This window comes from Gymnodraco acuticeps, unplaced genomic scaffold (assembly GCF_902827175.1).
Source record: "Gymnodraco acuticeps unplaced genomic scaffold, fGymAcu1.1, whole genome shotgun sequence".
Taxonomy (NCBI): Eukaryota; Metazoa; Chordata; class Actinopteri; order Perciformes; family Bathydraconidae; genus Gymnodraco; species Gymnodraco acuticeps.
The window spans coordinates 265,563-331,586 of NW_022992287.1; the positions used below are offsets into that span (position 1 = coordinate 265,563).

At 42.2% G+C, this 66,024-nt stretch overlaps 1 protein-coding gene across 2 annotated transcripts; it reads left to right on the forward strand.

The window, feature by feature from the left end:
• Positions 1 to 25,819: 25,819 nt before the first annotated feature.
• LOC117540788 (cholecystokinin-like) lies at positions 25,820 to 53,129 on the forward strand. 2 transcript variants are annotated; one of them, XM_034207635.1, is made up of 5 exons: positions 25,820 to 25,976; positions 49,289 to 49,421; positions 51,351 to 51,433; positions 51,945 to 52,134; positions 52,592 to 53,129. In XM_034207635.1, the coding sequence occupies exons 2-5, from the start codon at positions 49,322 to 49,324 to the stop codon at positions 52,729 to 52,731; spliced, it is 513 nt and encodes a 170-aa protein (XP_034063526.1). In that variant the 5' UTR covers positions 25,820 to 25,976; positions 49,289 to 49,321; the 3' UTR covers positions 52,732 to 53,129. The 2 variants fall into 2 exon arrangements, with proteins under 2 accessions (XP_034063526.1, XP_034063524.1); XM_034207633.1 differs by lacking the exon at positions 25,820 to 25,976 and having other exon boundaries at positions 49,126 to 49,421.
• Positions 53,130 to 66,024: the final 12,895 nt, after the last annotated feature.

Sequence of the window (66,024 nt, forward strand, 5' to 3'; positions counted from 1 at the left end):
CTTCCTGTCGGGGAGACGCCATGGTGGGCTGCAGCAGAGACTGCGCAGCAGTGGGAACCAGACTCTCCCTTGCCAGCGGGGGGCGACCAGAAGGAGCCTGTGCCCCTGAGTAAGGACCCTCTGAAGCGTCTGCAGTATCAGAGGCAGCGGCGGGAAGGCATACAGGAGAGCGTCCGGCCAGTCGTGCGGCAGGGGGTACACCTCGGCCCTGCCAAAAAGGCTCCAAATTGTCTCCACCACCTCTGGGTGAAGCCTCCACTCCCCCGGTGGAGGCTTGCGCCGTGAGAGGAAATCTGCGACCTGATTCAGGTCTCCTGGCAGAAAGACTGCCCGCAGACTGGCGAGGCGGGGGAGCGCCCAAGGCAAGAGGCTCTGTGAAACGCGCAGCAGCTGTGCGGACCTGGTGCCCCCCTGGTGGTTGATTTGGGCAACGGCGGACATGTTGTCCGAACGAACGAGCACATGCCTGCCCGCCAGTTGGGGTAAAAAGTGCATGAGTGCGAGCAACACCGCCCGAAGCTCCAGCACATTGATATGGCGTGCACCTTCCTGGGCAGACCACTGACCCTGAACAGTCCTGCCCTGCCACACCACACCCCACCCCACCCCGAAAGACACGCATCCACAGTGACAGTTTCCCGGCGGGATGGGATGGCGCCCATGGGCACACCCATCAGAAGATAGGCCCTGTCCCTCCAGCTGAGACACCCTGACTCTCTTGTGCCTGTGCCGCTTGGCGTCCAAGTGAAAGTTGTTCAGCCACATCTGCATGGGGCGCAGTGACAGCAGGCCCAAGGGCACAACGGCTGAGGCAGCTGTCAGTCTGCCTAAGAGCCGGAGGAACTAGATGTAAGGCACCCTCTTGCCCAGTCTGAAGATGCGAAGATGGTGGGAAATGTCGTCCACACGACGAGGTGTCAGGTAGGCCCTCATGGCGACCGAATCTAGGACCATCCCCAGGTAAGTGACCTGTTGGGAAGGGTCCAGGCAACTCTTCCCGATGTTCACTGTTAGGCCCAACCGGGCTACGGGGGTTGAGAGGCACGCCGTATCCTGGGCCACTTGGGCCCGAGACGGCGTGCAAACCAGCCAGTCTTCCAGATACGGCAGGACCTTCACGCCCTGTGCCTGCAGGGGAGCGAGCGCTGCCGCAACGACCCTGGTGAACACCCTTGGAGAGAGGGAGAGACCAAAGGGAAGCACTCGGAACTGATAATGTCGGCCCTGAAAGGCGAACCTCAAGAACTTCCGGTGATGGGATGCAATTGGCACGTGGAAGTAGGCGTCCCTGAAGTCCACGGTTGTGAACCACTCCCCCTGTGCAACAACACAAAGGGTGTCTGCTGTGGTTAGCATATGGAAGGGCAGTACCTTCAGGAATCTGTTGATTCCTCTGAGGTCCAGAACTGGACGGAATCCGCCAACTTTCTTGCTCACAAGAAAGAACGCTGAGTAGAACCCCCCGCCCTCAAGCAGAGGGTCCACTGGCTCGATTGCGCCCTTGGCCAAGGGGACGGACAACTCTTGGGCCAGAGCTTCGCCGGGTCGTTGACAACTGTCATTCTGACCCGGCCGAAGGCTAGGGGCCGGCGTCGGAACTGCAATTCGTAGCCCTGGATTAGGGTGGAATCTACCCAAGGGTCGGAAGTACAGGCAGCCCAGTAGCTGAGCTGCTGCTGGGAAAAACAGCCAACGACCGGCCCCGGGACTTCAGGGCCTAGCCCCCCGGTCCCTGGAGCCCCCTGGGGGGCGCCGGTAAGGCTCTGAAGCACCGGCCAATGAGTATTGGCACTTTCGTGACCCAGGTCGCCTGGAAGCCAGGCGACCTGGGGCACGAAAGTCATTGAGTTGAGTGGGCCGCTGGGAGCTCTGCAGACCACCCCTGTAAGCCGGTGGCTGAATGCGGCTGCTAGAGCGGCCCCTGGGCCTGCTGGGAGTGGGCACGGGTCTGCTGCCTGGTCATTATAGTTATAAAAAAATAAGAGAATAAAGTAAACAGGTATAAAATACTATATGAGAGTAAAAAACAGTTGTTATTAATAAAGAAGAATATAGTTTGAAAGGGGGTGATTTGTCAAATATTCATAAAGAAAAATAAATCTGCTTCCAGTTCTGTTTCATATGGGTGTTGAGAGATGTATCCATAGATCTCCTCATGTTGCTCTCAAAGTGCACCAGATTGATGCTTTTAACTTCAACATTTTAAAAAAAAAAGAGCTGCTGCCTGGTCTGCCTAGCTTGGGCAGCACGCTCCAGGGCCTTCAGGGCAGCTGACCCAAACAGCTCCCCTGGCTCGACTGGCACGCTACGGAGGACTCTCCTACATGTATCCGTTAGTGGTGACTGGGCCAGCCAAACCTGGCAACGAGTCTGTACCAGAAAGGACATAAGTCGTCGCAATTCCCTAGTCATTAGGGCAAAGGCCTGCAGTGATGCATCACTGAGGCCCAGCAAAGAAGGCTCGGCCGGAGCCTGCTGCAGCGAGGTGGAGACGGCCAGCATTAGATGGGAGAGGGAGTTCCCGATACGACCCATGCGTGCCGCTGCATCGTAGGCTCTACAGAGCAGCCCATCTGTGACCCTGCACTGAGGCCGAGGGCACCTGACCTCAGGCCTTAGAGCCTCGTCAGGAGCCAGAATCAGGGAGGCGATGGCAGGCTCAATGGGTGGCATGCCACCCAGCCCCACCCTCACCGGGTCCTGCATGGCAGCCAAGGTCCGGGCATCAGAGCCAGCGTGGCAGAGGGCCTTGGTGTCCCTCCAGCATGCCTGGAGCTCCCTCAGGTACTCCTCTGAAGGAGGAACGGTGAGGGGGACAGGGGCTGGGCTACGCCTGAAGAAGGCACTAGCCTGAACCAAGTTGGCCTGCGGAACCGGAATCTGCAAGTGCGCCAGGGCCGTACAAATAATGGCCGCCATGGAGTTGTCCTCCACGCCCTGCAGAGACCCCAGAGCAGAGGAGAGGGAAGCCTCCTCGAGCGGGACCTCGTCCTCCGTCTCTTCATTGAAGAGGTTAGCCGAAGCCGCTAGCGACAAGGCATCCTCATACAGAGGTGCGGCAACCGAAGGAGGGGCAGGCGGCACACTAGCAGCCCCTATACCGGGCCCTGGCTGAAGGGCCAAGAGGAGCGTCTTCATAGTGTCCATGTCGGTAGATAGCTGATCCACTTTAGAGGACAGCCTGTTTCTAGTCCTCCTATTGGGTGGTGCACCCATGGCCATCGCTCCCTCAAGTCGCCGGGGACGGCCGAACTGATCTGGAGGAGGATGTGACAAAGAGAGGTGTCCGTTGGCTTCCGCCAGACGTTCCACCTCAGTGATTCTAGCCACTCTGAGTGCCCGGGGCATGCAGCTACAGTTCATGCAGGCATCTACCGTGAGAGCCTCCCTACCAGGAGCGGGGGCGAGAACACTGCCTTCACTGGTTAAATTAAAGACGAATGCCAGATGCAGCGTAACCGGGAGCGGGTGCGGGAACACAGCCTTCACCAGCTACCTGCTGAACGGGAAGAGTAGAGCGGTGCTGCTACTCGCCGAACAGAAAAAGGGATGTAGCTACACCCACGTTACCGGCAGAGGGAGCGATAGCACTGCCTTCACCTAGCTGGGTAAAATCAAGAAGCTTTAACACAAAGCTTTGACCAGAAACTGGCTTCTAAAGAAAAAACAGCACGGGAAACTCTGGTGCTTATCCCGGCGTCAGCCGAGTGGCTGCAGCCGCTACTGCTTACTAGCCAAACAAGAAACACAGCTCAATGCTAATGAAGTTTGGCACAACGCCGCGGTCAGAACAAGTACAAAAGCACAGCAAGGGCAACTCCTGGGAGAGGGAGCGGAAACACCTCCGTCACCAAAAAAGTTCAAGCCCAAAAAGCAAACAGACAACTAGGCTGGGAGAGGGAGCGGAAACACTGCCATCACCAACCAAGCCGACACCAACCTGTCCGAACGAAGTCTCTGCGCAGCCAGCCACAGCTCCTGGAGGACTATGGAATTAGTTTTGTATCATAAAGATAAAGCAACACTTTCTCAGAATAAAGCAAAACTATGAGTTTAAAAGAAGAAAAAAACTAAGTCAAGCAAAATTAAATACATTTCAAAAATAAAACTATATGTTGCAAACAAATCATTTGTGTAATCATGTAAACTATAAGTATTTTTTCTTTGTTTTAACATAGGTTTTTGTTTGCAGTTCTTGTTTCTTCTTTCTCAATGATCAGACTTTGCTCTCGCTGCAGCTCTCTCGTTTGCGCTCCCTCATTTTTTGTTTGAGATTTTGACACAAACATCCCAGGTGGGCGGGACTTTCAGGGGTGTGTCCCCATTGGCTACTCAGCTTTTGAGTGACAGCCCACTACACCACAGATCATACAGTGCAACTCATGCAGCAAACTCCGGAGTCCACTCGGCCACGTTAGTGTTGGTGTCTCCTGGGGAGTTTTCATGAACATATCGGACTTATCTTATGGATTGCAGTGCATTATACTTGTGTTGTGTAGTTCATACTTTATTCCAACTTTAAATATTTTAATACCTGAACACACTGCTGCTGTTAAATAATTTCCCAATTTGGGATTGATAAAGTGTTTGTCTATTTATTTTATAGATTAAAAAAACACATCTATGTATTTTTAAGCTAAAGGTGATACACAATACAAACTGTATATACTATTATTTTTCAAAGACATGTTACATTTCAAAAGCATATATTGCTATGTTTAGGACAAGCAATTAAAGACTGCTTTAATTGAACAAATTCTGCAATATAAAAGTGGCAGATTTGCTTTATTAAACAGACCAGACCTAGGCTGCATGTCAACACAATTAGGAACATGCTCACATCTTACTATGTTGGTCTGAAGAGCTGAAGCATTCATACACAATGGATAAAACCGGTGTTGTTTCATTCTATATCCTGTGAGAAAAGTATATACATTTAGCATTAACAACTCTACATACTATTCCTAGCCTGAGGAAGATATGAATAATCAACATATTTGAATGGAATCTCTAACATTTGCATGTAGAATAAAGACAAAAGTGTGATTATACAAATTACATTTATTGAAATTTGAACCAGAAGATGAAGTCTCAAAGAATGTTTTAAATAAAAGGACATAAAACAAAAAGGTGGATAATAATAAAATCTATTAAATGTATATGTAAAGACATTTGGTCAAATGAAATGACACTGAGCCAGTGATAACAGTAACGCCAGCGTGGATGAAGCTGGTGCAGTTCTTTCTTCATGCTTCCTCCGTGCTGTCCCTCAGAGGAAGTGGGAAAACGGGATAAGACTCTGGACGCCACGCTGTCTCAATGATCCACACTGTTTATGAGAGGAAAATAAATGTTTTAGGAAATGAAAAATATGAAGTTAACAAATAAAACACAGCTCATGGACGGTAGGTTTTTCTACAAAGTTAACTCAGCCTCCATTGATTTTCATATCAAATTAGCGTGTTAATAAAATAAGCTATCATGGCTTATACTTGCATATCTAAACAGAATCATGAAAGCCTGTTGGTAGAGTCAGGCACACTAGTCCGTTTGAGTGTGTGCGCCGGTGTCTGAACGCTCACTCACTGCTAGCTATGTAGCTAACTGTTAGGCTACTTATCTTGCATTGTTATGGATCTAAAGGTAGCACAAGCTAACTTTCATAGCACAGCTTTACTTCTCACTTAACACAATAAAGAAACAGACCGTATAGCACAAACAACACAAATGATCAATACTTACATATATTTTCACTTGTAGTATTATAATAATTGAAATGCTGGTTCTTCTGGGGGTCTTCTGTCCACGCTCAGCTAGCTACCGCACCGCAGCTGCATGCACTGTACAATCGCTGGAGGACTGGGCTGTCACTCAAAAACTGAGTAGCCAATGGGGACGCACCCCTGAAAGTCCCGCCCACCTGGGAGGTTGTGTCAGAATCTCAAACAAAAGAGAGCGCAAAAGAGAGAGCTGCAGCTAGAGCAAAAGTCTGATCATTGAGAAAGAAGAAACAATAACTGCAACCAAAAACCTATGTTAAAACAAAGAAAAAAGACTTATAGTTTAAATAATTACACAAATGATTTGTTTGCAACTTATAGTTTTATTTTTTAAATGTATTTAATTTTGCTTGACTCAGTTTTTTTCTTTCTTTTAAACTCATAGTTTTGCTTTATTCTGAAAAAGTGTTGCTTTATCTTTATGATACAAAACTAATCCCAAAGAGGACGGGTAAACCCGCGGCCCCGACTGGATGAGTCGCGAAGCTGCACGCAGCCAGCTGGTTGCAGAGAATCCTTGACAAATGTTCCAACCGAACGAACGCTGTAGCCACGGTACTCTCGCACAGCGAGAAGATGAAAGGAACAGATCCTCTGACGACACCGGCTGATATAGCCGGTGTCACGTGGGTCACAGGTGACTTTGTTGTTATTGGTACTCGAGCTGCGCATGCGCGCGATGGACATATCCAGTGCTAAAGCACCGCCTCTGGCGGTCAGTAGGGACGAAATAGAACTTGAAGTTATAGAGGCTGAAATAATAAAACAGAGGAAGAGAGGGGACTGAGTTCAGACAAGGTTATTGAAAGAAATAATACAATAACACTGTCTACATTTGTAAAAATAAGATACAGTCATAAAGTTTCTTAGGCATAGTGTACGTGTTGTGCAGCAAATCAATAAGGCCATGCTAGAAACACAATTCTTTACAGAAAACACACGGACAAAAAGATACAATATTGCTCAATTTAAAGTGACACAATCTATGTACAGTACAGAAAATCAAATAACACACAAACTCTACGAGCATCAAATGGGTTTTTTATGCCAAGGAATGACATACATTATTTTAAGCAGGTAATTTGAGTATTCTGTTTACAGGAAACAAGATACAATTAATCATACTTAAACCAGAAGTAGCAGATAAAAAATAAGGTTGATCTTTTGATGTTATTTAATAAGTGGTGGATTGTGGTGGCTTTAGAAAAAAAACACAAGTATTATGTCTGGAAAAAATACAGCAATTTATTCAAAGGACATAATGAAAATATTGTCGTTTAAATCCTATATTATACAACTCCATGGTTAAAGAAAGTGCAATAACAAATTATTATTCACAGATGTGCCGGCACTCAAATGTACGTAAGTGTTCTCTTGACTTTGCAAAGATTGTGTACTTATAAAAGTGAAAGCATAGGTTGGCATGATGGTATTTGTAATGCTCTACCACAGTGCTTCTCAAACTTCTTTCAGAAACATTTTCTCAGCCAAGTACCCCCTGACCGACCCGAACATTTTTGATAGTAAAAGCCTATATAAATAATTACAATATAGTGTTGTTCCATCAGTGTGTGATTTATTAACTCCTTCATGCATGAATTACAACAAACTAAGGATATTTTCATCTTTATGCATGAGACATTTTTTTAAACAGATTGTTAAGTAATATACAGTTGCAAGAAAAATGTGAACCCTTTGGATTCTCCACACATAGCGTTGTGTGTTCCTTCCAAACAACTCAACTTTGGTTTCATCTGTCCACAGAATATTTTGCCAGTAGTGCTGTGGAACATCCAGGTGCTCTTTTGCAAACTTCAAACGTGCAGCAATGTTTTTTCTGGACAGCAGTGGCTTCCTCCGTGGTGTCCTCCCATGAACTCCATTCTTGTTCAGTGTTTTACGTATCGTAGATTCGTCAACAGAGATGTTGGCATGTGCCAGAGATTTCTTTAAGTCTCTAGCTGACACTCTAGGATTCTTCTTCACCTCATTGAGCATTCTGCGCTGTGCTCTTGCAGTCATCTTTACAGGACAGCCACTCCTAGGGAGAGTAGCAACAGTGCTGAACTTTCTCCATTTATAGACAATTTGTCTTACCGTGGACTGATGAACATCAAGGCTTTTAGAGATACTTTTGTAACCCTTTCCAGCTTTATGCAAGTCAACAATTCTTAATCGTAGGTCTTCTGAGAGCTCTTTTGTGCGAGGCATGGTTCACATCTGGCAATGCTTCTTAAGAATAGCAAATTCAAAACTGGTGTGTATTTTTTATAGGGCAGGGCAGCTTTAACCAACACCTCCAATCTCGTCTCATTGATTGGACTCCAGGTTGGCTGACTCCTGACTCCAATTAGCTCTTGAAGAAGTCTTTAGCCTTCACATACTTTTTCCACCCTGCACTGTGAATGTTTACATGGTGTGTTCAATAAAAACATGAAAACATATAATTGTTTGTGTGGTATTAGTTTAAGCAGACTGTGTTTGTCTATTGTTGTGACTTAGATGACGATCAGAACACATTTTATGACCAACTTATGCAGAAATCCAGGTAATTCCAAAGGGCTCACATACTTTTTCTTGCAACTGCATGTTGAACAAACCAATTAACAAAATTATATATTATGCAAAAACTTTAAAATACAAATACAAATACACAAATATTATAATAAAATCCACTGTGGTGCGCCTGATGTGCAACTATACCATCCGAAACCCCATGCATATCAAGAAAAACGCATTTAATTAGCAGTCTCTAATGTAGTGACCACAATGAAAGAAAGTTTTTTTTTTTTTTAACGTGGTAACTGAAAATAAATGTGCAATTATAAACAAACTATGTAATAACACTGCACTGACACTATTTAGGAGTTTTAGGTCCTCAGATACCGTGTACGGCTTTTTGGCTTTAGCGATGAGCAGTGACACCGCATACGATGCCTCCAGTGCTTTGGCTGATGTTGTGGAGGCTTTTTGCATCATCTCTTGCGAGGATCTGTACTCAGCAAGTTTTCTCTTGAAAAACTCCGGTGGCTGACCAACATGACACAGGTGTTTGGTGCTGAGATGTACCAGAGATGCGCTGGTTTCATCAAGCTGTTGGCTGGTTTCTCCCCACCAAAAAAAACCACAATGCCTGGCCCGGGGCGGATTGCCGTTTGTTGACGTGAATCCCATCAAAGCATACGCCTCCTGATATTGACGGCATTTTGTTGGCTCAATTTTGGCTTTCTTTTTTTCCCGTTGTCCACGTTCCCTGCTGTAGTGCTGCTACGTTTTAACCACGATTCAATTTCAATGTCTATTTCTTATAATCTAATATTGCAACATGGCTTCCCGATCAGCGTGGTTCCGGGCTAGAGCCTGATTTAGCTCTGGTTCTTCCTGTTTCTACCGCAGCGGAGCCGGCTCTCAGTACCGAAAACCGGTTCTTAGCTGGCCCCTCTCAGCTGCCCGGCAAGAACCAATACTTCACGCTTACGTCGGAGGGGGGCGAGATTAACCTGAGCAATAACAGTTAATGGTGAGTATGGCATTACAAGTTGTAACAAGCAGTAGCGCTGAGCAAAGTGACTAGGACGTGACCACACACTTGTAAAAACAGAGAAGAACCAGTTAAGCACCAGAAAAGCACAAGAACGGATCTTGAACCCTTTTTGTAGGAATATTTTATATAAAATTGTGTTTTCTTATTGTACTATGATTATTTTTGTAATCATGGATGGTATTTTTTTAATTAACCTTTTTTTTTTATCTCACGTACCCCCTGCAGTACCCCAATTTACCCCCAGGGGTCTGCGTACCCCCATCTGAGATGTAAGATGGATCCACTGTAATTGAACTTTGATGGTGTCAATAAGTAAGATAACTACAACTTTAACATTAATTTACAATCACACTACATGAACCAAATCCTTTTTTATTTCTATATAAGCATATTTTGTGTCGATGAGCATCCTGTCGCCCTACTCAGATTGGTGTGTTCCACACCGTCGTGTCTTTTCGACTGATTCAACATGTTGAATCGGGAGGCTGTCGGCAAAATAAATCACCCTGATTGGCTGTTCGAATCAGTGCATGAGAAGCGAAACGGAAGTGAAGAAGGCACACACAGACGGCTATTATTTTTCATTTTCCAGTACCGCACTAAACATGTTTTCGATTATAAGTCGTTATGTGAAACAGTCTGTGATGGACGAGAGTGAAAATGGAACGCACGCTATTTGTTGTTTGTATATATCACGCTGTCTGTCTTCCGGTTGCCTCTTTTGAATTAAGAATACATACTACCGCCGCCTGCTGGTAAGGAGAGTTATAGCCACTCACGCATGTGAGTACGTGCTACTTGGCCGTCGGCTGAAGTCTTTGCGGTGTGTTCCAGTGCGACTTTTTGGACGTGAGGCGACACAACAATCGGGTCCGTCGGGACATGTTCTTTGGTGTCAGTTTGGTGTTTCAGGGCCTTAAGGTAGCCGTTGTTTGTCTCAACACAACGTAATGATGCCATTTCTGTTTGTTTATTTTCTTAAGGACTCCCACTAAATGCAAGTAATTGTCCATCCATTCAGCTCTTACCACCTGCCATCTTCCATGACATATTATGATTCCCTATTAGCAGCTAACAGGCTCTGTTGTTTTATTTCCCACAGAAACCATTAGGCAGTGGTTAGTCTCAGTACTGTTGGTCCCTGACAAGGGAAAACACTTTCATTTCAAGTTTGTACATTTTTACATGAAGCAGCTAATGTTAAATATTTAAACAGTGCTTAAAATCAGGACAGTAATCTTAATCTCTGTAATGGGAGTGGCTCAAACTGATTTTGATGTCTTAATGTTGCAAATCGTCCATAATATAAGATAGTGTCGATGTAAATGTTTTGCCTGTTCTGAATTATAATGTTTTCAATTTATTACTTCCTTCCACTGAGCTGTTGAAAAGTTTAAACAGAAAATCCATTACCCTTGAGTAAAGATTTCAGCCAGTGTATTTCCAATTAAGATGTAGATTTACTCTTTACTCTCTTTAATCTTTAGTCCGCATCATCCGTCCTCCCATTTGTGCATGTTTCTATCGCTTCCCCAATCATCATCCATCGGCCAGCTCAGCGGAGATATGCATCCAGATCAGAGCGGCTAGTCTGGCACGTTGAAGTGCTTAATGTCACATTTGTTTGACTCTCTTTGTGAAAGCCAATGAATGCTGTTAGCTTCCCTTAGAAAACATGCCCAAATAACTGATCATACTTATTTAAACCAAGAGAAAATGTTTTTGTTTTACATTACATTTAGCAACCCTGATCCTTTTAGCATGGAAATCCTTGTTGGAAAAAATTACCGGAGGACCAAGCCAAGTTTTAAACTACAGTGAAGGAAATAAGTATTTAATCCCCTGCAGATGTTGTTAGTTTACCCATTTACAAAGAAATTAACAGTCTGTAATTGTAATGGTAGGTTTATAAACGTAGAGCAAGAATATCAAAAGGAAAATCCAGAAATTGACATTATATAAAAGAAAACAAATTATTTGCATTTAACTGTGAAATACATGTGATCCCCTTGCAAAACATGTCTTGGTACTTGGTGGAGAAACCCTTGTTGGACAGACAGAGGTCAGACGTTTTCTTGTAGTTGGTAATTTACTCTTTACTCTTTAATCTTTAGTTCGCATCATCTGTCCTCCCATTTGTGCATGTTTCTATCGCTTCCCCAATCATCATCCATCGGCCAGCTCAGCGGAGATGTGCATCCAGATGCTAAGCCCGACGTTAGAGTTAAGCCCTACTTTTTTACGCCCAGCTGGTGCACTCCACTCCAGGTCTGTGCACATCTCAGGAAGGATTGTGGTCCACTCTTCTCTGAAGATCCTCTCCAAATCCGTCAGGTTTTCAGGCTGATGCTTGGCATCTAAGCTTCAGCTCCCTCCATAGATTTTCTATGGGATTAATGTCCGGAGACTGGCTAGGCCCATCCATCACCTTAATGTGCTTCTTCTTTAGCCACTCCTGTGTTGCCTTGGCCAGGGAAGTGGTCCTGTCCCCTTAGCAGGGTGGGTGCTTGACGGTGGGGATGGTGTTCTTTGGGTAATAGCAGTGGTTCTCAAACTTTTTCTGTCATTCCCCACTTTGAACAGGTGGGCCTTTTCAAGCCCCACCTGTTCCTCATCGCTCCAATAAAATGGTAGGCCAAGCTTAACATTGTCAAATGTATCGTTCTATATCAGGGGTCTCCAACTTTTTTAGGATGAGAGCTACTTTCAAAAAATAAAACAAGTCGTGAGCTACTTTTACTCCTCTTTTTTTTGTTTTTTGCAGTGTATATATTTGGCACATTTTAGAGGACCCAGGTTCGATTCCGGCCTGAGGTCCAAAAAATGTATTTTTAAAAAAAGAAGAAATCTCCTGTTCATCGCGTCCATTCGCGACCCACCTATCACATCTCTGCGCCCCACCAGTGGGGCGCGCCCCACACTTCACGCTGGGTTATAGTCAGCATCTCTCTTCCTCCAAACACGGCGTATCAAGTTAATGCCAAAGATCAAGATTTTTGTCTCATCTGACCACATCACCTTCTCCCAAGTCTTCTATGAATCATTCAGATGTTCATTGTCAAACTTCAGACGGTTCGTACATGAACCTTCTTGAGCAGGGGGCCTTCAGGCGCTGCAGGATTTGATCCATTATAGTGTGTTACCAATAGTTTTATTGGGTCTGTGGTCCCAGCTGCCTTGAGATCATTAACAAGTTCCTCCTGTGTAGTTCTTGGATGATCCCTCACTTTTCTCATGATCATCAATACCCCACGGGGAGAGATCTTGTGTGGAGCCCCAGACCGAGGGCGACTGATGCTCATTTTGTGTTACTTCCATTTAGAAACAAACACATTATTCTTCTGAATAATGGCACCAACAGTTGTCTCCTTCTCACCAAGCTGCTTTCTGGTGGTCTTGTAGCCAATCCCAGCCATGTGCAGGTCTACAATCTTCTCCCTGAGGTCCTTGCGCATGGTGGAGAGGTTGGAATCTGATTGATTGATTCTGTGGACAGGTGTCTTTTATACAGGTAACAAAGTTGATATTAGGAGTACTTTTTTTAAAAGAAGAGGATTTATGTAACCGGTGTGTGGGAGCCAGAATCCTTGTTTGTTGCAAGGGGATCAAATACTTATTTCCCACAGTTAAATGAAAATCTATTTTTCTTTTATATAATGTACATTTCTGGATTTTCTTTTTGATATTCTTACTCTGTTAAAATAAACCTACCATTACAATAATAGACTGTTATTTATTTGTAAGTGGGTAAACTTACAAAATATGCAGGGGATCAAATACTTATTTCCTTGTTTAATACAGTGGTAAGTAATGAATTAAATTAAGTTTTACCAATTCAGATTTGAATCCAGTTTATTTCACTTATAGCACAAGCCCTTCGACCTGAGAGCAAAGAAATCATGAGAATCCTCTCAGTCCATTCATCACCAGGAAACCTCACACAATAGATTGGATCATTCCTGGTCTCTGCAGGCTGATTAGCCGTATAGTTTTCCCTCTGTTAAACTCTCTGTGGGGATTAACAATTGAAGTTTATTAACTCAGGGGGCACCATAATGTCACTGAAAATAGCCTTAATGCTAGATCAATTATTTTAAATCTATAAAATAAGATAAAGGATAACATAAAGGCTTCCATAATGAAGCAATTTTGGAAAAGCATAGCAGCTAATGTGATAAAAATGAATACTTTTATAATAAATTTAAATCTAATATTCTTACCAATATATTTACCATTTTGTTTAACAGTTATATTTGAAATGAAGGAGCACACAGTGTGGCAATGGACAGGCTGTCACATTTATTTTAAGTGCTAACCCAGCAATCATAGTTGGTTGCTCATGTTGCCGGTTATATTGCTCCAGGATCAGAGCCACTTTAACTGGAATAAAGACAACTTGCAATAACATCATGACAATGTATGAATATATAGAGAAACTAGATACTTCAATATATTTTGGGACGCAAGAGCATTTTGAGTTCATGTCATTTCCTAACTTCAAGTATCACAGAAGAAATCTCAGTGACCTAGACACAAGGTCTCAGGGTATTCATATAGGAATACAATTCAAACCACAATTTAACAAATGATCAAACCAGCCAGTTTAGTTAGAAAATAATACAATTCACATCTGCTGTTCACTTCAATTCTAAATGCTGGGGTGATTTTTCAAAGAACCACTAAAGCCCAAGTAAGTAATAATCAAATTATAATATCTCATCTGTTAGTCAGTAGGCCAGGAACCTCTTATCAGCAGATACACAGACACAAATACATACACGGGTCTTATTGATTGTAACTAATTAATCACAAAACAGGAAGGTGATTGTTGTCCTTTTATATGTAATCATAAATCATTAGGTCCATCTATCACTCAACGTACTGCCCTGCTGACAAAATCAGAGCTGCATATCAATGGGAACCCCCCCCACACACACACACACACACACACACACACACACACACACACACACACACACACACACACACACACACACACACACACACACACACACCACACACACACAACACACACACACACACACACACACACACACACACACACACACACACACACACACACACACACACACACACACACACACACACACACACACACACACACACACACACACACACACACACACACACACACACACACACACACACCACACACACACACCACACACACACACACACACACACACACACACACACTACTGTTTCCTATGGTTATTACCATAATGGTTTCCTGCAATAATGCTGTGCAGCATGGTGGGTACTGGTCATTAGTTGCACAGGTGGGATCATAAATCACGCTTAACACTTTTCATTAATGATAACAGCATGCAGAAAATCAATAGCAGACTGCATGTGTCCACTTATGCAACATGCCTGGAATCTTACATAAAAAACCGCTGCAATTTTAAATAAACAGCAAGAGACAGGATTTCTTTCTGACCTTTTATTGGCACTAATGTATAGAGGGACTTTCACTGAACCTGCCCATCTATGATACTTATATCCCCTTTTAGAGGAACAGTGCACACTATATTCCTGCACCCAAAAAGTCAGCTCATGCTTTGTTTTACCTGCCTCAAATGTAAAAGATGTGTTAATGATTCCAACACGATGCCAGCTAAATGATTAATCGCACAGACTGTTCAGTAAATCAACAGTATGGGGGCTATACACATGTATGTTCTCTGACAGCATGAGAACAAGCACAGATTCATTCAACAACTGTTTTCATGTTTTATAATTGCTATGTTCATTAGCAACTACTTTAGCTTTGTACACTTTGGAAAATGTATTGCCACCTTTTTTGATAATTGATTTAAAGGCAAACATATAATTGATTTGCTGTTTCTAGCCGCTGAAAGGTTATTGTTTGCAGTTTTTCCAGACATTATCTCTGTAAAAAAAAAACAGAAATGTGTGGGGTTTTGAATGCCTGAACAATGCAAACATGCATGTACTGACATATACTGCAGGTGTCCCTTGAAAAAGAGATCAATGACCTCAATGGGATTTCACCTGGATAAATAAAGGTTTTGAATTGAATACATTTTTTTTTTTAAATATAGATAAGTTGATAATGACGATGAGTTAGTTCTAGTGAACTCAATAGCTCAACTGCACTCACTAGTATTCTGTTGGCATTTGCAAAAGGGTAAATATATACATATAAGTCAAAGTCAACTTTAATGTCAATCTTTCAGTTTGTGTGCACAGACAGAGAGATCGAAATAACGTTTCCAACAATCCCAAATACAAAAATACAATAATAAAAATATACACATATATATATACAAATATGTATAAAATATGTATATCCTATATATACACAATCAACAGACACATTTACACATATGCACACATTAAGATAAAAACACAACAACAATCAATGTATACAAAATAACAGTCACTTCAATATCTTCTGGGAATGTACATTAGTGCAAGATTGTCCATAGCAGCGTAAAAAAAAGTGGCTGGAATTGAGTGTCTGAGTGTGTGGGGAGTTATAGTCCAGTGGGGGCAGGGGGGAGAGAGGGGAAGGAGGGGAGTGGGAGGAGAGAGGGTAGGGAGGGGAGAGGGGAGAGGGGAGAGGGGAGAGGGGAGAGGGGAGAGGGGAGAGGGGAGAGGGGAGAGGGGAGAGGGAGAGGGGAGAGGGGAGAGGGGAGAGGGGAGAGGGGAGAGGGGAGAGGGGAGAGAGTTCAGCCTCCTGAAAGCCTGTAAGATAAGATGTATAATATATGCACATAACAAAGTAGCAGTGGCGAACCGTGTCTATCACAACTGGACCTTCTGTAGAATATATGGACACAAGATGTGTGCAAATGTATTTAGTTTCCTATCCATGTGAACATGATTTAAGTGTAGGGGGGGGACCTAACCTTCTCTAAGGGGGTCCGGGGCATGCTCCCCCAGGAAGATTTTTTTTAAATGTTGAAGTTAAAAGCATCAATCTGATGCACTTTGAGAGCAACATTAGGAGATCTATGGATACATCTCTCAACACCCATATGAAACAGAACTGTAAACAGATTTCTTATTCTTTCTGGATATTTTACAAATCACTCTCCTTTCAAACTGTATTCTTGTTTATTAATATCAATTTTGTTTTACAGTCATATAGTATTTTATACCTGTTTACTTTATTCTCTTATTTTTTTATAACTATAATGATCATATAAAGATGTGCCTTTATCTCACTGGTTGGAGAAAAAGCTTTTTATATTCGTTAGCATAGCTAGCTAACCAGATGCTAATAACAACAAAGTTATTGACTGTATGATCAGTATGACAGATGAACAGATCGCCACTGGGCTTTCAACTAAAGACACAGCCACGCAAAAACTGCATCATGTGTACGGCTCCTTATCGGTACTGCAATTTGTGAAGTCCCGGCCCGGAGCGGCGTTCTGGTGCTCTCCGGCAGAACTGCACCCCTGTCAGACGAGACATATACCACGTGATGACACGTTAGGCTCTTGGAAAAACAGGCACTCAGCTTGTTTAATTATTTTGCGGTCTAGATTTCTTAATGTTTTTCTTTTTTGCGTGTGTTACCTCGAGGGCCGTATCAAATTGTCTCGCGGGCCGTATTCGGGCCCGGGGGCCGGAGTTTCCCCACCCCTGATCTAGATCCTCTGTCTCGAGCCAGTTAACTAGCGGGCCTTCTAGAGTACCCTGGAACCGAGGGAAACTCTGAAAGAATACGCCCATTGGCTACAAATCAATATCTGATTGGTTGATCAAACTGTCAGTCCAAACGTATGCTTTCATTCAGTGCAACGGCCAGGGCATTCGATCAAGGATGTAGAATACCTTGGTTGAAGGACAAGATCTGATTGGTTGCTTTCTTTTCTAACACAAAACCACTGAAATGCGTAGTGCATGGTCCGAGAAGGACAAACAAATCAACGTAACACTGTAATATTACAGATCGACAACACAGATACGATTCACATTTATTCATTTTATATACATTTTATTTACATAATTAAATCGATTTTTTTTGTTTGTTTTATCTGAGTGTTCCAGGGTATTCTCTGAATACCTTGAAGGCCCTGACGGTTCGCCACTGCAAAGTAGTAGTAGCCTATTGGTAGAAAAAAAGATATGCATGCTGGGTAAGAACCATCTCCCTTTCATAGAAACACAATTCAGATTTGAGTTCCCGTCCCCCCTCTTGACTCCTATTTGATGCAGAGTGTTTGTGAATGCTTTCCTTTCCTCACCTTTAATCCATTCTTATAGTCACATGAGCAACATTCATATTAACACAGGATAGCTTGTGCCACAGTAGTCAACTTAAGGTCAATTTAAATGTGTGTATAATGTAAACAGAACCTGCAGGTATAAGTTATTATGAGGTTTTGCCCAAATCTGTATCTGAACTAGTGGAGTTTTTGTTTTCACTCTATCCCTGATGTATCCTGATCGAATGGGATTCTGCTGCGGTATCTTTTTAAAGATTACAATGTTGAATTATCATAATGATTTAGCCAACCTCTCAAAACTGAAATACTCTTTATTCATAGGATGTATTAGGACAGTGAAAGTGGTAGCCACTTCCTATTTAATAGCAGCAGCAGAGAAAGAGCAAACCCCCTGAGCATCACACTGAGGAGGGCCCTGTTTGATTAATCCTCTCCACTGAACAATCAAGAAACTTTATCCCATCTACTGCTGGACCGCAGATAGAAGATCATGAACATTTGAGCCTGTCAGTACACAGTATGACTAACAATCTTATATTATAACGTCTGTGTTCCTACTGTTTCAGTTAAAACTTCCCAGGCAAAGGAGATAATAAGTGGCCTGATGCAACGTGTGGTTGTGACTGACCCTGTTCTTACAATGACAGATGGAGACAAAGAGAGTCCACTCATGATGTGAGCCGTCCATATTAGCAAAGCAGCGTGCCGGTGCATAATAACAACCGCTGTGAGCCAAAAGTCAAGTTGCCACACCAAACAGCAAAACTAGCAGCAGTATGTTGGTGTGAGTCACATTCATAGAAATGCGTAAAAGAAACAATCTATAATTAAATGAGTTTGAGTGTGTGGGGTTTATCTATTTGTGTGTGTGTTTGAGTTGTGTATGTGAGGCCGGGGGGTGAGTGTGTTGGCGTCAGCACCACAGTGTTTATATGAACTTGCGTAGCTGATGATGTCACGCTGTTTGGTACTAGGGCTCCACTGCGGGTAGGACACAAACTCACACAGACGTTCAAATTAGTGCATCCTATTCTTTTAGTTTGGTGGCATTATAGCTCTGTGAGACACTATGGTACAAAGGAAAGAAACTGCTACGAGTCAACTGTCATTTCCAACAAAAGCCTATTTCACAATCTTTATCAGAGAATGTGGTATTTCTGTCAATGGGAAGCGTTACATTGAAATAGGGCTTGATGTTGCTCAATAGTTACACAGGGGACATTTTTTATTGGAATGCCACTTCAGGTTAGAGTCGAGCATCCTGAACATGGTAATCATGGTGGCAAAACTCATCATGGAAATAGTCCAATAACGGCTCCAGCTCTCAACAATTAGAATCACTGTATAAGGCCTTGGAGCTGTTGTCTGACAACACACACACACACACACACACACACACACACACACACACACACACACACACACACACAACACACACACACACACACACACACACACACACACACACACACACACACACACACACACACACACACACACACACACACACACACACACACACACACACACACACACACACACACACACACACACACACACACACACACACACACACACACACACACACACACACACACACACACACACACACACACACACACACACACAAAAACACGCACAACCGTGTATTATAAAATAGATGATAATAGATCAACGTCTGTGTGTATGACTGTTTGAATAAAGGAGACAGTATTTTCTTATTAAAAACGTTCAGCAGACCCTGCATCAGTATCACTGTGATGGCTCTCTGTCTACAATTCAAGCCCACACATCTGCCATAGCTATCTTAAGACAAATAAATGCGTATTGCCAGAAATGTTATCACGACACAATATTATATCAATTCTTTGAACCCCAATACAATATTCACTTATGCTGTACATCAAAATCTACCAGTTTTGATTTGATCCAGGGGCCTGCCATCAATAAGAACATATAATTTGCCAGTCAGTTACATTTATATGGGATTTTCAAAATTAAGAATATCTATTTTAAAGAGGATTTTTTTTCTTTGTGTCAATTATATTACATTGAATGGATCTATCAATCCAGATCGATTAATATAAGCAGTCTTGTTCCTCAACAAAAAATAGATAATTTCTGACTTGTTTTTTCTTCATATTGTTATTTCTGTCAGGCTTTCCTATGTTATATCTCCTGCTCAAAATGCATTATGTATTTGTCAGCAGTTGCCCTTCAGAGCGGACCTCTGATTGGTTACTGTACTGTATGTATAGTAACTTTGCCTCACTTAGTGGGAATGTAGTTTTAAATTGTTATGTTGATTCATTCCCGTTTCTCATGTGTGCTTATTCCTCTGTCTGTGTGAGGAGGCAAATCCGACTCTGATTGAGCTGGTGTCTTATTTATCTTTTCTTTAGTTTTCTAGCCCCTCATGCTATAATCATGTGTATTTTCTCCATTCCTGTTCATGTGTCTTCTCGCAATTATCACTGGCCCTGTGTATCTCCTAATCGATATAACCGGCCTGCTCTCGTCTATCCCACGTGCTCCACTGAGATCCAACATCTAGTTTCTGGTGGCCTGTGGAATTGCCAGTCAGCTGTTCCTAAGGCTGACTTCATCTCTGGCTACGCCTCCCTGCAGTCTCTGGATTTCCTTGCTCTCACTGAGACCTGGATTACTCCATCTAACACATCCACCCCAGCAGCTCTCTCCACTGCATATTCCTTCTCCCATACACCCAGACCCACTGGCAGAGGAGGTGGCACTGGTCTCCTGCTCTCTCCCAAATGGAGCTTTTCCCTCTTCAAGCTACCTAACTTCACTCCTTCCACCTTTGAATTCCATGCCGTCACAGTAACCCATCCTATACAGTTAACCATTGTTGTTCTCTACCGTCCACCAGGCGCCTTGGGGGACTTCTTGGAGGAATTAGATAATCTCCTCTCACTCATCCCTGAAACTGGCCCTCCCGCTGTACTTCTCGGAGACTTCAACCTCCAGACGGGGAAGATAGACGAACTAACATCTCTGTTAACCGCCTTTGCTTTCTCACTGTCTCCGTCCCCACCGACTCATAAAGCTGGCAATGTCCTTGATCTCATATTCTCAAGGAACTGCGCTACTTCTAACCTCTCTGTAAACCCGCTCCACACATCCGATCACTTCTTCATTTCATTCTCTCTATCCCTTTCCAAACATAACAAACTAATCTCTTCTCATCCTGCACTTGTCCGCCGTAACCTTCGTTCCCTCTCCCCCTCTACCTTTGCCTCGTCGGTGCTCTCAGCCCTCCCTTCCTCTGATTCGTTCCAATTCCTGCCTCCAAACTCTGCTGCAGAAACTCTCCTCTCTACTCTCTCATCCACTCTGGACTCGCTCTGTCCTCTCACATCTCGGCAGGCTCGTCAGTCCCCTCCTGCTCCCTGGCTAAATGATGCACTGCGTGCTAATAGAACCGTCCTTAGGGCAGCAGAGCGGAAATGGTGGAAATCCAAACACCGTGACGACCTCCTAACCTATCAAGCTCTCCTCTCCTCTTTCTCTGCTTCGATCTCTCAGGCAAAAAGCACTTTCTTTCAAGATAAGATCCAATCTTCCTATTCCAATCCTAAAAAACTATTTTCCATCTTCTCCACCCTCTTGGACCCTCCAAAAGCTCCTCCCCCCTCCTCACTTCTGTCAAGCGACTTTGTTACCCACTTTGAAAAAAAGGTTGATGATATTCGCTCTTCTTTTTCTGACTCACCTTTACTCACCGCTGGGTCACCAGACCCTCCTTCCACCAACACACTTACCTCCTTTTCCCCTCTCTCTCCAAGTGAGGTTCTTACCCTCATTACCTCTGCCCGCCCTACCACCTGTCCTCTGGACCCTATCCCTTCAAACCTCCTTCAGACTATCGCTCCTGATATTCTACCGTTTCTCACCCATTTCATCAACACTTCTCTAACTTCTGGTCACTTTCCAAACAGTCTCAAGGAGGCAAGAGTAAACCCTCTCCTAAAGAAACCCACTCTCAACCCGTCTGATGTTATAAACTACAGGCCTGTCTCTCTCCTCCCGTTCCTGTCTAAATCACGCGCTGTCTTTAAACAACTCTCCTGTTATCTCAATCAGAACAACCTTCTGGATCCGCACCAGTCTGGTTTCAAGGCAGGTCACTCCACAGAAACTGCTCTCATTGCTGTCACGGAGGAACTGCACACTGCCAAAACTGCATCCCTCTCCTCTGTCATCATCCTGTTGGACCTGTCTGCTGCATTCGACACGGTGAATCATCAGATCCTCCTTCGCACTCTCCAAAAACTTGGAGTTTCAGGCTCTGCACTTTCCCTCCTCACCTCATACCTGAAAGACCGTACCTACAGGGTGACTTGGAGAGGGTCTGAGTCCGACCCTTGTCAATTAACTACGGGGGTCCCTCAGGGCTCTGTTCTTGGTCCCCTCCTCTTCTCCCTGTACACAAACTCGCTCGGATCAGTCATTAGCCCGCATGGTTTTTCTTACCACTGCTACGCTGACGACACCCAATTAATTCTGTCCTTTCCCCGCTCAGAGACCCAGGTCGTTGCACGCATCTCTGCTTGTCTAGCTGACATCTCTCAGTGGATGTCTGCTCACCACCTCAAGCTCAACCTTGACAAGACTGAGCTGCTCTTCCTCCCGGGAAAAGATTGTCCCACTCTTGACCTAACAATCAACATCGGCACCTCAGTTGTTTCCCCGACTCAGACTGCAAGGAATCTGGGTGTGATCCTAGATAACAACCTGTCCTTCACTGCAAACATCGCTGCTACAACCCGTTGCTGTAGATACACGCTTTACAACATCAGGAAGATACGTCCCCAGCTGACTCAGAAAGCGACTCAGGTTCTGGTCCAGGCTCTCGTCATCTCACGCCTAGACTACTGCAACTCCCTCCTGGCTGGTCTACCTGCATGTGCCATCCGACCTCTGCAGCTCATCCAGAATGCAGCGGCTCGTCTGGTCTTCAACCTTCCTAAATTCTCCCACACCACTCCGCTCCTCCGCTCCCTTCACTGGCTTCCGGTAACTGCTAGAATCCACTTCAAGACACTGGTACTTGCTTACCATGCTGCGAATGGATCTGGCCCTTCCTACATCCAGGACATGGTTAAACCATACACCCCAGCGCGTGCACTACGCTCTGCATCAGCCAAACGACTCGTTGCGCCCTCGCTGCGAGGGGGACCCAAGTTCCCATCGGCGAAAACACGTGGGTTTGCTGTCCTGGCTCCAAGATGGTGGAATGAGCTCCCCATTGACATCAGGACGGCAGATAGCTTGCACATCTTCCGGCGCAAACTGAAAACTCATCTCTTTCGACTCCACTTCGAGCGTTAGAACTATTAACAAAGCACTTTTATACTAATAAAGGACTGGCTTACCTAAAGCCAGTTGAGTAGCACTTGAAATGTTTGGCTCTATGAAACCTGATGTACTTATATGATTCTGTTTTCTTCAAGGTTGTGTCTTCCTGGTCGAATGTACTTATTGTAAGTCGCTTTGGATAAAAGCGTCAGCTAAATGCAATGTAATGTAATGTAATGTGTGCAAGCAAGAGTGTGCACCCTCTCATCATACTGTTACCCACACATTTATTTCATTCAACCAGCAAAACCCCTATATTTCCTACCGGTGATAGACTGCCTCAGGCTGGCAATATAACCGTCCAAACTAACTGTCAACACAAAGGAGGAGAGAGTGTAGTCTGCTCTCTCTATCTTTTGGGGATACAGAAATGTGAAAATGTACAGTATAGAGAATCCGGATCTGCACTGTAAATAGCATGAGATCTTTATCACAGGTAAAGAAGTCCAACAATAGTGATTCATCTGCACATCTGCAGTAGCTCAGTCTGTAGGGACTTGGCTTCATAACTGAAGAGTTGCCAGTTCAACTCCCAATTAGACCAGATAGTGTGGACTGGTAGCTGAAAAGGTGCTGGTTCACCTCATGGGCACTGCCTAGATGTCCTTGAGCAAGGAATCAAACCCCAAACTGCTCCCTGATGCTGGACAACCTGGCAGCCTCTTGACTCTGGCACCTCTTTCTCCCATGTGTTGTTGCATACCTGGACACCAATGCATATGGTACTGTACTGTTTACCAATGTACAGTATGTATGTCATTGTACTGTGTGTGTCCATTCAAACAGTTAACCTCTCCCTAGGGGAATTCATAAAGTGGGATTAATAAAGGTTCATCTGATCTTACATTGATGGCCATTGAACTCCCAACTCCTAAATACAACAGGTTGGATAGTCATTCTGCTACTGGAAAAGGGTTGTTGATACCAACCATTAGGATAATTTGGAGCAAGTTGCACGTCTTCTCCAGAAAAAACACTTTTTCAAGAATGTATTGTATTAAGACGATATTTCAGAAAACTCCCCTACCAGAGAGACAACTTTGACATACAGAAAGCAAATGTGAAACAAGGCTTCACACATAGATACATCCAGGACACTAAAGAAATAATGTCATGATGCACATTTATTGACGAATACAAGATTACTATTACATTACTATAGTTTTTTCAGTTGAAGTTATTGGTTTTTCAGTGTGTTTCAGTAGTTCTTAGGAGATTTAAATGGTGCTTTTGATTACTTGTTAGGCTGTTTTTTTTGGTTTGTGATATGTTACGCAAGACAGAATTAGTCCACCCCAGGACAGCATTTTGCAGTTCCTGTTTGCTAATTATTCAGAACAGTTAAGGATATTTCCGCAGACTTCCAGGAGCATTTAATAACATTTCCGAGTGAATATTTTTACCTAATAACAGAGCTCAATTGCAACACAATTGTAATCATCTCTGATGTCTCAGACACACAAACACACGGGAACAAAGGAAAACACACTGATAATGATACACACAGAAAACCACACAGTTGTTATGGCCCAGAGAGAGGCATTAGTGTTGATGAAAGGATCTGTTAGAAAAAATCTTGTCTAGTGTTATTTCCCCTGAGAAACTCATTCTTGAGTTGCATAAATAACAATAACCTCTGAAAACCAGGCCTGAACTCACAGATTGTTTATTTTAAATATTTGCAAACTAGAGTCAGAAAGAGCAGCAAAGTTCAGTAAGAATATTTCCTCTGAGACAGGCAATGCCACAAGTAATATCATACAGCAATACATGTGGACAATGACTTAAGAGTGTTTGTTGTAAGCATGAAAAAAGACACCGGACACTAAACTGAACAATGTCATGTGCGTCTTTCGAGATTCAGCCATTTAACAACGTGATTGAGCAGATATTACTTTCACAGCTTCCTACTGAACCTGTTCCCTTCAGGCTACAAAGCTGTGTCACAGGAAGAGAGAGAAGCAGGGGGAAAATGTCCCTTTCGGAAAAAGAAAAATCACTTGGTTTAATTTAAAACGCACCCACCCAATATTTCTTATATCAAACTAATTCATAATCAGCTACATAATAATGTTAACATTGGTGGAAATCCTAGAGCATTGATTTGATCCAAACGAGAAACTAATTCCTTCATTCACTCATTGGTCGTCCTTTATTTTTCAGGAGGCATTACTTTGCAGAGCAATTTAGGCAGAGAAATAATTAAGACCTAATTACAGCAATACATACATTCTAAGCTGTAATATTAGCTTAATAATTGTTCTTGGATCATAACATCTGTAATAGAGACCCAAGCGTGATGGTGTAAGCTTAGCTTCCATTGTTCCTAAATGCTAACTGTAGGCCTATGGCTCTATGGATGGCAACATTGCTTAGTCTCCACATTGTTCCAGACTGAAATATCTATGGACTGAAACTTTGATTAATTTCCATTATCAATTCATTTATTTTCTAAAAAATGTGAAGAAATAGCCAAGAACTACCCACCACAACCTGCCAGTCAAAGGTGACATTTATGTCTTGCTTCTTTAATCACAAATCCAGAGACTTCAGTTGACAATTATATGAAACACAAAAAAGGTGTGTGTGTGTGTGTGCGTGCGTGCTAGGGCTGTACCCGAATATTCGAATATTCGTTCGTTGGCCAACTATTCGCGTTTCAATTTCATTATTCGGATATTCGTTTTTTTATTTTTGTTCAAAAAAACATTTTTTTCCCCTAAATATATGCATATATATATAGATATATCAATAAATGCGAATTGCCATATTCTCATACTATATTTATACTTTTGAATTGCACTGTTAAAATGCGGAAATATATACAATCTCAGCCTGTGCTCCTAACATCGCGTTCACTCACAGTCACGAACGCAAACGGCACGCTTCACCTCGCTTCACACAACTGAACACAAAATGCCGAAGACTTCAACTGTGTGGGACCATTTTAAATTGGACGACGGTAAGAAAAAGGCAGTGTGCCAAATATGCGACAAGAAACTGGCCTACCACGGTGGCACAACAACTCTGAAAAGTCACCTGGATGCTGTAAGTACTAGCCTAGCCTAGCTTAGCTGTTGTCAAGTTGCCGTGATGAAGCTGCTTTATCCGCCGTTTAAACAGTAACGTTACACATGATAAAAACGTGCACTTACTTTGCTTGGAAAATAGTTGCAAGCAAGCAACCGAATTGTTTTTTTATATTAGTTTTTCAATTTTATCCGAATAGTGAAAATAATAATAACTCGTTTCCATGGGGTGCGTGGCTTTCGACTGAAATACACATTTCGATCGCTTTCTTCTGTCGTTTACATACATCTTTTGGTATATTTGGCTTCTTAGGAACACGTTGATGCACATCCAGTACCAGTGTGTGAGGTTGTGATTACGATGGCGATATCCGGACGCGAACAGCGAGGACTACAACAAGACAAACGAGTTGCTCGAATCAATCATTTAAACCAGCTATTGTTTCCAGACTTATTACGGAATATCGTTGTTAATGTCCAAGACCATCTGTGTATACCTTCAGACAGCCTCCAAGTGAAGCACACGATGTTTACTCACAGTTTGAAAGCAGCGTGGAGAAGGCTTCATCTGTTTAAACTGTGATCCTCCCACGGAACTGGGACCCGCCCACGTTAAAATGTGACCCGCCCAGATTAAATTGTGTTACGATTTCTGTGGCTATCTACCAGCGATCATGTTTAATATGAAAGACTACCCACACATGTATCCCTTATAAAAACGGTATTGTGCAGCACTCATCCAGATAAGATGTGACTGTTACCTCGTTTTGCAAAGATAGCAGCATAAATGTCATTGGGGATATTTAGACTTTAAAATGCTGCTTGGTCGTGAATGTTGGTGTCGGCAAACAATATTACGAATCCTCTATTCAAACAACATATTCAATGTGCATCGACATGAAAATAACAAAAAACTTCATGCTGGACTCAAACCCGAGTCCCAACAGTAAAAAGCAATCATGCCCTGCGCGTTATGAGTGCGCCACAAATCTTCACGTCCTAACAGATCACCACAGCTCATTTTGTTCGATTAATATTGTCAACAAGTTCTAGAAAAATGCAACCCGACATCATATTGATAATAATATATGATACAAATGTAAGACTGACAACAATAATAGTTTGTAAAGGATTTATTGACGTGAATGTTTTGAACAGTGAACACAGAAATCGTCACATTTTAACCTGGGCGGGTCCCAGTTCCCTGGGAGGATCGGTTTAACACAGATGAAGACTTCTCCATTCAACACGTCCTAACAGATCACCAGAGAACAATAAATCAAGTCGCTGTGTTGATGCCTGTTACATCACATTACATGACATTTAGCTGATGCTTTTATCCAAAGCGATTTACAATAAGTATTCACTGTTCAAAACATTCACATCAATAAATCCTTTACGAACTATTATTGTTGTCAATATGATGTCGGATTGCATTTTTCTAGGACTTGTTGACAATATTAATGAAACAAAATGAGCTGTGGTGATCTGTTAGGACGTGAAGATTTGTGGCGCACTCATAACGCGCAGGGCATGGTTGATTTTTACTGTTGGGACTCGGGTTTGAGTCCAGCATGAAGTTTTTTGTTATTTTCATGTCGATGCACATTGAATATTATGTTTGAATAGAGGATTCGTAATATTGTTTGCCGACACCAACATTCACGACCAAGCAGCATTTTAAAGTCTAAATATCCCCAATGACATTTATGCTGCTATCTTTGCAAAACGAGGTAACAGTCACATCTTATCTGGATGAGTGCTGCACAATACCGTTTTTACAAGGGATACATGTGTGGGTAGTCTTTCATATTAAACATGATCGCTGGTAGATAGCCACAGAAATCGTAACACAATTTAATCTGGGCGGGTCACATTTTAACGTGGGCGGGTCCCAGTTCCGTGGGAGGATCACAGTTTAACAGATGAAGACTTCTCCACGCTGCTTTCAAACTGTGAGTAAACATCGTGTGCTTCACTTGGAGGCTGTCTGAAGGTATACACAGATGGTCTTGGACATTAACAACGATATTCCGTAATAAGTCTGGAAACAATAGCTGGTTTAAATGATTGATTCGAGCAACTCGTTTGTCTTGTTGTAGTCCTCGCTGTTCGCGTCCGGATATCGCCATCGTAATCACAACCTCACACACTGGTACTGGATGTGCATCAACGTGTTCCTAAGAAGCCAAATATACCAAAAGATGTATGTAAACGACAGAAGAAAGCGATCGAAATGTGTATTTCAGTCGAAAGCCACGCACCCCGCGGAAACGAGTTGATTGGGAAACAAGTTGATCGGGAAACAAGTTAATCCGGAACACCGGTACTGAAGTGGGCCGGTCGGACGATGTGGGCCGGCCGGTAACCGGCAGGGCTCGACATTAAATGGCCCGCTGGCCCGGAAGCACTATTTAGACACCCCGGGCCAGCATAACGTACTTTCCACTTGCCCGCTCGGGCCACTAAAAATATTGCTTTAAAAAAATTGTCCTGTGGTATTGGTATTTTGACTAGCAATTTAGTTAAATTGTTTCGTTTATCAACGCTACAACATAGCGTTCCGTGAGTCGGTTGTTGTTGTTGTTGGGTGAAAAGCAAACAGCTGTTTGCTGCTGAGCGCAGCGCGAGCAGGCTCCCGTGAGCGGGAGCGCGCTCCTTCACTACAGACTATCGCGCCACCTAACCATTCGCCAAATGTTTTTAATACCAGCGGTAACCGGCCAAGCGCCGGGCAAAAAACAATCTTCAAATAAAAGAAAGTCACCGGAGGAGTTAAAGGACAGTGACAGGGAGCATGAGAAGAAGAGGGCGATAAAGTTTCAGCCAGCTTGATCAATGGAGTTGGCTGCAGTGACGCATCCTAAAACCCTTTTATCTTGTATCTATCGATTAGATTTAGGATTCGAAAATTATAAAAGTAGGGTAGACATGTGGAGATTATCCGGCTGAACAAAACGTGCATTTATCAAACAGGTTTGTTTTCCACAGACCTTATTTCCAGCTATTTTCCAAAACCCTTGTCGAGGGAACCAGCAGCTTACTTCCTGGTTTTAGGACGCGTCACTGGCTGCACCTCTCAATATGATGCCAATATAAACAAGGTCTTCTGTCGGCTCTGTACATCAATGCCGACCTATGCTGACAAGTAAGTGAAGAGTAGACAATATAAAGGTATTGGCGAAATGTCCCAGCAGTTTAGGATAATGAAGGTTCAGGTTCTAATCAAATCAATTACATAGCCTGACAGGAAGGCAGAAAGTGCATTATACAAATAATAATAATAATAATAGCAGACATTTTTTAACAATGACCACAATATCATTATTTTAATAAACCAAATATGAACAATTGAGGAAAATTAGGAAGAACTGATGATTAAAATGTTGTAGTAATGTAGTTAGTGCATACATTACTATTGCAACAAATGTGTTAATTTTCTTCATTATTAGTCGATTTTTTTTTTGGACGAATGCTCCGGGCCAGTGGTTACAATGGTGGGGCCAGTGATAATACAAGTCCACCGGCCCGGAGGTAGACATTATTTACCCTTAATGTAAGCGGTAAATACATTAAGTTATTAACAAAAGTTAAACATGTACAAACCACAGACTGTCTATGTCATGGCGAATACAGTCGCTGGTTTATTTATGTCTGTAGGCCGTTGTTGTGAGTGTGGACGGATTAGGCCTATATACAACGTTAGCTTAGCCTGGTCGACCCGGGGCCTATACTACGAAGCTGGTTCAACCTAACCTGGATATGTTTGAGTTAGCCGGTTGGCCTAATCCAAAACATACGCGCTCTCGCTAAACTGTACTACGACGCTGGTTATCAAGTGGATCGCTCAAGCCAGCCGTTTCCTATCTAGTTAGGTGCGCGTTCACATGAAAGGGGTGATATTTGGAGCATTCGACCAATCACAAACATGGAGAAGCGTACTGACAGCGCAGCGTCATACTTCCTGAATGAAAAGTGAACTTTAATACTAGTCAAAAATGAAGAAGTTAAACTTTAAACATCCATGTCTTAAACACTTTATCCAGGATCAAAGCCACATAGCTGTACCTGCAAGGTGAATACAGCTGGTAAAAGAAAAAGTGTTTGAATGCGTACATTAACAAGTTTATGATATCACTGCCCCGTCCAAGACACGAGTGGATCTGACTTTAATTACATTTGACTTGAGTGTTTCGTCAACTTAATGTGTTGCTTAAAATAATACTTATGCATGTGACACTGAGTGTTGCACAGCCAGATACGGCTCAGCTGACTCAGATAAGGAAATATATGATACATTATGATGTGATATGATGTATTATGAATGATAATGGGACACATCGACGTCTGCACTCACAGTGCCGCTGACTGTAGACTATGTAATGTTACTTTGATCCGGTTACTTATGTTGTGGCAGATATTTAATTAAGCTTTCTTAACATAGCCTAATAGTATAATAGTTATAATAGTCAGATTGCTCTGAAGATGGGAGGTGATGTTCTATTCATTTTCACGTTCTCACAGTCAGTGATTTTGGCCGGCCGTCTTTCCTGCAACGGCAGTTTAAACTGTATTTCCTCCGCACACTGAGCTCTGATTGGTCAGCAGGCGTGGTGCTTTCGCTGAGTTGATCTCTTATCCTGGAACCTATCCTGCTTCGGAGCACAGACTAGGTTCCAGGATAAGTCACCATGGAGATCTAGCCCGCTAAAAAGTGAAACCAGCTTCGTAGTACCGGAAATCCCAGAAGTTATCTTGCTAAACGAAAATCCTGCTTCGTAGTATACCCCCCAGGTTAGCCCATGGATGTATAATAAGAACTGGATACAGCGTGGGAGGCGGGGCCTCATTCATTCCTATGAGAGCTGCTCATTAGCGCATGATGATAAAATGGCCCAACTTTTGAGAGAGTGAAACGTCACAGATTACCCAGCATGCCTGAGAAGTACCCGTATGTGCGCTCATAGAGCATGCGCAACTTTAACCAAAATGCTCGTTCACATCAAGCGCGTCAATTTGCGTACACGTAACAGCACCGCGCGTTCATGACAGCATGGTAATGGATTGTTGTTATCATGGATTTGATATGAACGAGGCGGCAGTTAGCAGCTAGCAGCTAGCTAGTAATGATGCTAATGTACACATCAATCGTTATGTACTTATATTACGCTGTAACATGATCTAGTGATATCCAACAGAGCTTAATTTAGAATGAAATAATTATTGCACTGTATATATATATAGACAGTGCAATAAGCTTCTAAGTGCAATACGAAGCTACAGGGATGTTAATAATGTCAGTAATATTAACTTTATTTAATACAACATTTACGGTACAAGATTTAATCATACAGCCCATGTAGTATGATAATGAATTACAGCAAACATGTGCAATATATCCATTATTACAGCTCCGTGGGATGGCAGTAAGACGATATGGATCCGTTCTTATTGTGCATCCATGGGTAAAGATAAACGCAACTCACATTGGTTTCTCATACAGCATCTCTGTAAACTACGTGTATTCACTGAATTTCACTCTCTGCCTTTAACGGCTCGTTGTAGCTCCAATAGCTTCAGCCCCCACCCTCCCTGTGAGCACAGTGTGCTCTGATTGGTCGGGACACGTAACATGAACGTGCCGGGCGGCGCGGTCCCGTGGGTTAGATGCGCGTTCATAATGCAGAGGGAAATAACTCTCAGAATAACGTTATTAGCGCATTTTTACAACTTGAGGAACAAATGTTTTTAATAAGGGCTATACAAGTGTTCATACTGGGTAGTTTATTTAGTTTAAAAAAAATTATCCAACGAGTTACAGACCACTCTTTCCCCATGTAAGTCAATGGGAAAAAGTGTTTCCGGGCCTGGCAACCAAACGAAAGTGTAGTACCGCCGTTTGGCCAGCACTAATATTTTCATCTGAGTCCGGCGCACTTCCTGGGGGCTTGGGTTAGCCGCTAAGCATAAGTTACCATGGAGATCTAGCCGGCTAAAAAGAGAACCAGCTTCGTAGGACCGGAAAGCCGAAGTTTTCCCTGAATTTAGCCGGCTAAGCGAAAATCCTGCTTCGTAGTATACCCCCCAGATCTTCATTAAAAAAAACAAGCATTCTAAAAGGTTTTTCGCCTGCCGTCTGGTCTGCAGATTTGTCAAAGCATTAAGTCATGGTTTTTACTAACCGGTATCAGTATGTTGTTACTTCGGCATCATTTAGAAACGTGTATTACAATTTAATCACGGTAAAATATGTTCATTTTGTTGTAGTTGTAGCTCCCGAGCCAGCGCGTCTTGTTTGAATGTTGCGAGTAAACACAGCTGGCAGCCGTGGTGAAACCATGGGTGAAACTCGAGCGTTTTTAGAGTGATGGGAGTGAACAACGACCCCTGATAGATCTCACGAGAATGTGTATAAATATTAGGGATGTCCCGATCTCATTTTTTAGCTTCCGATCCGATTCCGATATTTTCATATAGATTCCGATCCGATCCCGATATTTCCCGATACCGATTTCCGATATCACTTTTTGTGTTGGCAAACAGCATTTAATTTCGCATACATTAAGAAATAGACAGGCACCCAAATAATTTATTAGACGACAAAAACCGGAGTTTTCCACAAGTGAAATTGGCTGGTCGTCCCCTGCTATGCACTCCACAATCAGCTCAGTAATCTTGCGAAATCTCTCGGAGTCTCGAGGAAGTAAAGGCTTTCGTTTCAAGCTGTCCCGCAGTGTTTGTTGATGGAGTCCATCAGTCGCAGATGCTGTCGCTTTACAGTAGGTGGCGTGTTCGTCGGGGTGGTGCTTTTTAAGATGTTTTATTAGGTTTGTGGTGTTGTAGGAGACCCTGTTAGCACCACCTCATGAGACTTCCACACCACAGACTTTGCATGTCGCAGTCGGCGACTCACTTGTAATTATTTTAAAATGATGCCAAACTGCAGACATTTTAACTAGCTAACGATATGTGTCCGTTCCACTTTTCCAACTCGATAATGGCGGCTGATGCAATAGAACAACAACGACAAACAACGTAACAATGGAATCATGAGAAATATTAACTATGGATCGGCCATGACATTTAATTGGATCTGCCGATCCTGATCCATCTTAAAACCCAGTATCGGGGGCCGATCCGATCCGGGGATCGGAACATCTCTAATAAATATAGATACATTTTCATAACAAAACAATGGGGTTGCTAAGCCGTTGCTAGGCCAATTGTTGGAGTTGCTATAGCAGTTCGTTCATTTATTTTTCGTTCTTCATTTATTTAAATACTGTTTACTGTATCGGTAACAAGTGTTACACTGTTAGGCCTATTGTTACGGCTATGTTATTACAAGTATTGTTGTTCTAATGTAACAGCCTAGTGAGGCCTGTTAACATCAAATTTATATTAAAAGATTCGGATTCCCGGCCACACCAATACAGTGAGAAGGACAGCACAATAGGTGTAAAATGGTTTATTTGTACAAAGTTACTTTAAAAACACTCCTTTGATAAATACTTAAAATAACGTAAGGTTAAAATAATGTTCAATAAATATAAACCAGTTACTTAAGAATTACAGTTCTAGCAGGGGTTGATAAAATCCTGAAAGTCCTGTCCGCTTAGAAGCGAACTCAACTCCGGGTTTTTGCCAGGCAGAAGTGCATGGTTCAAGTCCCTTCCAGGAAATCCAGTGCCAGGATTTCCACGTTGCCGGCCCGCCGCACTCTGTCCGTCAGCCTCTGGTCGCGGAGCCCTCGGTAAACAACAAAAGGAGACTCAGGGGAGGGGACAACAATGTAACTTTCGTGACGTAAAACTAGAGTTTAACAAGCATGTAAATAAAAAGCATGTAAATAAAAAGAGTTCATCGCTAAATAGCGCACAACATTAAAATCACAACACTATATGTAACATGCAACAATTATATAAAAGGTTTAACCATCCGTTCCACTGTCTAACATCCTGACTTTATTCACTTTTGACACTCCTCCCCCCTTTAACAGTTGTCGTCCCGACAATCTTACTGTCCATACCTGTCTGGAGGCCTACCTCTGTTTTGCCTCTGAGACCTTCGTAGGGGTGATGCATTTCTCTGCTCTTGTGGGGCCACAGGGTCCTCTCCTACGGGACCTGTGGGAGGAGCAATTACTATGGGCACAAGGGTCAAAGGCAACAACAGGGGCCTGGGGAAGTAGCGAATTGGGGAAGATTGAGTTTGTTTCAATCTCTGGGGCATGATGTGGTACTTCAGGTGGATCGAAAGGGCAAGGCCTAAGATGGTTACGATGGATTGTCTTAATAGGGCCTTCTTTTCCTTCTGGCCTGATCTGGAAAACTGACAGGCCGGGGCGTAGTTGATCATGAACAACATAGAGTTGGGGCTGCTAGTGGGGCGCCAACTTTCCCTCCCCTCTGTGGCGTAAATTTCGCAACAGCACCCGCTCTCCGGGTAACAAGGGGAGGAGCTTTGCTTTCCGATCGTACCTGTCCTTGTCTCGCAGTCTGTTTGCTTTGGTCCTTGCTGCCACTTGTTTGTAGACTCTCTGCAAGGTCAGTTTATGCTGATGTACCCAGCCTACCAGGTCATGTCTCTGAGTCAGTGGTGGTGCTCTCACCGCAGTTTCAACAGGCAGCCGGGCATGCCGGCCAAACATTACAAAATGTGGAGTCATTCCAGTCGTCTCATGAGTGGTATTGTTATACATCTGGAGCAGAGAAGGCAAGTGGTCTGGCCAGTGTACTTGGTCCGCCAAGCTCAATTATCCTAGAAGAGACAACAGAGTCTTGTTAAATCTTTCACAAGCCCCGTTTCCTTGGGGCCTGTAGGGTGTGGTTCGGACCTTCAAACACCCATAAAGGCTGCACAGCTGTGCTACCAGGTTTGACTCAAAGGCTCCCCCTTGGTCAGACAAGATACGTTCTGGGCAACCACATGGCTGGATGAGGTGTCGCCAGAGAACACGAGCTGTGGTGGCTGCTGTCTGGTCTTTTGTAGGGATAGCCCATCCATACTTTGTGAAAAGGTCAGTCATAACCAATAGATAAGGGTAAGTGTCGCCATGCCGGCCAAGAGACAGGTAGTCGATTGAGACCATTTCCAAAGGGTATGATGTTAGGATAGGAACCAAAGGTGCTCTTACCTCTGGGCCCTTTTTCTGTTGGGTGCAGCTCGCACAATTGGACGCCCATGTCTTTAGGTCAGTTCCCATCCCTACCCAGTAGAAAGTCTTCCTCAGCAGGGCATCGATCTTGGCTATGCCCATGTGTCCTGAGGCTTGGTGATACTTTTCCCACAGCTCCTGTGTCTTGCCAATGGGCACCACTGGGAGAGGTTTAGCCCAGTATGACGCTCTTGGGTTCTCCGCTTCAACACACCTTCCTGGATGTATAACCGGCTCCATTCTCGCAAGAGATGTTTTACTGCAGGCTGACTGGCTTTCCTTTCCTCAGGTAGTGGGAAGTGTCCTCTTGCCACCCACCCCTTCACTTGGACCAGTGCTTGGTCTCCTTCCTGACAATGCTTCCAATGGTCTTCAGTTTCAGGGGTGTCCTCCAATTCCACCACTGCTGTCTCTGCTTGGGTCTGCTGGGTGGGTTCTGCGTCTTGTGGCAACCTGGACAAAAGATCAGCATTCTGGTTTGCAGAGCCAGGGCGATATTTCAAGTCAAAGTCAAAGTTTGCCAGCTGGGCTGCCCACCGCTGTTCAGTGGCACCTAAGTGTGCTGTGTTCAGGTGGACAAGTGGGTTATTGTCTGTAAAAGCCAGGAATTTGTTGCCCCACAAATAGTCTTTGAATTTCTCAGTGACAGCCCACTTGAGGGCCAAAAACCAGTTTGAATGAACTGTAATTGTTGTCGTTCCTTTCAGTGGGGTGTAAGCTTCTGCTGGCATAAGCAATAACCCTCTCCCTGCCATCCTGTACTTGTGATAGCACTGCCCCCAATCCTCCTAGGCTAGCGTCAGTGTAGAGATGGAATGGCTTTGCGAAGTCGGCAAAGGCCAAAACTGGGGCACTCACCAACGCAGTCTTCAGAGCATCGAATGCCACCTGGCAGTCTGCAGTCCAATCCACGGCATTCTTCCCTTGTCGCATGCTAGCAGAACCTACTAGGAGAGCGTTAAGGGGTGCAGCGATTTTGAAGAAGCCCTTCACAAATCTACAGTAATATCCTACAAATCCAAGGAATGACCGTACCTGCTTGATGGTTGAAGGGGTTGCCCAGTTCCTTACAGCGGCGATCTTTTCAGGGTCTGTGGATACTCCGTCCTTCGAGATGACGTGTCCGAGGTAGGTGACCTTTTTCCGAAACAAGTGGCATTTATGGGGCTGCAACTTCAGGCCGTGGGCGTCCAGCTTTTCGAAAACCTGCTCCAGGTGTTCAATGTGGGTGTCAAAATCAGGGGAGTATACTACCACGTCATCCAAATAGATCAGTAGAGACTCCTGGACCTGTCCTCCCAGGCAGCGCTGCATTAGTCTTTGGAAAGTCGCTGGGGCATTACAAAGGCCAAAGGGCATCCTCTGGAACTCGTAGAGGCCCATGGGGGTGGTGAATGTCGTCTTCTCCCGATCTTTTGGGTCCATTTCCACCTGCCAAAATCCACTGGCGAGGTCCAGAGTGGAGTACCAAGCAGCTTGTTTGAGACTTGTGAGGGATTCTTCCATTCTTGGCAGGGGGCAAGGGCGCCGGAAGCGGGGGGGCCAGGGGGCCATTGGCCCCCCCACTTTACGGCCCTGCTCCACATTTTCGCAGCAGCGGATGCCGCGGAACCCTGTACACATCCCGTTTCAATAATTCCCCTCTACTCTAAAGTCGCATCTAAAAAGAACGCCATCTGATCTAGCTGTGTATATTTTGTTATTGTTGATTGTTATATTCAATCTCATTAGCTACAGGCATTTTTTAAGCTTGTAAAGGGAAGAACACAGCTCGCCTCTCACTCGCCACTCTGCTCTTCCACAGCGCCACTCCCCCTCCCTCCGCTGACATTATGAATGTAAGGCAAATAGTAATCATAGATAACACCGCAGGGTCCGTTACAGTTTGTTTTCATCTGATTTCAAATAAACAAAGTCTTGGCTTTCAGAATATTAAACTTGTTTCGGCAAATTCAGATGATAAATACAGGTTTGAAGCTTCGGCATAATTACAAGCGGAGAACGGAGTAACTTAACGTCACAGCAGGCATAACAACAGCCGGTGTTTCTCCTGAAAGTTTTCCCCGGGAAACAAATGCAAAAATACACAAACACACACACGTGGTATACACTCACACACTCGCGAGCTCCCCCCAGACCAGTAATCCAAACGAAAATATCTTCCCTCCGTACTACTTTGATCATTTGCTCCTAATAATCAATCAGATCGATCCAGAGAAGAGGAAACTTTAAAGGCCTTTTTCTCGAAATGATGACTCGGTGACAGTCATTATATAATGTGACATATTTTGCTTAATATAGTACAAAAACAATCCTGATATCATTAGAAAGCTAGGAATCTCCTCTTTCCAACAGTGTATACAACTCAAAATGTGTCTTCGGATCAATGCGACTGATTTCGATGGAGCAGGTCACTTTGCATTAGGTAAAATACAGCAGGCAGACATAACAGGAAGAATATGTACATTTTAATCCAATCAAATAGGACATTGTCACACCATTCAAATGTATCCATGTACATTACAACCAATAACAAAGCTTAGATGTGTTTATTTGTTACGTTGTTTACGTTATGTGTTGCGTTGTTCAGTGTGTGTCAGCCGTTAACCTAGATAGATAAACTTGCAAACATGTCAGAAGAACCGGCGCATAAGAAAACAAAATACAGTCAAACTAAGCTGAAATTCAACAACTTGAATGTCACATCCCTGACATCCACAACTCCGGAGCCTGGTCCTTCAAACATAGAACCAGCGCAGCCAGATGAACCCCAGCAGCAGCTCTGCGGCCGCAGAGGCTGTCAAAACCGCTGCCGCCGGCATCGTTGAACCGAAACAGGCTGGTTCCGACTGCATGGAGGTTTGTTGTCGGGACATTGTGACGGGCCAATAAAAGCTTATTTGGGCAAAGAGAAGGTACTTCAATGCAGAATGGTACAAAAACAGAGAGTGGTTATTTATTTGCAAAACCACTAAACGAGCCTTCTGTGAAATATGCAGATGTGCTGCTGTCAAACGGCTTGTAACTTTCTCCAAATGTGGAGATGACAGCTTTGTAAATACCGAGTTAATAACTGGAACTTTTCACAGAGCTTACTTCAGTCAAACACCAGTCAACATTCAGCTTGTCAAACAAGAGCGTAGCAGGAAAAAAGAAGAGATGGAATGAGCAACTGCGCTGTCATATGTGGGCTGGTCTGTATAGTTTAATGTACAGGAAAGGAGTGAGCAGATGGTTGAGTTGTCCATTCTTGTTCTGTTTTCTCTGACTATCTTCCTCCTGAAGACCCTCTCAGACTTTAATTTGCTCGCGCTACTAAAGAGACACGTTACCATGGAAACCAAACAATGGTGTAGCTGTATTGAAGTCCGAGTGGAAACAGTAACATTTGGTTCGTTATGTTAGAATGAAACAAATCAGATTTAGTCAGAAATCGGGAGAAATGCGGGATAAATATGACCCCGGGAGGAAAACGGGAGTCTCCCGCGAAAATCGGGAGGGTTGGCAAGTAGGCTATGTCACATACACACGCACTTTTTGGCCCCCCCCACTTCTGAAATGAATCCGGCGCCGCTGGCAGGGGATAGGCATCTTTGTGAGTCAGAGAATTGAGCCTTCTGTAATCGACACAGAAGCGCCAGGATCCATCTTTCTTCCTTACCAATACGATGGGTGCCGCCCAAGGGCTGGAACTTTCTTTGATAACATCTGTGTCCAACATGTTTTGGATGAGGCTCCTCAACTAAGGGTAGAGGGTTGGTGGGATTGGCCTGTAGCGCTCCAGGCTAGGTGGTGCAGAGCCTGTGGGGATGGAGTGGAGGACTGCATCAGTTTGACCAAAATCCTCATCTCCTGCTGCAAAGACATCCCGCCATCGCTGCAACAGGGAGTCCATTTTCTGCTATTGTTCGGTCAACAATCCCTCCCCTTTTAGCACGTTCACTGGATGCTGGCCTTCAACGGTGACCCGGTTCACCTGGACATCCACCTCTACTACACCTGGGTCTGAGGCTTTCAGTACAAGGTCCTTTTCTCCCCGAATCTGGCTTGGTTCAACCTGGAAGACATTAGCAAGCGGGCGCCGTTGGGGTATTGTGACTGGGTAAGGATTTGGGTTACATACCCTTATGGGGAGCCGTCCTTTCACTGCCCAGGCGACGGTGCGGGCTACCTGCCACTCGTCATCTCTTTCTGGTCCTTCCACCAGGGCACAAAAATCTGACTTGGTCTCCGCCCCATACAGCTGTGTCCAGAGCACCATCTCGCTGTTTGGAGGCACAACCACTGATTCCTGGCGGGTCAACCTGGCCACTCCCACCGGTCCATCCGAGGAATAGATTTGTGACACCTTTTGGCAGACAGCAAAGGCACGTTCCCACTCTCCTTTGGCTTGTTGGGACATGGTGGCTCCGAATGCAGTCAGCCCGGGGTGGACACCCTAAAACAGTTATTTCCAGCAGTGTGAAATCACATTCATCCCTAGTATACCTCTTTCCGCCTTCAGACACTCATCTTTGACAATGATGACTCCTTTTCCTGGCACAGTGACTCCTCCCACTGAGAAATCCAGGATGGCGTACCCGGTGTAGGGGATCTTTAGTCCATTGGCTGCCTTGAGCGTTAGCCAGTGCAGATCTTGTGGGTTTATTTTCTGTTCTCCACTCAACCATTTCTGAAAGAAAGTTTCACTAAACAGCGTAACTTGTGAGCCTGTATCAAGCAAGCAGGGCAATTTTACTCCTGCTACTAGTATGTCAACCCCTGGGCACTCCCCAACAATAGAGGGCCTGTCTGCTTGGTTTCCCTGATTCCCCTCCCCAACCACATGGCTCTCAGTGGCTGAGGCTGTTAGTTTAACGGCCCCCTTACATGCTGGCAGTTTCTCTGAATATGGCCAGCCTGCCCACAGCCTCTGCAAATAGGTTGGCCACGTTGGTCTCACACGAACCTTTGTTGCCTGGGGGAGGATGCGTTATGGCCTCTTTGAGCTAGTCTGTTAGGGGGTGGGGTAGAGTCTCTGTGCCCAACTGGGGCATTTTGTGGTAAGAGTTGGCGTCTGATCTCTTCTGTAAGAGTCTCTGTAATAATGGACAGTTGGTCTTTCATTTCTTTCCTGAGTTCAGTTCTTACTGTTTCTCCCCATTCTTCCAGGCTAGGTGGTGCCATGGCCGGTCGTGGCTGTGGCACTGAAACACGTGATGCACAGGCAGACTCCATCCTTAGTTCAGTTTCTAATGCTTTAACTTCACCAGATACCTCACGGAAGGACATTGTAGGATTTCTACGGACCTGCCGTTGAAGTTCCTGTTGTACCATACCGGGTGTAGGAGCCATTTTGTGGGTGATGTTGGTGTGTCAGTTTATTTAAGTTATATGTATAGTGCAATATTATTTATGAACACTGGGTGGCGGGGTTTAGCTGCACCGGGTGTATATAAGGAGGTCATAGGTGACAGGAGATGTGTGGACACAGTAGGAGAAGGGCATACCGATTCCACCAGCCCGGCAGATGCTCATAGAATCACTAGAACGCTAAATTAACCCTGGTATGTAAAGACGAATAAACATCATAAATCACAACTAAGGACCGGAAAATCATCTGTTTGTGTCTGCGTCTGGATCACTTTTCAACCCTTCTGTGAAAGTAACGGCAAAAATATATAGGACATAGGAAAAGGAAATTGCCATTACATTAAGTGGAATCGTACTTTTGAGTGAAACTGGACAATTGGATTCACTTCAAATTGGATTAAGGATCGTTTTCGGGGAAAACAAATAATTGGATTATTGCACCATCGACTTCTCATCACGGATCAGCTGCACACGCCACAATCAGCTGGAGATTGTTCCCACCTGCGAGGACCGAAGAGGCTGAGAGAGGACTGGGAAAGCGGCCGGGTATGTGCACCGTGCAGCATGATAAGTAGATTGTAAAAGAGATATTAAGCTGTATTGGACAATGGCTTAGTAAATGGATGTGGTGCTGCAACATTGTCAGCTGTTTGAAACAGCGCGCTGTCAGCTAACGGACAATTCCTGAGAACGAAACTTAAAGGGACAGTGAACATTAATCATGTCTGGGAAATCTGAGGTCACGTCACAAGATGGCGCTGTTGGACTGCAATCTGTGAGAGAGAAAAGGATTATCACTCACACTGCCAAAGGATTGGAATTGTTTATTGCAAACTGCCAAAAAGCAAGAAACTTCAGTTACAAACAAGTAAAGAAGTTAATGGAAGTACTGAAAGAGCTTATGAGCTCAGAAGACAATGCAAAGGAAATACAGTTGAAACTGGTTGAATTTAAGAAGTTGTGTGATGAACTAAAAGAAAATCACAAATCATTAACTGACCTTCAACTGCCTGAAGAAGAAATGGGAAAGCAAAGGCAGTGGCTGCAAGAAAAGATGCATATATTTGATGGATTTATACAAGATGCAAATGTGTGGTTATCTGAGAGTGGACAGGCAATTAGACACTCTATTGTGGGAAGTGCCATAGAACAAAGTGTCAGCTCAGATGACATCGGACCTGATGACAGCATTTCAAAGGCATCACACCCTCAGTCAAAATACAAACCTGGTTCATCACACGCATCATCTACCTCTTCTGCTCGAATTAAAGCCAGGCAGAAAGGGCGGCTTTAATCGAAAGGGCGGCAGCACTGAACAGTCAACATGAGCTTGATGTAGAAGGGGAACAATTAAAACACCAGAAACAACAGTTGGAACAACAGAAACAACAGTTGGAACAACAGAAACAACAGTTGGAACAACAGGAAGAACAGGTGAAACGGAAAAAGGAACAACTGGATATACAAACTAAGCTGGCAGAAGCCAATGCCAGGCTAAACGTGCTCAGCATAGGATCAAGACACACCTCTAGAGCATCAGATGGGATGAGCTCTTACTACAGAAACCCTACAGCAAGATTTAACGTACAGGCCACTGAATTCACCGCCTTCAGACACTCATCTTTGACAATGATGACTCCTTTTCCTGGCACAGTGACTCCTCCCACTGAGAAATCCAGGATGGCGTACCCGGTGTAGGGGATCTTTAGTCCATTGGCTGCCTTGAGCGTTAGCCAGTGCAGATCTTGTGGGTTTATTTTCTGTTCTCCACTCAACCATTTCTGAAAGAAAGTTTCACTAAACAGCGTAACTTGTGAGCCTGTATCAAGCAAGCAGGGCAATTTTACTCCTGCTACTAGTATGTCAACCCCTGGGCACTCCCCAACAATAGAGGGCCTGTCTGCTTGGTTTCCCTGATTCCCCTCCCCAACCACATGGCTCTCAGTGGCTGAGGCTGTTAGTTTAACGGCCCCCTTACATGCTGGCAGTTTCTCTGAATATGGCCAGCCTGCCCACAGCCTCTGCAAATAGGTTGGCCACGTTGGTCCCACTCGAACCTTTGTTGCCTGGGGGAGGATGCATTATGGCCTCTCTGAGCTAGTCTGTTAGGGGGTGGGGTAGAGTCTCTGTGCCCAACTGGGGCATTTTGTGGTAAGAGTTGGCGTCTGATCTCTTCTGTAAGAGTCTCTGTAATAATGGACAGTTGGTCTTTCATTTCTTTCCTGAGTTCAGTTCTTACTGTTTCTCTCCATTCTTCCAGGCTAGGTGGTGCCATGGCCGGTCGTGGCTGTGGCACTGAAACACGTGATGCACAGGCAGACTCCATCCTTAGTTCAGTTTCTAATGCTTAACTTCACCAGATACCTCACGGAAGGATATTGTAGGATTTCTACGGACCTGCCGTTGAAGTTCCTGTTGTACCATACCGGGCTTCAAACCAAGGACAAGCTGGTCTCGGATAGTCCTCTCATCCTGGGCTGAGCAAGCTGGTTCAACTTCTTCCCATTGGTGGAATAGTTCACGGAGCCGAAGGAGGAAAGAAGCAGCCGTTTCCTCTTCCTGTTGATAACATTTGAAAAACTGTGCCCGAAGCTGGGCTACTGGGGTTACACGTCCATACAGTCTCTTTAACTCCTGCAGTATGGCTACGCTACTTGAGAGTTTGTTGGGGTCAAGCAGCCGCATCTCCCTTTTTGCGTCACCCTCAAGTGCCCCAAAAATAAAATCAATTTTCTGTTCCTCATTTAACCCTTGTGCCCTCAGCATTGCCTGAACCTGCCCATGCCATTCAGAAAAACACATCTTGCTTCGGTCACCATTGAACTTTGGGATCCATGGGACACCCATAAATCAAGGCATCATCATTGCATTTACCACAGGCTGACTATTTTCTAGCCTGCCCCCATTTTCTGATGACCCACTGGGCCTTGCAGCTTCATATTATTCATCTGCCATTCTGCACTGTATGGTGTGGAAAAGGAATCCTGCCGACAACGCCACTAATGTAACAGCCTAGTATGACGCTTGTTAACATCAAATTTATATTAAAAGATTCGGATTCCCGGCCACACCAATACAGTGAGAAGGACAGCACAATAGGTGTAAAATGGTTTATTTGTACAAAGTTACTTTAAAAACACTCCTTTGATAAATACTTAAAATAACGTAAGGTTAAAATAATGTTCAATAAATATAAACCAGTTACTTCAGAATTACAGTTCTAGCAGGGATTGATAAAATCCTGAAAGTCCTGTTCGCTTGGAAGCGAATTCAACTCCGGGTCTTTGCCAGGCAGAAGTGCATGGTTCAAGTCCCTTCCAGGAAATCCAGTGCCAGGATTTCCACGTTGCCGGCCCGCCGCACTCTGTCCGTCAGCCTCTGGTCGCGAAGCCCTCGGTAAACAACAAAAGGAGACTCAGGGGAGAGGACAACAATGTAACTTTCGTGACGTAAAACTAGACGCCCAAAAGCAGGAGAAATAGCCACTTCCCTTTATCTGGAGTTTGTTTGAGCGTTGAATCCGATAGTTAGAGGAGGGTCCGGTCCAGCCGACAGGAAGAGGAACTGCAGGGGTCCGTTCTTTGCGAGGAGCAGGAAGGATCCGGTCCGGTCCGATCTGCGGCGAGGTGAGGAAGAGCAGGAGGGATCCGATCCGGTCCGATTTGCTTCGAGGTGAGGAGGAGCAGCAGGGATCCGATCCGATCTGCGGCGAGGTGAGGCAGCAACTGTCAAGAGAAGAATAGCTGCCGTCTAGCAGGTAGTCGGCGTATTTATGGGGGAGTGGATTTGGCAAAGGCGAATGAGATCGCTGATTTTCACTGGGTGCTGGTGTGTCAATCAGCAGTGTCTGTGTCTTTGTTGTGACAGTTCGTTGAGGAGGTTAAACAAGCATGTAAATAAAAAGAGTTCATCGCTAAATAGCGCACAACATTAAAATCACAACACTATATGTAACATGCAACAATTATATAAAAGGTTTAACCATCCGTCCCACTGTCTAACATACTGACTTTATTCACTTTGTGACAATAACAGAAATAAATATGTGTTTTGTATCTTCAGGTTGTAAAACGTTATAGACGGAATTTGGAACCAGATTTGGTCCCCAGGCGCTCCACTGCGGCTGGGTTAAATGCAGAGGACACATTTAGTTTTAATGTATGCGAGTACTGAGACAATAAATAAATATAAATCGTAATAGTATGCTCTTTCTGTGCTTCTGCTTAACAGCGTGTTGTCAGGGGTCTCGGATTCGGAGCGTGTTATGAAACCCTTTGGAAAAAAGGTTTTTTATTAAAAAATAAATAAATCTCCGCACCGAATATTCGCTGCTGATTACTACCGAATATCCGGAGCCCGAAAAATGGTATTTGGGACAGCCCTAGTGCGTGCGTGTGTGGGGGGGGGGTTGTTTGTGAAATATGAAGAGTTCCTCTGAAATGGTGCAAAGCAGGGAAGAATCAATAGAAGACACTACTGAATAATCCCTTTTTTCATTATAACCCTATTACCATTATACCTTTTCTCTAGAAAAACTAGCAAACCCAGGTCTACATTATTATCTGTTAAAAGTTGATTGATGTGAATCAAAGTCAGGATGATTGTCTCATTCTAGACTGTGTTCTATAATCAGCACATTCATCTTCTTTAATCTAAAATCCTTACTCTTTCCACCAGTTTCTTCACAGGTCTTTATTGAGACAGTCTGCCACCACAGATCATTCCTCTAAAGCTCTTGAGAAACTGTTTTCAAAAGTAGGCCTACTACACGTGTTTTTTGTAGATAATTTGATTAGTGTTTTCTTTAATCATCATCAACATGTCTGTGTCCATGCCCACGCACTTTCCCCCTCTATCTTCATCTCTGCCGAGGACTTCCCTTCATGTCTGACCATACAGAATGAGCCAGTTGATTATAGAAACGAGGGACCATCCACTGACGAGGCTTCTGTTCCACACAACGCAACACGGCAAGGCAATTAACTCAAGTGCTATGATTCACAACAGGGAGGGAGAGAATAAACATAGATGCATTCCTTAAAAATAAACTTTGTGTGCACATGATGACAAGCGTGTAGTCCTTATGAACCACAGACCTGTGTGCAATACCTGCTTGGATCATTTGAGTTTGGCATTGACTGATGGCCTATTTCAGCAGTGGGTTGTCTTTATAATGCATGTCCATGCATAAGGATACATATTGATATAATTGTTGGTTTGTGTTTGTCAGAATTAGTTTTTTTGTTCACTTATGCATGTATTAAAAAAATACTAATTAATGATTTGTTCCTTATACTGAAGGTGTTTCTTGTGGAGTAAAAGCCTCTTTCTTGATCTGTGATAAGAACTTAAGTCCTTTTTATCCAATTTATTACAGTATGCAAACAGCATATCAAATACTGTATTTGCATTTAGACTGACATAATTCCCCACAACCATTGAGATACTTACAACTCTATTTTATACTATAACGAGTCTAGCTGAATACCCCATAATATGATATATTAACTGAATATGTTAAGAAAATGTTAATGTAAAACAGGTCATAAAGAGCTCTCCAAAACACTATAAATAAGGCCAGATTTAGTTATGTGAATGAAAGTCATGTTTTAACCAAGAAGACAGCAGAAAACAGCCAATGCCATATTATCCTCTATGAGTCAATAACAACCCAGGGGAAATATGTTACCATGTCTTATTTACAACTCTTCAACATGAATAATGTTACATAAGTTAACATACAAGTACCATTAAGTACACCTAGAACAACAAGCAAAGAAAAACGAGCTCAAACAATGCAAGAACATTCCCAACTCATACCAACACAAGCTAACTGCTAGCAGCAGCAGGTAGCTAGCAATTAGCCTTCACGTGGCGCACCTGCATATAAATAAACAAGCAACTAAAAGCACTGTAACCAGCAACACGCATGTTAAGCAGGAATTACTTACCTTGTTGAACTGAAGCCGTTTTCTTCCTCGTCATCACAGTGGAGAGTAAATCCTCCAGAGTAAGTAAAAAACGGACAGAAAAACTCTGAACATTAAACCTCTGACTTTTGGGGTGCGTTTGATGGGCAGCAGGTGATCTATGGCAAGAAAGACAACATTGAAAGCTTCAGCAATGTATGATTAGTCAGAACATGTATTTTAGTTCTCTAACTTGAAATTAGAAATTATCAAGTTAAATGTGTTATGTGTAAAAGGGCTTGCCATAGGCTATGTAACAGGTGAACATTCGGTAATTTCTTCCACCAGCAAGAAACGGAACAAACTGAGCTCTGTTACCTTTAGACCGCTCAACTTCAGAGGGTGCGTTGGCTCTTTCCACCAGTAGAGTATACTGTGCTCACAGCTTCAGAAGCTTATAAAAATGTAGATACCGTCGACCTGTGACTAAAATGTCTGAAGTAAGTTAAGAAGTGGAGGAAAGTATGTTCATAAAGGAATGACATTAACGATGATTCTGCTCAGGTATCCCATTGACAGTGAGTCAGCATGCACAGTTATGATTTCATTATTTACACGGTGCAAGGATGGATTGCTGTGCACACAGAAACAGGGGCCCCCTGGCCTTTACCTACAACATGAAAGTCAAAGAGACAGTAGGCCTACCCAAACTGACCACAAATAAAACGTAACATTACAAAATAAATCCTCAATAAGATTACATAGAGACCAAAACAACTACAGATAGAGCAAACCAGCAACAAAGACACACTAAGAGTCTCACATGATTTATGAAAAGGGGCAGAACACAACCAGCTGTAGCCTACTTCTTTAATAACACCTTTTGGGAGGAGAGTGTCATTTGTTCAGTTGTGTGTTTGCCCAAAAGCATCCTCAATGCCTTAGACACTGCTGATTAGATTTTGAATCATGATGGAGCAGGAGAACAGTAAATGCTTGCCACGAAAAGGGAAGCTATGTGATGGAGTAACAAGCAGGAAGTGGTTTTCTCGCCTTCATTATTCATGAGGTAAAGACAGTTAAATGTTGTTGCCCGCCCGTATAGGATGTGTAAGAACCTGACAAGATTGTCAAGGGATTCCAGTGTTCGCCTCATTGAATTCAAGCTTATGCAGCGCTCCTCCTGGACTTGCTTCAGGTTGTTTAGACGTTGGTTAAAAGATGGCAAACTGCTGGCAATGCAAAGTAAAGGTCACATAATTGTATGTTTTACTGACCTATTTGATTATCTGTGATATGTCATAGATTATGTTTCTTAAAAAAGAGAAAATAATGGAATGTTAGGTATATTGGTGGTTGGTTGAATTGGATGTATATTTTGTGTGTATATATATATTTCCAATTTCCAAACGCTGTTTTTTGTGTGTATGTTTTTAAGTAGTTAGTCAGGTTGCAATGACACCACAACAAACGTGGAACACCTGCCAATGACGATGTTAGGAAACAAGCTAATGTTAGCCTCATGAACATGCTGGAGTAGAGCTAAAACCCACGAGGTCAGACCCAGATAGCCGTTATCAGACTCACACATTAAAGCGTTATCTTTTTGTACTATAATGAACATTGACAAAAAAGACCCATGCAATATTAATTTAATCTAAACGGGAGTGCCAGCAAAGATCTCAGTTCAGGACTCAAGCTCTGAACGGCACAAAGCTAAAGAATGATTGAAATATATTTCAAAAATGCTTAAGAGCCTTCATGTGACCTCACTTGCAATTAAAAACATGAAGAATTTTAAATGATTTAGACAAGCCCTGCAAGCGAATCAGAATCTAAATTCACATAATAGGAATAATAACTATCCTGGCAAATGAAGCCAGCTGTGTTTCTCTACTCTACAAAACATACGTACTGCTTAACTTAAGCTCTTATTAACTGTATTGCTTTAAATTCAATGTTCAAGATTCAATGTCAGGACAAATAGTTAAAATCTAGCTTTATTAAACCTTTTGAAAACCAATTGCATTAACCACTTACTTATACACTGTTATTACCTCAGCTTACAGCTCCTACCGTTCAATGTAAGAATGCCATTCAGTCTTTTCATCAGACTCAAATCACTCAATGTCAGTTTTAAAATTACTTTGTCCATAAACTCTATAAACAGCATTTTTTTAACATGCCAGTGGCTGCACATGCATCACACACACAATAAAAGATCACACATTCTGACACACTCATAGACTCAAGGCTGTTGGTGATATAAATAAAAGAAAGCACCAGAGAGAACTAATGTCCCTATATGAAACCCTAATGGCCTGACATAACTAAACAATGCTTCTGCCCTGTTAGAAAGAAAGACTCCAACACAGTGAGAAATGTAATTGAATGTACTCATATAGATGTTCTACAGTCTTAACTGTATATAGTTATATAGTTCAGACATTTTCAATACAATTATACAGTAGGTGTACTTTCTCTTTGACTGTTCTCCTCTTGGATCCACAACCTTGGTATATTCATAACCACCAGTTCTGTTTGTGTGTGTGTGTGTGTGTGTGTGTGTGTGTGTGTGTGTGTGTGTGTGTGTGTGTGTGTGTGTGTGTGTGTGTGTGTGTGTGTGTGTTGTGTGTGTGTGTGTGTGTGTGTGTGTGTGTGTGTGTGTGTGTGTGTGTGTGGTGTGTGTGTGTGTGTGTGTGTGTGTGTGTGTGTGTGTGTGTGTGTGTGTGTGTGCATTTGTTCCTCTTCTCTTTCTCACACAGGTGCTCTAGAAACAGGCCACACAATTGAAGCAGCAACCTTTGTCATAACCTTTTTTTGTGTGTTTGTCTGAATGCGTTTGCAATATGTGTGCATGTTGGTTTGCGTCCACAAATACGTCAGGACTGCCCGTTTCTGTGCCAGCATCAGGCTCCTCCCCCTTCCTGTGTGTCAGTATAAGACATGATCTCCTCTCTCACACACCACTCACATCCTGAACTCTGGAGCAGCAGAGCTCAGCATCTTCAGACTCAGCATCTCCCGTCTTCACCAACAACTGCAGGTAAGAGTAAGAAAATTATTATAAAAAGTGTGTCCATAGTTGTGTCCAGTTTTTCTGGTGCAGGAGGACTCATTATACTGAAGGTGATTTCATATTTTAATAATTTCTCTTAATAAGAGGTTTCATTTTTTGAAATTTGGTTTATTTTCATTCAATATTTCTAATTTCTTTCTAAGTTTTTTCAAGGGGGATGCCACTCTCAAACATAATTTAAAATGAGAAGCAGCTGATATGTTTTGAAGTATTTTATAGGACATTACCTTTGAAATATGTAACAATTAATAATTCAAGGTGACAGATTTACAATCTAAGGATAATCAAGCTGTTTAAGGACACATGTTTTTTACTATCCGGGTGTCAAAATATCAGAGCACGACATTGGAATTCGGTTTTTTTTTTTAGGATTACCATGAATTCAGAAATGTGTTTGTGAAATAATAATTGTATGTATTATTATTTGCTTGCTAGGTTAGTTATTATTGCTGCAAAAATCATACACAGGATTGTGCTCATTAATAATCGTAGGGGGGAAATTGCAACTAGTGTCCAAGTAAGTCTGAATATTAATCTCTGTGGAAAAACTGACCACGGAGGTGGTTGAAAAAAAATCCCTTTTTATGATTTTTTTTTAGGAGAGGGCTTCACACGCATTATAGTACCACATCATTACCAGCTCATTGAATAATGAATTTGATACGATGACCAGCTGCTAACAAGAATTATATTAGCATCAAGAGAATGGCTGTTTACACCACCACTGTGTCAATTAAAACATGGTTATTCAAATGGCCTTTTTATATTGATAAAATAACACAAAAATATGTTTTAGATATCATTTGGTGAAGGTTTTTTATTTCAATATGCTTAACACTGTAAATCCATGTTGAGGGATCATGTGTGTCATTGTTACGTCCAATGAGGAGGAGAATAAGTCTTGATTATGCATCTGTATGGAGAGGACGTTATTTGTTGAAAAAAACAAAACATTTAAAAAGCAGTTTCCATGGAATTGGAGGTTTAAAGATAAAAGGAGGGAGCGTTTGTGTAAAGACCCTGAGTAATAGTGGACACGTATCCACAGAGGACGGCACAGAAACACTGAGGCACTCAGAGTGAAACATCTATTGGTGATTGAGAACCTCAGAGCGGCTGCTGTTGTTGACTTCATCTAATAATTGGATGATTTGCTCTGGAAAAATGTTCTGGCGTTAAGCGCTATCCATCACAAACTAATATGCTGCTTTGAGAGGCTCCAAGATAATAGCAAATTAGCTAATTAGTTTGACAAATGTTTTATAATGCTGTCTTTTATGTTGTTTTTCCTTTTTTCAATAATAGAGAACTGCTTTTTGTAGCAGTTAATTGGCGTTAAGCAGATAAAAGGGAAAACAGATTTTTGTTTCTCTCCCTCTTTATTTAATTTGTCAATACATTTATGCCTCGTGTCCTTTGTCAGTGCTCTCGTGTTAATATTGACTCTCATATGGACCCTTAAAAAAACATCACAGAGCAAAAATAAGATTTGGAGATAATTGGTGTATTTCCTTTGGGATTCTCACATAGCTGAATGTACATTCATTACAGCTAAGGCACACCAATTGCTTGTATGTGTTGAATTCTAAATTGAACAGAAGAACATGATCATTGCCTCAGTTAACAGCTGATCCATCAAAGGTTAATACTTCCCCCCCACTGCCCAATTACCACTTTTACTTCAACAACTTTGAATTGATTTATTGCTGCTTTCTGCAAAACTCATATTGCACCACCACCCCTCCCAAACAGATGTATAATGAGCTGAAGGGACACAATAAAAGGGAATAAAGAGTAGGGGCGAAATAAAAGCGATGATCTAATAAAATGGCCCCTTTAAGTGTCAAGAATTTCCTTTAACTCTGTTATTTTTTGTCTTTTTCTCTCTCTCGTCAGCCATGAATGTAGGGATCCGTGTGTGTGTTGTTCTCCTGGCTGCTCTGTCCAGCGGCTCCCTGAGTCTGCCCTCACAATCCATGGTAAGATACACACCCACACACACACACACACACATTCCATCGCTACTAAATTATTCTACAGACAGCAACACTTGCACAGTCAGAGAAACATGATTTTGAAGTGGTTTAGCCAATGTTTGAATCGCTTAGTAGTAAATGTACGCATGTATTTTCTAAATAAAGACCACAAAATGTTTTTGTTTATCGGTTGATGTTGTTGAGTTAAAGATACTCTTGAATGTATTTCTCTACAAGATGACTGTGTCCAAGACAATTCACAAGAACAATATTTTTGCAATAGTTGTAGAAAACATAATTTAAAAAATGCTACCAGTTGTTTGTTTTTTGTCAAATGAATTGGACTCATACAAGTTCAAAGATGTAGAGAAAGCATTAGGCATAATAGAACGCACTCATTATTAACATGACATTTATTTTAATATCATGGTTATGTCAATACCAAAAGATTATGCAACCATAATTTCAGGATTTTACATTTTCCTCATCTCTCTCCCTGTTTCTTCCACTATAGTCCCAGAGAGCAGAGGGTGATGCTCTGGTGTCAGACAGCATGCCTCCCCCCTCACCCCACCACACACGCCTGGCCCGCTCGGCCCCTGCCCCCCCCTCAGGGCAGCTCGCCAACTACAACCCATCCCAAGAGAACGCAGATGCTCGGATCAGCCTGAGCCAGCTCCTGGCCAGACTGCTCTCCAGGAAAGGTGAGCGGATCATGTACAGCGAGAGGTTTAATAGAAAGTATTAGAAAAAAAAAACATCTCTCCCTTTAGTCATCCCAAGAAAACAATCCTCACGTCTTCTCCTCTTGGTCCTGTTATTTCTATCTGCCGTCACTCATGCTGAGCCCATAGTCACACCATCTGCCATGTCTCGCCTCCCTCCAGCTCTCTATCTCCTCCCATACCTCCCCCTCCACTGGTCCCCTGACCCCCCACTCCGCTCTCTCTGTCGCTGTGTCTCTGTTGCTCCTTCAAATTAACACTGTGTGACTGGAAGACCTGCAGAGCTCACCTGGCGGGGGGTATAATCAAAACAATTCAGCATGAGTTAACTCAACAACCTCTTATATATTCATTTGACATAGGTAGAAAAATGTGCATGCAATCATGTTTTCCCCTTCCTGTCCTCATCACATCCTCCTGTTTCTGCCTCCCCCAGCCTCCCCCTACCAGAGCAGATCCTCCCTCAGCAGCAGAGCCAGCGGCCTGTCCCCAGCCCACAGGATAACGGACAGAGACTACCAAGGCTGGATGGACTTTGGAAGGCGCAGTGCTGAAGAGTATGAGTACGCCTCCTAAAGAAAAAGGCTAACATTTGTAAAGTAACCACTCCCATCGCCGCCAATAAAAGCACTGCACTCACTGTAACCAAGGGCTGACAGGACGGGAGCTAAGCATCATAATATATATCCTAAAGGGGAGAGGAGAAATATATCCTAAAGGGGAGAGGAGAAATATATCCTAAAGGGGAGAGGAGAAATATATCCTAAAGGGAGAATCTGTGGACTCTGAATCTCAAGGCTGAAGGTTAAGAGCAATTTCCAAAACGCTACTTAACAGAATTCTAGCACAAAGAATGAGGATAAGGCTGACAATATTCTATATTGTTGTAATCGTCAAGAAATCATATGAAAACATGTAAACCAACTCAATACTTTCTGACTTCTCCACCCTAATAAATCATTAAAACAGCTCAACAAGTTGTGGTGTCATTCTTGCATCAGTTATTGTAACAGCTGGGTACTGCAGATTTGACAAAGCCTCACTCAAACAGTAGGAGTGTGTGTGTTTGTTTGTGTGTGTCCATGGTAATGACTAAACAGTGTGACTCGATGGTTTTAATAGATTTCGGATACAATGGACTTCTGTGCTACAGAGGCTGATAGAGGCCATACAGGTCAAATGTGTTAGGCGTTTCAATGCATTGTTGGTATCTTTTTTTATTGGATTTTTTAATATGAACAGAAACAGAATATAATATCCTTTAAGACTGACAGCATTCAAATCCAAGGTTACTGGTGTTAACACTGAGCATGGTTTATTGTGTAATGTTTAATGAATGGATTTAGAAAGACATATATTTGTATATATGTCAGCCCTTTAAAGCATGCATTACAGTATCTCATTCAGGATGTATTTGGACTTTAATGAGCCCATTAGGTATTTTTGGCTTTTTAAATCAATACAGGGATTTCATTCTGCATCCCAGATTGGTACCTTAATTAATTCAGCTTAACGCAGCACAGAGATTCAATTCCCTTCAGCTTTACACAAGTGCATTGTAAACATGTATTTCCATATAAAGCATTGCATTTCAGTACCAGTATGACGAGGTGTTGTCTGCCCTATCGGGGCAACAGCTTCCTGAATAGCATTTAAATTGGTATAATCTTGTTTTTAAGTGGCTCTAAAACACATAGTAAGTCATGTGTTATAAGGATAAATGTTGGCAATATTTAATCAAATGATGATTGAACAGGAGTTGTCGCAAAGAACGCCGTCAAATCTAATCCGTCCACGTCGGAAATAAAACTAAACTTTGATACACCACAGAGAACGATCAAATTTGACCTTGATTCAATATTTGGTACACTTTACAATAAGACTACCCTTATAAAGAGTTTACGAATAGTTTGTAATTCATTTATTAATTAGGTTGTGAACACTTTATAAATCCTTAATAAGCTTTTATAAGACATGAGATAAACAGGGCAACTGTGACCGGTTCCTTGCCAAATAGTGAGCCCACATGTATATGTACTGCTAAGCCTTATTAGAAATGGTAGTAACTCATTAATAAATGGGAATGTGTTTTACACTCTACAACAAGGCTCCCTTTTGGAAACTATAAATGTTAGTAATTCATAAATAAATGGTCATAAAGAGATGCCAACAAACATCAAGATGGAAGGGGGGAATCAACTCAGTGAACAACAGATACCAAGGATGTTGGCTGAGGAAGAAGACGAAGTAAGCTAGGTCAACCCTGTCTCCTAAAAATTACGTTCCCACATAACTAAACTGCATTCTCAATTACGTTTAGCTAGCAACATATTTTCTCCCACGTTACGTTTCTTATGAACGTATCTTAAATACGTTTATTTTCTACATATCTTTGCCATTTATTGTCTTGCTTAAAATAATGATAACAAGTCATTTATAAATATCATTTTAGAGCACACATTTGAAATCAGTAGGCGAGGCTGTAATTTCGCCAGCCGATGAGCGAGGCAGAAAATAAATAATAGTTTTAACATGCCAAAAAGCTGCTGTGTCGTTTGTTGCACTCACCTCACCTCAAACATTAAAACAAATCCAGAGTTACGTGTTTCTGTACTTCCTCTAAGAAGAAAGCACAGTAACAGGAGATCTCTGTGGCTTCAGGCTTGATCGCCGTTCAAATGACAGCGTTGGTTTCCCCAAAAGTGGGCGGGGCTGTAAAGTGACGTAGATTTTACTCTCATCTATTATTCAAAACATTCTATTTATTCTAACATAAAATTACATGCCAGTGTTTTATCTTTTTATTTATTTGTTTTTATTTTAAATCGTATAATGTCGGACATTTTTGCCGTCTGTGAGGAAAATAAATGGAGCTTAGAGCCTCAAAATACTGAAATCTGTATTTTTTTAAATCTTTTTTTCCTTCGAATTTGTTATTATTTTCGAAACAACACACTGTTATTTACACAACAATAACACACAATTATCCTTGTGTTTATTTATTCGTTTAATTCTATAATCTTGGGCTTTTTAGCATGCTTTTTAGCCATAAATAAAGTCACCGGATACAGACGTAGGCCTATAAGAGACATTTCGAGCATACACACCACAAACCCACTGAACAGATTACCCAAGATCCTCAGCTTGAAGCTCGTTGATTGGATGTTTTAGCCGCAATGCATGTTGGGATATGATGATAATGCGATATGATATCCGAAAACATTTAAAATGTGCATTGCAATACACGGTTCGGCTACATTAAATATTACACATCTGCCGTAGTTCTTTATTTATAGAGCTCTGATGAGAAGACTTCTGGACAAACTTGAAGAACTGCCGCCAAAACTGAATATGTGACGTGGATCATAAATATATAAACAATTAAACAACATCTTGCATTTCTTTTCACAAAATACGGCTCCTTGCAGTATCATCAATAGTAATTCGGCTGACTTTTATAATTGATCTAATTCATAGATAGGTTATATTTACACCATAACGGTGCACAGCAGATATAAAAGGACTTGTAGTTTTTAAAGATATTACTGATTTTCTTTGAATATAAGAATGTAAATACTGAGTTGAAAGAATAGTGAGGGGATTTAGGTGATGGGAGACACATCTATGGAATCACAATTGCAATAGCTTACCATTAAATGACGGATATGCCTTTCTGTCTGTGATGTTTTACAAATCAGATATTAATGTGTAGAAGTAAAACATGATAAATAGTATAACAATATCCTGTAAAATGATGTAAAAACATATGAATAAAACTAAACATCTTCAGATGTTATACATACATAAGTGTCCTACACTAATAATACAAAGTTATTATTAGTATTGTGAAGTTAAAACTTCTTTGCAGCAATGTTGAGCCAATCATGAAATGAGTGAAACTGGATTCGCCTGTCAATACACTGATATTTATTGAGAGCCTGAACGGCCGGAGAGTTCACAGCATATCACAGTTCTCATGTAAGATCCCAGCAAACTCTGCCCCAAAAGCGCCAAGCACCCATCTATACATGGAGAAGAGCAGGGCCCTAAAACACGCGGGTTTTCCTTTAATGCATGCCAGATGTCGAGACAAAGACTCGTTGTATTGTAAACCCACATGAGCCAAGCTTCTCCCCCACAAGACATCAGATGACCTCTTGACCTGTGTCTTCCTGAGAAGCTATGGATCACATTACAGGCAGGAATACACTTTAACCATTAAACAGATTCCCGAGGACAAATCACTAAACTCTATATACTTTAACAAGACCAAAATATTCCTTTACAGATCCACCCTTTTATCAATTTATGATAATCAATTAACATTAGTCTAAAGAATATTTCAGTCAATACTTAAGTCAATAAGCGTCTTCAGAGTTGTGTGGGCTCACTCACATTAATTACATCAAAAGTAGAACAAGATTGAAAACACTTCAATCACCATGACAAGATACAATCAATCATAATAAAATCATCTCTCTTCAGTGTTTGGCATCATTTGTCAAAAAGCACAATAATAAACACGTGAAATACAACAATATTATAGCAAAATATATGTTTCAAAAATAAGATATTTTATCATTTATCCCTCAGTTAATCTCCTTCATCAAACACAAATTCTAAATCAGCTTACATCTCAAAGATTTACTTCAAGGCAATTACTTATTAAAACACAATTAGAATTTAGGATTTATAATAAATCCAATTGAGGTATAAATCAGACTTCAACTATCAATCATTATGTCATCTCAAAATCTGAAGGGAAAACTAAACAATTCTCAAAATGTTTAACAATCTGAAGAATCAAACATTTTATTGTATAACGACCTGAGAAGGGAAAAAATCAAAACATCTGTTCTTTATTCAGAGTATCAACTGTAATCAACATCAAAACATCTGTTCTTTATTCAGAGCATCAACTGTAATCAATATCAAAACATCTGTTCTTACCTGGTAATGATTAAGGATAGTAACATTGTCTGTTATAATATTAGAAATATCTTATTGTTCAATACCCTATAAATCTGAAAATATCAATTAATTAATTAGTTTAGTGTGAAAGTGTAATCTGATAAAATATATTTATCACCACTATTTAACACATATCTGTTCATTGGGAATACAAAAACAATCATTAATTGTACATCTGTAATCATCTGGTCATTCAATTCAAATGTTATCTTTGTACGAGAGCTAGAAGACATGTTTTCCTCCTCTCTTTATGACACAGAATGTCTGGTGTGTAAAGGCATCCTGATACTGTAGATTAGCACTGAGGTGCTGATTGGCTCAAAACTCTTCTTCATCAGAGCGCCATATCTCAATTATCTGTAGATTAGCACTGAGGTGCTGATTGGCTCAAAACTCTTCTTCATCAGAGCGCCATATCTCAATCCCCCCCAATTGCTCTGCTTTTGTGGCTCAATTCAGTGAGCACTGTATGATCTCCCAGTGAAACAGAGGCTCATCTGCCTGTATTCCTTCTGCTATCTGCTTGAGAGCAGTGCACCTGCCTATGCCAAGTGGCACATCCAGATGCCCCCCCCGTGATGGGAGAGGTTATGAAAACATCTGCTCCTCCAAGAAACATGGAAACCTTGTATGACGACCTCTGAAGCCATCGCTCGTCCTGCGAGCCAAAATGAAGAAGCATCCCATCTCATCAGAAAGTTGAAGATTAGAATCCTCTCATCTCGAACGACCTCCTTGCCCGTGGATAAGTTGCTCTCTGCAGCCGCAGAGTGTGATCCTCTCTCTCTGACCCTTGGCCTTCAGAGCTCTCCTAGTTATTGGGTTAACACTTGATAGGGATGTTTTCCTGAGTGCAGACAACTCAAGGTAATGGATTAGCACATTATCATTCAATTACAAAAATAGGATAGGCCCCCTCAGAATGATTTGGGAGCCTTCCTAACACATGCACATTATAAATGTAAGGTTTGTGTTAGTCATTTAACATGCAAGAATCATATACTCATCAGTGCAAAGCAGATAAATGTTATTTTAAGTTAAATGTGAGCTAGTCCCTGTGGAATAACCCTTTCTCAATGATTATAAATGTTATATTAATTCACCATTTACCGTTTGATCAAGGATTAGTTTATCAGAAGTACATTTCCTCTTCCATAAAACATAGGTTTGAGAAATGAATGTTCCAATATGAAATCAATTGCTCAATTTCTCAATATAATTTGACTCTTCCCTCCCTTTTCTTACATATTGTCACATATGAAATAATAATTTAGGAGTCTATTTAAGCATGGTATTGTCTATATAAGCTATTAATCGAGAAAACTCAGAGTCAGTATGCAACTCGCAAATATCTCTCCTCCTTCCTATCCCTCTTTACTCACTTTCCCATCTCTTTCTCTCTTATTTCTGTTAGATATGAAGGAAAAAACATACAAGTCCATGTAAGCATCTGAGTTACCACCGTTACCAAACGGTGTGCCGCGGCACACTGGTGTGCCGTAAGGCAAGTCCGGGTGTGCTGTGGGATTTTGTGACAACCATACATTATTTTTTCAATATACAACTACACAAAAATAATCATTTATTTTTTAATTTACTATATCAGTACTTTGTAGGTTTATGTACGTAATCTGCGCGATTTGCGCGTCCACATCTCCACGTGCAGTGCTGCATAAACATGGCTGAGTCAGCGATAACTATCGAGGGGTGGAGGTATGCCCATTATTTTTATATCACGCAGTCTATTCTTCTTCTCTGTCTTCCGGTTGTTGCCTGTATTAAATGACAAATACACACTACCGCCATGGATTTGATATGAACGAGGCGGCAGTTAGCAGCTAGCGGCTAGCTAGTAATGATCTAGTGATATCGGTAATATTAACTCCATTTAATACAACATTTACGGTACAAGATTCAATCATACAGCCCATGTAGTATGACAATGAATTACAGCAAACATGTGCAATATATCCATTATTACAGCTCCATGGGATGGCAGTAAGACGATATGGATCCGTTCCCATTGTGCATCCATGGGTAAAGATAAACGCAACTCACATTGGTTCCTCATACAGCATCTCTGTAAACTACGTGTATTCACTGAATTTCACTCTCTGCCTTTAACGCTCGTTGTAGCTCCAAAAGCTCCAGCCAGAGCCTGGCTCCAGCACCCTCCCTGTGAGCAGTGTGCTCTGATTGGTCGGGACACGTAACATGAACGTGCCGGGCTGCGCGGTCCCGTGGATTAGATGCGCGTTCATAATGCAGAGGGAAATAACTCCCAGAATAACGTTATTAGCAAATGTTTTACAACTTGAGGAACGAATGTTTTTTAATAAGGGCTATACAAGTGTTCATACTGGGTAGTTTATTTAGTTAAAAAAATTATCCAACGAGTTACAGACCACTCTTTCCCCATGTAAGTCAATGGGAAAAGTGTTTCCGGGCCTGGCAACCAAACCGAAAGTGTAGTACCGCCGTTTGGCCAGCACGAATATTTTCATCTGAGTCCGGCGCACTACCTGGGGGCTTGACTACCGCCGCCTGCTGGTAAGGAAAGTTATTGCCACTCACGCATGCGCAGTTTGTACGTGCTCGGCGAGGAAAGTAACGAGTAAAGTACCGAGTTACTTTATGTAGATAGTAACGAAGTAGTGTAATATATTACATTTTTTTTTTTAAAGTAATACATTTATAATTTGTAGTTCCGGACCATGGACAATGCAGCTTCCTTGCATTGACAGTTGTCTGTGCATTTTCTATTTTGTGACCTGTCTGGTGTAAATGAGTGTGTTGCTGCTTTGATGAAGCCTAATTTGATAAAGTTTCAAATTAATTTCGGAAATATTTCGTAATATAGTTGTCTTTGTCACATTTTATTTGGCATTAGTAAATAATTATGCACATTTACAGATACTTTACATAATATGAGTGATAACACGTGTTATAAGGGCTATCTTTTCACAATAGGTGTGCCTTGAGATTTTTTTTTACTTGTCCTTTGGTGTGCCTTGGGCACAACAAAGTTTGGGAACCACTGGCATAAATGATAGTGGGCGTCTGAGGGTGTCATTACTGAGAAATGTCAAAGAAATTCAAAACCTTACATTTTAAAACAGGTTTGCATTCCTCCACTTAAGGTGACGTTATCATTGGAAACAATAAAAACAAACTATTTTGATGTAGAATTTATAAATTGAATCGTTAGAGCAGAACAAAATGGTTGTATTGTAGCCTGAGTTCCGTGCAGCCCTAGTTTCAACAGGTGTAAACATGGTCCATATAATGTGAATACATGCAGAAGTAGACAGTAAGAGGCCCCTGACAGGCCTATTTGTTAAAATAGTAGGGGCTCTTCACTCTGCATAGCAGTATGAATAGCCTTAAAAAACAAACAACCCACTCCGTGGTAACGAGAGTCATATTTCTGACCCATATGCCCTAAGTGAAGCCGTTAGTCTCATCTAACTGACCCAAGGGTTGGTGCTGGTGTGACAGTTCCAAGTGTTCAGAGCAGACGTCATGCTTCCAGTTCATGGCTCGGTGGGGGGGAGCAGACCCACGTGAGACAGTGTCAATGGCTGTATTGTTCAGTGTGAGGAGCGTCATTCTCTCTGGGAGCAGGAAATGGTGTCCATTCTCGGACCAAACCATTAATGTCATAGAGCAGCCATAGCATCTCTGTGACTGCACTCAGCCGGACTCTAGCAGGGTAGAACTGGGTGACTCTTAGTGAAGCTGTCCAACGCCATTAGACAAAATGGAACCACGTGCTAACAAAAAGGACACAGGGTCATCAATGTCTCTCTTTACCATTGGCCTAATCATAAACAAATTAGTGGGGAAAATGTGGAACACTAATCCATCATGTGGAATGTTGAGTTAATTTAAATAATTACTTATGGGTTGAAATCAAATTAACATTAACATTAGAACCAAAGTCAGTTAACAAATTCGGCTTGCACAGATCAGTAATCAATACACCATTTTCCAGCTCCGTGATGAAAACGATAACAGGCAGGGATGCAAACTTGTCATATTTTGGGGAAATTTGCCGTTTTGAATCCAAAATAGGTCGTTTGTGTGATTCTGCAATAAAATATTATTGGGGTATGGACAGCGTTGCTAACTTTGGGTACCTGGCTGGAGTGAGATTTTGATATCATGGGTTTAATTACACACATGCGCACGAAGTGACTGCTATCGTGTCCGTAGCGGGACCTTAGCATATATTTAGGATATATATATATAATATATATATACAAATACACAATATTGGACACAGACTATAAAGGGCACACAGTTTCATTCACTAATGAAAGTCAAACACATGTTTGTTTCCACTGTTTTATTGTGTGCCTGTTGCGATAAGCAACTAATTGACTTATCGGCTCCCGAGTATTTGTGTTAGATAATCTATGGTAGGGCTAACCCATACAGTGGTGGGGCTCAAATCAGTATTTGAAATGTAATTACATACACGCTATATCGCCCCCTTGTCAGTGAAACGCCACGCGTGAGGTTTAGAATATTTCCCTGTCTCAATCCTAATTGAACTGTATGAAATTAAAATAAAATAAAAACATTTGTCTTGTAGTAAATAAAAAGGCGACCTGGAGCCAATCCTGCCATTTCCTCACAAGTGAAAGAGTTCACATGCTGAAAACCCAACCCCCGCAGGGGGTCTGGGGGGATTCTCCCCCAGGAGATTTTTGAAATACTAACATAAAATACACATTCTCTCTTGAGATGAAAAAAATAAATCCATCTATTACTGCACGACATATTTAAATGAAGCTGAACCTGCTGCTCCTCCCATAGGGAAGAGGCTGTGTGAATTACTTTACATTTTTGGATACGGGTGGATCGCCCCCCTTTGTTCTGTGTGTCAAAATGGAAGATAGCCCACACACCTGTCAATCATCAAACCGTGGGGTCTTATTTCATTATGTGATGATTTCTATCAACACGTAATGTTGTATCGATGTATATAGAGATGTACTACCGCAAAAGTATTCCCCGTCGGGACTTCCTGCAACAACACCACGCCGTTATAATACAGTGCTGAGAATGAACGCACTCTTGAACGCCGTTATGTACAGCGCTGAGAATGAACGCGTTCTCAATTACGTTCATCTAGCGGAAATACAGTACGTTCAGTTCACGTTCGCCCAAAATATGAACGCGTTCATGTACATTACTGCCTACGGATGTGTTCGTTCATATTAGCTGTGTGGTCCGGAGTGACTGTGGCACAGACTGGACCGCTGGAGAACAGCTGTTAGAACGGGGTGTTCAGAGCAGAGCTCCCTGTCGGAGCGGCAGAGCTTGAAGCGAACTGAAAATGTTTCTGGCTAACGTTAGCTTAGGTACTCAGATCTTGTTCTTGAGTAAACGTAGAAGTACCAGAGTGTAGGAATACTATGTTACAGTAAAAGTACTGCATTCAAAATGTTTACTCAAGTAAAAGTATACAAGTATTGTCATCAAAATATAGTGAAAATAGCGACAGTAAAAGTAGTCACTGTGCAGATTGGTTCATGTCAGAATAATATATATGATATGTTTTATAATGATTGATCATGAAAGTGTTCTCAAAGCTGGTGAAGGTGCAGCTAGTTTGAATGACTTTGTATACTGCAGGGTAGCTGGTGGATTTACTCCAGGTGGAACTAAAGTCTGATTCAACACTTGATTAGATTTCACATCATTCATCCAGATCTGAAAGTAACTAAAAGGTATTAATACATGTAGTGGAGTAGAAATACACCATGTACCACTGAACTGTAGTGGAGCGGATGGCTAAAATGGCAAAACATTTAAATACTCAAATAAAATACCAGTATCTCAAAATTGTGCCCAAGTATAGTACTTGTTAAGTTTATGAACTTAGTTACACCAGTGGCTATGCAGATATAAAGACTAAGCCATGCACAGAGGCATGAAAATACATTTTGAAAATGCTCAACAGTACTGGCAAAATTATAAACTGACTGCTGCAATTAGATGTTCCTCTTTGTGCTGTGGTCATAAAACCCCCAATGGGTCGCGCCGTGGTCTGCTTCAGATTATCTTCTCCTTCCAGAGGTCACGCCTGTCTCTGACCCTGTGTCTTGCGTTTTATTTTATTTTCTTCTTCTGCAGCACCAAGCAGAGTATAGAAAAGGATGTTGAACTATATTTAAAACTGTAATTGAACTTCAACTCATATCCATTATCTGATTCCAGTGGCCAGTTGGAAACAGATAATGACAAAGTTTTCATTTTGCATCAATCGTGCAAAAAGGTTTAATCACCATTGTGTCTAAGTCTTGTCTTATCTGCTTTGTTTCGGAATGTGTTCAATACATTAGGTTATTTTATTTTCATTATTACCATACAATACATAGATTAAGAATAAATGAAACAAATAATACAACATTGACCTATTTGAGCAGACAGATGACCCGCAGTTATGCCTCTGAGGTTCCCGGGTGTAAAACAGAGGCTTTTTTGCTATTTATTTACCATTTGCGGAAATTTAGATTCATTTTACCTTAGCTGTGGACTGATTCATTTATTAGTTGTTACAAAACATGCACAAGACGGCAGGTATACAAACAAACACGAAACAATTATACAAACAAACATGAACCCGCAACAAATATCAGGTGACAGCTAAACTCATCCAGTTTAATTTTAATCCGAATTAGGGAAACTTCAGCGGGGGTAGGGAAATATCAGTACTTATTTTTATTTATTTATTTATTTTTATTTTTATTTTTATTTTTAAACAACATCCAATTCAATAATCCGTAAATTTATTAAACACAGTGTGAATGTAATATTCTGCCACCACGCTTCCCATTTAATAGCTCAATTTAGTTCTTGAGTTTATGGTGTGATTAACAGAAAATACAAGCCTGTGTTGTTAAACATTCCTCTGTTGATGAGCAATAAACTACCTTATTCTCAATCAAAACCACTATGCAAATGTAGTGGTAAAACTGCTCAATCGACCGAGAGCAGAGATATTAATTAATTTAATTAATTCTAAGAACGGAATCTGCTGAAGAGTAATAACCACATTATTCTCAATCAACAACCACTATGCTAATTTAGTGGTGCTCTGCCCTCCCCGATCCGGAGAGCAGAGACTTTTAATGAATTCAGTACCCTTTATTTTAACAACAGCCAAATTCAACAACCCCTCAGTTTATGAAACACAGCGTGATGTAATATTTCGTATCACGTTTCCCGTTAATAAGAGTTCTGTTTAGTTCCAAAACTCATAATGGTGCGATTTAAGAAGATACGACACTGTGCTTTGTTTATCCTCGTGTGTGCTGCTCCCCACAGGGGGGGGGGGGGGGGGGGGGGAGGGGAATTACCCACACCCTGCACCCGCAGCAGCAACAGGAACATTTCGAGGCGAGTTGATTTAACTAGTTAAACCGGCGATTAAATCGGCGATTCGTTTCAGTACAAATCTTTACATTGCTTTTAAACCGAAGTTCCACATTACTGATGCCCTCTTTAAGGTCTCTCCGAATATTTGCCGTGCACACACACAGAGGAAACCAAAAATATTGCATCTATCTGTTCCACAGGTAATTTTATACCGTCAATCACAGAGTCTGGCGAGGCAATGTCAAAATATAGATTTGAAATTACACTCACCAGCTCGACGATTTGTTGGTAACCGTTCGCGACGCCAATTGTGAAGTTAAAACTTCTTTGCAGCAATGTTGAGCCAATCATGAAATGAGTGAAACTGGATTCGCCTGTCAATACACTGATATTTATTGAGAGCCTGAACGGCCGGAGAGTTCACAGCATATCACAGTTCTCATGTAAGATCCCAGCAAACTCTGCCCCAAAAGCGCCAAGCACCCATCTATACATGGAGAAGAGCAGGGCCCTAAAACACGCGGGTTTTCCTTTAATGCATGCCAGATGTCGAGACAAAGACTCGTTGTATTGTAAACCCACATGAGCCAAGCTTCTCCCCCACAAGACATCAGATGACCTCTTGACCTGTGTCTTCCTGAGAAGCTATGGATCACATTACAGGCAGGAATACACTTTACCCATTAAACAGATTCCCGAGGACAAATCACTAAACTCTATATACTTTAACAAGACCAAAATATTCCTTTACAAGTATGCTGTGTGTACCTTGTGTGCACCGCCTAGTGGTTAAAGCATGTTATTGAATTATTTTTGTTGAATAATATTATTTTTGTTGAATAATGTTATTTGATGAAAAAAATATTAAGAGTACATACTTTCATAGAGGGAAAGTAGAAGGTCAATGATAGAAATATAGAATATAAAAAATCAAGAAGATACTGTAAGTGATCTCTACAATAAAACAGTTTAGTGCTGGATGTACAAAGATATTAATAGGAGGAGGTGCAAAACAGACAAACTAATTAACCTTTATTAAGAGGTTAACACATTAAAGAATATTTGAGGTTAAGGTCTTCTTTCAAATAAGAAAAAAGCTTTGGGGGTATCTACAGATAAATATTAAGCCTGACAAAGTACTTAACATCTAATATATTGCTTTCCTGCAATGTTAACTATGTTGAAGCACTTATTTTAACTGATATTATACACATTAATTATACTCTTATGTATGTAGATAGTATAATAAATGTGCAGAATTTGACAGTGTAATGGCGGTGGAGGTATACACACATTGATAGATGTCTTGTAATGCACTGTTGAGGAACCTGCGACCCAAGTTTTTCATTCAATGTCATCAAAACGCATTTTAATGGCCAAACTAACCTTAAAACAGGCATTTTCCACCGAGAATAAAACGAATGTCGGCCATGTTTTTTTTTTTCTGCAGGGAGAAATTTGAAGATCACATGACATAGACGCCAGCCATTGCATTGGAATGAATGATGA

What these genes read in the sequence shown, in the direction of transcription:
- LOC117540788 (XM_034207635.1), top strand. Translation starts at nt 49,322, where the DNA reads ATGATCTCCTCTCTCACACACCACTCACATCCTGAACTCTGGAGCAGC. An exon ending in GTCTGCCCTCACAATCCATG is followed by an intron (nt 51,434 to 51,944) that starts GTAAGATACACA and finishes CTTCCACTATAG; the next exon opens with TCCCAGAGAGCAGAGGGTGA. An exon ending in CAGACTGCTCTCCAGGAAAG is followed by an intron (nt 52,135 to 52,591) that starts GTGAGCGGATCA and finishes TGCCTCCCCCAG; the next exon opens with CCTCCCCCTACCAGAGCAGA.